The sequence below is a fragment of the Zootoca vivipara genome, chromosome 9 (genome assembly GCF_965207765.1).
Source record: "Zootoca vivipara chromosome 9, rZooViv2.hap1.1, whole genome shotgun sequence".
Classification (NCBI taxonomy): Eukaryota; Metazoa; Chordata; class Lepidosauria; order Squamata; family Lacertidae; genus Zootoca; species Zootoca vivipara.
In genome coordinates, this window is record NC_142592.1 from 43,742,349 (window position 1) to 43,802,223 (window position 59,875).

The 59,875-nt window shown below is 45.1% G+C and overlaps 3 protein-coding genes across 6 annotated transcripts; 1 reads left to right on the forward strand and 2 right to left on the reverse strand.

The window, feature by feature from the left end:
- Positions 1-6,633: 6,633 nt before the first annotated feature.
- Positions 6,634-14,170, reverse strand: POLR2F (RNA polymerase II, I and III subunit F). Its single transcript, XM_035127150.3, has 5 exons — positions 14,016-14,170; positions 12,641-12,710; positions 12,085-12,215; positions 8,035-8,106; positions 6,634-6,809 (listed from the first exon to the last, which is right to left on the reverse strand). Exons 1-5 carry the CDS (start codon positions 14,033-14,035, stop codon positions 6,719-6,721), a joined length of 384 nt encoding a protein of 127 aa, XP_034983041.1. The 5' UTR covers positions 14,036-14,170; the 3' UTR covers positions 6,634-6,718.
- Positions 14,171-14,227: 57 nt separating this feature from the next.
- On the forward strand, positions 14,228-23,361 carry C9H22orf23 (chromosome 9 C22orf23 homolog). Its single transcript, XM_035127148.3, has 7 exons — positions 14,228-14,349; positions 16,367-16,480; positions 18,025-18,087; positions 18,709-18,894; positions 19,724-19,855; positions 21,777-21,877; positions 22,128-23,361. The coding sequence occupies exons 1-7, from the start codon at positions 14,325-14,327 to the stop codon at positions 22,248-22,250; spliced, it is 744 nt and encodes a 247-aa protein (XP_034983039.3). The 5' UTR covers positions 14,228-14,324; the 3' UTR covers positions 22,251-23,361.
- MICALL1 (MICAL like 1) lies at positions 23,353-59,137 on the reverse strand. Of its 4 annotated transcripts, none has more exons than XM_088652090.1 (16): positions 58,944-59,137; positions 50,451-50,499; positions 44,460-44,601; positions 43,242-43,342; positions 41,268-41,404; positions 39,244-39,809; positions 37,792-37,855; positions 36,090-36,493; positions 34,784-35,271; positions 33,178-33,312; positions 32,245-32,374; positions 30,669-30,759; positions 29,844-29,917; positions 27,241-27,355; positions 26,693-26,739; positions 23,353-25,199 (listed from the first exon to the last, which is right to left on the reverse strand). In XM_088652090.1, exons 3-16 carry the CDS (start codon positions 44,542-44,544, stop codon positions 25,078-25,080), a joined length of 2,559 nt encoding a protein of 852 aa, XP_088508216.1. In that variant the 5' UTR covers positions 44,545-44,601; positions 50,451-50,499; positions 58,944-59,137; the 3' UTR covers positions 23,353-25,077. The 4 variants fall into 4 exon arrangements, with proteins under 4 accessions (XP_088508216.1, XP_088508215.1, XP_034983037.3 ...); XM_088652089.1 differs by having other exon boundaries at positions 30,669-30,762; positions 58,944-59,031; XM_035127146.3 differs by having other exon boundaries at positions 30,669-30,762; positions 58,464-58,951.
- Positions 59,138-59,875: the final 738 nt, after the last annotated feature.

The window sequence follows — 59,875 nt, forward strand, 5'->3', positions numbered from 1 at the left end:
TTGAATGGACTTCCGGAGCAGATTCTGTTTGACTTCCAAGGTACGACTGTAGTCCTCAAGGCGGCTAATAGCAGTAATACAAATGCAATATGAAAATGGTGTTTCATATTTCTTCCCTACACATTGTTGAAAGGGCACAAATGGTAACTAAGAACTGTATTTGCTGGGTGACCAAATGTCCACCTAGTTAGTTTTCAGGGATAATCACAAATGAGACCCACTCTCTGGTCTGCATCTAATCTTTGTTAGAAGCACTCATTCTCACCTTCTGTGGGAATGTACTGACAGGGGACTGGACTAAGCAAACGTTGCGGTCCCTCTCAGCTAGAGATGGGCAAATCTATCCATTTCAGTTTCTCATTTTTTCCAGACTTAAGTTCAGTTCTTCACATTTCCACATCAGGCCCCCAAACTGTTCGTTTTAAAGCCCTCACCAGTATTTTTGTGTGAATTTGTCCCTGAATAAACACATTTTTGTATGCAGCTTTACCTAATATACACATTTTTGCAAAGCAATGTCCTCTAAATCAAAGCATTTCTGTATGTTACTTCCACAAATATGTGCATTTTTGCGCACATGACATTGCAAAATTCAGATTAATGCAAATTTCAAAAGCAGGCTCTGTTTCAGTTTGACTATATCTTTGGGAAGTACAAATTAGGTAAGCTCATCTTTAATTGTGATCTAAACAGAATATCTTCCCCATCCATACCTGCAACTGATTCAATGCATCTGCAAGTTATACATTGCATTAAGTATGACTTTATTTTGTCAGCCTCCTAATCCGTTCCACTGGGTAGCATCACATTCTAGTAATACTGAAACACATAGAGAGAGAGAACTCAGAGTACCTGCCCTTATCATGCATAGCTCAGTTAAAGCCAAAGGTTAAGTAAAAGAGGATGTTCTCCCTCCTCCATCCCATCGCTGCCTGCACACCTCCACCAGATTTCCTATAGCAGCATCAACCCATTCTTTGCTCCACACCACTGGCATTTCCACTCCAAACCATGATTCCTTTGTTTCAAGCCTCTGCACTACCCTTGAAGGCAACTGATACCCTCTGATCTCGGAGCTGTCATACTGCACAGTAGTCAGGAGGAGAAAGAAACACCATTTACAGAAGCTTCCCCTGGCTTTTCCACTCCATCAGATAAAATGGTTCCATGGCAAGCCTTTCAAGATGACGAACAGACGACACGTCCTTTCTTCACTTTGAAATATCTTTTTACAAGGCCAAGGGTAGCAAAGGGTAAGAAGGGGGGAATACGCAGCCAGAGGTCACTTCAAAGAGTTAGAAAATGCCAGGTTTTTGCATGACAGAGCAGGCACTTTGCCCATTTTCTGCGCGTGGGCACATGCAAAAATGCAGTAGGCAAGTGGGTTATGCATTTGGCCTGACATTATCCCGACTGGCTTTAATGGGAATCTTTGGCTCCACGCCTACAGAGGCTCTTTCCAGTTCAAATGCTTTAAATGCCTAGTCAAATTAAGCGATTTGGACCATGCCTCCATCGTGGTGCCAGAAGTTGCCAGTCAAGTGAGGGGAGGTACTCTGCCTCAGTTAAGTGTCCACATAGCCACCATTATACCCATAGATTAAAGTAAAGAGGAGAAAGAGGATTATGAAGGGATAGGTCAGCAAGCGGAAACATGGAGAACTGCTCATTATCCCCTTCTTCTTTGTAAAAACAAGCCCAGGGCAGAGTTCCTTCTCCATTTAAAAAATGCAACACGTGTAATAAACCACTAAGAAAATATATTATTCACAAACTTAAAACACCCAGTAAAATCTAATAATCAAATACGGCTCAAGTGCTAATGCCCAGCAAACACCTGGGCAAATGTGGCCTTTGGCTGGAACTGGAAACTAATCAGAGTCTGTACCAGCCATGGCTACACATTCAGATGCCTTCAGATGGCAAATGAGACAGAAATTAAGATACTGCTTAATTCTAGAGGGCACTTGCATAGCTGTCAAGTTCTCCCTTTTTTTAAAGGGAAATTCCCTTATGCTGAATAGGCTTCCTCGCGAGAAAGGGGAAAACTTGACAGCTATGGGCACTAGATCCTTCACTTTCCTGACAATAACAGATTTATTGTGGCATAAACTGTGGTGAGCTAGAGCCCACTTCATCCGACGCATCCCCAAAGCTTATGCCAACATAAATATTAGCAACACACTATCACAGCTACAGCCCTCCCTGAATATGCAGGTAAAAAGCAACAGCAGAGCAAATTGCCTTGCGGTTAAGTGCACATGAAGACGTGCCCTTGGAAAATGCAAGGCAGAGAAAATATTTTAAAAAGAGCGATGGGGGAAAAAAAAGCAATTTTAAATGTTAGGAAAGATAGCTAAGAATAAAGTGCAGGTTCAAACCCTGCCTTTGCAGAAGCACAACTGGGATTTGGATTAGGGGAACGTGCAGGAAAGTGATGCACATGAGGCCAAAGCAAAGCTGGAGAAAGAAAAGCCTAATTCAAGTGGTCCCCAGACTTCCCTATGAAGAAGGCTGCTTAGGCTTCTTGGTCACTGACTGGCAGGAGTTAGTGCCAACAACTCCACTTCTGTCTTCCCGGCAAAAGCAGGATCCGGCACCCACCCGCTTCCACACTGGACACAAAGGGGCTGCACGTTCCCTTTCGTAGTCTGGTGGGAGCTGGCCTAGAGTCCCTCGCTATCCTTTTAATTGTATCTGATATAGATGCAAGGCTTGGGCTGGGGGAAGGGGGGAGCATTAAAACAAAGAAGCTTTTTTTTAAAAAAAAAAAAAAAAAGAGGACCAAGAAAACTACTCCCGCGCTCCATTGCAGATGCCAAAATGATCGCACAAAGGCACATTTCATTACTGAAATTTCATCACGCCAACGTGATTAAACGCCAGGGGGAGCGGGGAGGACAAGGAGGCCTGTAAGCTTTAACTCCACGGATTAACCTTTTCCTGGCCAGGTTGCTGCGAGCACACAGCACATTCCTTGTGGCTTCGGTGCCCTGCTCCGGCTGACAGCTGCTTACCATATCCCTTTAAAGCGGTCATTTCTCAAAACTGCCTCTTAAACTTTTCCCTTGATTAAATCGCCGTTCGCATCTCTGCATTCCATTTTCACATGGGAAGACATTATCGATGGGTTGCCTGAAGCAACAGACAACACAGAATGAAGGCTGTTGGTATTTGAGAGCTGGGGCCGGGGTGGGGGGATACATCCATATCAAATCTCCCTTGTCAGATGTAGCTCAGGATTTCATGGCACCCACGGCAACTGTTGGTCACTGGCAAGGCACATATACGGCAAATACCCTACACTGGTCACATGGGTTAGGAGTAACAGGAAGCTGCTTTAGACCCAAATCAAGGCTACTGATCCATTTAGCTCAATACCACCCCCACTGGCTGGCATTGGCTCTGCAAGGTTTCAGGCAGGAGTATTTTCCATAGCCCTTCCTGCAGATACCTGGGACAGAGCCTGGGATGTTTTGCATGCAAAGTGTCCTGGACTGGCTGGATGCAGAGGAGTGGCAGGAACCCCCAAGGAAAGAAGGCTCAGAGCTAGGAGATTGGTGGTGGGATGGCGATGAGTGGTCAGAGGGAGAAGATGGGACAATCTGGGAGGAGGAGGAGGAAGAAGCTGAAGGGGCAACAGGGTTTAGTGAGCAGGAACAGGCTGGGGAAGAGATCAGTCCTTATTCAGAGGACGGAGAGAAGTCTCCCGGTCCTGCTGCAACCAGCTCCCCTCGCCGCTGGTCTCCCTGAACACATAGAGAAATGAAAAAAGCAGGGTAGCGATTGCATGCAGACACAATTCCAATTGCTTGGGGGAAACCCTGGAGAGGAGGGGACTTAGGCAAGACGTACATGGGGGCAAGACCTACTGAGATGACTAGGCCTGCACTGTTTTGCTTTATTTGAATTGCTGACCTCCACTGGGCTCCGGCTCCTGACACAAAGCATGTGCCCTACTGCTGGGTTTTAAGGCAACATTTGCATTTTGCAGCTGTCATGGACAAACTGAAACCTGGTCAGGGCACAGGTCATGAAAGTCCTTCACTTACACAGGGTTGGTAGATCAATCAGGGGTGCCAACGTGAAAAAAATATTGGAGGGGAGACAGGTGACGCGGTGCAATCACACCATTTGAATGGCAATGCCCATCAATTTTGGGAGTGGGGCCTGGCTCCCTCAAATATTTTATGAAGACCCCTCAGCCCCTAGGAGTTGTCTCCTATGAGATCAGTTCAGATAGGTCTTCCTCCAAGGGCTGATGAATCCAATTGGTTTCCAAACATTCTGGGGATGTTGTCAGCACTAGTGTTCCGGTTTGCAGCCAAGTTGATTATTGGAATCAAAAGGCATTTTGCCAAGAGTCTCCTTCTTTGGAGGTCTTTAAGCGGAGGCTTGACAGGCATATGTCAAGAATGCTTTGATGGTGTTTCCTGCTTGGCAGGGGGTTGGACTGGATGGCCCTTGTGGTCTCTTCCAACTCTATGATTCTATGATCTCTCATGTTGCTAACAAGAGGGATTTCTACTTGGTTTATGGAGTAGTCCTTGGCAATGAAATTGCAAGGAAGAAGCAACTTGAGTACAAGTGACGGTAGACTCCAGTTATTTCTGGCTAATAGTTATGCTGGCTGGGGCTGATGTTGTTCCAGATGCTGCATCCGCATCTGGAAGGGACATTGGCTACCACAGATCTAGATTATTAGAATTCAGCAGACAGAGTGTAACAGTGCTTCTTGACCTCAGTGACTTTCAACATTATAGATCAGAGGTAGGAAACCTGTGGCTCTTTAGATGCTGTTGGGCTACAACTACCATCTGCCCAGACAGCATGGCAGAGATGGTAGGAGTAACATCTTGAGTCCTACAGATTCTTCACTCCTGATTCATGCAGTCTGAAAGTGCTCCTTGACTCTGTATGACTGATTAATTCTCAGGTGGAGAAAGTGTCCAGTAATGTTTTCCATCACCTTCTGTTGGCAAACCATCTTCTATGACATTCTTTTAGCCCAGAATTTTGCTCCCATCGTCTCCGAGATGGCAAGGTCTGGTTTAGACTGTTGCAACTTGCTGCCCTGAACTGTTTGGAAAGGTAATACAGAATGCGCTTTCCACCTACTGGCAGCTTTGTCTAGGACAGATCATATTATTCGGATGCTGATCTGTCTGCACTGACTGCCCACCTTTTTCTCGGCCCCAATTCAAGGTGCTGCTGTTGACCTTTAAAACCACTTTACATGCTTAGGGAGTGCCTGCTGCCTCATGTACTTCCATTCACATCGAGATCAGCAAATTAAGCTCTGCTCTGTAACTCGTCATGTATTTATTTATTTTGTTTTATTACACTTACATACCACCTTTCCTTTGATGATCACAGAGTGGATTACATTTGGTGGAGTCAGTAAAAGCATAGTATAGTTAGGGGTGGCTCTCTCCCCCACCCCAAAATATCAAAATCTCACTTCTGGAATTCTTTGCCCGGGGAACTCCAGTTGTCCACCCACTTTGTAGCTTTGTCATCTGCTTAAGATGTTTTGTTTCTGACACTTTTACAGGTTACCACCAACTGCTTTTTAAAACTTGCAGTGCAGCAATTTAAAGGATGGTTGTTGCTTTAAAAGGATGGTTGTTGCTTTAAAATCTGCTTTCAGCACCTAAAACCTGGAATTAGTGCTATATGCAGATCTTTAGATCATCTAAGATACACAGCAAAAATAATGAAAAGACACAATTAATTTGACAGTCTTTAAGATGCCAAAAGACACTGTTATTTTTACCAGAACAGACTAACACAGAAACCCATCCAGAAGCATCCAAATAGCTGCTCTTTACTATTTTGTGTTTTTTTAAGTGAATATTTCCATTTCTTAACCGCAGAGTGCCTCAAATAGATCCCTGCCTCAATAGTGGCTGATTCACTAAAATTTAAGAACCCCACTTTCTTATAATAGGAAGACCAGATGTACTTACATTAAGGCTATGATGGGATCTGTGGGAAAGAGGTGCACTGATACATACCGTAAATCATAGCTTATACCTAAAGATGTAAAACAGAGCCTCACTAGGTAGGGACTCATAGAGGCAACTGTGCTTTCTGCTGCAGAACTGCCACTGTAAGGGGATCCTGTTGATTGATAAGAAGCTGGGGCAGAAGAAGGGAACAATGGGAGATTTGATGAGAGTTGCTCTGTGATACTCCTGAGAAGCCCACAGAGCCAGCCCTGATCAGAGGGGAAATTGGGGGTTTCCAAGGCAACTTGTTCCCAGGCACAAAGGCATGTCTGTCTGCTGGCAGACAAGAGAAAGGTCTCCTCTACTACAGGCCCCTGGAAAAGGGTGTGGGTCGGGCAGGGGGGAGGGTGTCTCTCAATTGCCTTAGAGGGCACCTGGCAGCCTGGCAGCTGCACAATCACTTTAAAAAAACACTTAAATATACAACATGGCAGTCAGAAACAAGTACATGGGAGTCTGCTCTTGTGGCCCTCAACTAGTTTGCTGATGTAGTATTTCAAAGCTCAAATCTAGCAATAGGCCAAGTAGCCTGGATGCTCCAGAAAAACAGAAAGGAAAAAAAAGGATATTACGGCCTCTTCACGGAATTAGGTTGTGAGAGGGAAGAGTAAGCAACAAAACATTTATAGTGGGGTTTTAGTATTTATTTACACAAAAATAAAAACATCTGCAGTCAAAGTGAAGTCAGAGCACAGAAGGATAGCTGATCAGTCTGTGATAATTAGCTCATCCACACCCCAATCTTCATAGCTTCCATCTGGCAGATACCGGCGGATTATTATGGGAATCTTCCGGGCTCTGCAGGGAGGAAAGAAAAGTATATAGAAGAAGGCACTTTTGTCACATCGTGGAGTTTCGCATCCAAGGGCACTTTGGTGGAGTAAGATCACACAAAATATTTACAAAAACTTCTGACGTTAAGTGAGGAGTTCCCCCACAACTCAGCAAGAAATGGTCTGATTTAGTAATACTGAATCCCAACCAATGGATCATCCCCACCCCACCCCACCCCACCCCACCCCACCCCAGGAGGTGGAGAAACAATTGAATAAAGGTCCTGCTGGGATGACACAAATATCTGCCACATGTTGACCTATCTATAACAAATCTGTCTAACAGAGTCTAAAGAGCTCACACACTTCATCAACCACTGAAATGGTCCCTCCTTTGAGTGGAATACAATAGCTGTGAAAAAGCATTTGGAAAAGTGAACATTTCAAGACTGAAAGGAAAGAAACTCAAATCCAGATTAATCTAAGTAAGACTTTTTAGGTCAACAATGTAATTAGCCAGCTTGGAATTTGTCCAGGACATCAGGCTTATAATCTTGCAGCACATGAACAGTAAAAAAAAAACCCACATGAAAATCTTTTCAAGTCACAAGAATTCATTACATAGCCGTGTCCAGAATGGCGTAACTGGTAACAGGTCCCTCATCATGACTCCTTCCACACAGCTCAAACATGCAGCAAAACAAGCTTACATGTTTTTAATGTTTGGACTATTCAAACTTGTTTCCATGAAGTTATACAGACACAGATGTACAGATGCTAAATTATATGGAAAACAAGAGCCAAATCTCTAGACTCTTATGGAGAAAGCCTAGCTATAAATGAAATATATAAAAATCTAGCACAGATGTGAGGAAAGGTTGATTGATTTGTCCTACTATTTCTCATCACTTCTACAATGTGTGAAGCTGAAGTTATGAATCTCACTTGCATTATAGCAGGCGCGCAAGTCACCGGCACTTCTTTCACAGCTTCTACGTAATTTATGAAGCGGTACTATGACTTTCAAGCTAATGACGGTTCTACTGCACTTTTAATAAGAAAATGAATTTCCATTTAAACTCCATATCAATACCAGCCTTGTCTGTAATCTACGTATGAATGAAATGACAGCAAATATTAAGAGATGGGATGAAGCCCTCTTCTTCACATTGCTTTATGTCAACTTTCCTCTTTCAGGGCTGAGCATTCTATGACTAATCATGTACACGTGGTTAAAATCTCCAACTTACTTGAGTTCTTTCATTGCAATCAGCAACGGGTCTGTCTCTCCTTCTAGCTCTACCATCACTGGAGCACACATGCTGGGAGGAGGGAAAACAATTCCAAAATCATTACAGCAATAGGGATATACTGTGTGGCAGTAGCAGCTCTATTCTAAGTTCAGAGTGGGCAGTGAATTCCATCTTGCGTCATATTTTTTATTTAACCTGTGTTTTTATCCTTCTACTGTTAGCTTTTTGACCTAGTTTCATGATTTATGCTTGCTGCTATTTTTTGCTTTATTTGTTTGAGATGTTTTGATTGTGTTTTTTAAATTCTCTATTGTAATTTTTAAATTGAAAGCCACCTTAGGCAGGCAAAAAGGCAGAATAGAAATATCTGAAATAAATAAAGCAAACAGAGAATATAATTGTCAGACACGCACATTATTCTTACAGTCGCCAGCAAACATGTCTCAGCTGGCTTATCAAAGCAGCTGTGCTATGTGGGACTCCTATTAACTTCAGGGAGAAAAGCAGTCCAGGGATCTTTTGTATCTACAAACTACATTTATTTATGCCCTTTCAATGTTGTGGTAAGATACTCTTAGGCTCAGCTCAGGAGTACTGTATTGCATTACACTGATTCCACGTGCTTGCCTGAAGCCCTAAATAGAAGATATTGCCAAACACTAGACATCACTCCACTTTCAGTGACCAGTTAATCCTGAGCAGAAAAGGGCTGTTTTTCACTTCCAGATTTTACAGAATGCCAAGCAGGGAAAATATCCATCTTCTGCAAGACATCAGGTATCTTAAGTAACAACGGACACAGGTGGAGCAAGGTACTTTCAGTACCTCACCCTAAAGCTTCCCTTTCTCTTTGCCCAGTAGACTGGAGTAGATGTAGTAATTTTGGTGCCTAGATAGATATCCCACCTCCTCCCTCCAGATCTTCCCTTGTGTGAACAGTGAAGTTATTATATGCTAATATAAGTACCGTAGCATCAATGTATTAGAAAAATTGTATTACCAGGAAACTTAAGAGACTTGGACCACACATCATTTATTCAAAGCACACAAAATGTCTAGACCAATTCTTTAAGAAGCATGTACCACCTTCCCTGACGGACGGTCTTGTTGTTTGGAACAAATGAGAAACTATGAAACGAACTGTGTGGTTTGGAATTTATATAATAGAGGACTGATATTCTGTATGCTTTTAGAAGTTGTTTTGCTAAGCTGCAAGAGCAAAACCTCCCCAGTCGGCTGAGCTCGCTGGAGACTGCCTGGTAACATCTGGACATTTATAGAGTGGATTTATAGGCTGTGGCGCACTTTGAATTTGAGATAAGAAGCTATCTCAAGGAGGATTCAGGCAGCAGAGGGCAGCTACAGGGCAGGAAAGCCATAAAAGCCCTCGTACCTACGGGACCGCCTCTCCTGGTATGCCCCGCGGAGGACCTTAAGGTCCACAAACAATAATATTCTGGAGATCCCGAGTCATAAGATGGCTAGATTGGCCTCTACTAGAGCCAGGGCCTTTTCAGTACTGGCCCCAACCTGGTGGAACGCTCTTTCCCAGGAGACCAGGGCCCTGCGGGATTTGTCATCTTTCCGCAGGGCCTGCAAGACAGAGCTGTTCCGCCTGGCCTTTGGGTTAGACTCAGCCTGACCCCTGTGTTTTTCTCCCTCATGGCTTGGATTTATGGCCTACTTGAAATGAGGCTGCACTTTAAATTTTAACACTGTATTTTAATCTGTATTTTAACTAATTGTTTTTATGTTTTATTGTGGTTCTGTTGGTGTCAGCCACTTATGGCCTACTTGAAATGAGGCTGCACTTTAAATTTTAATACTGTATTTTAATCTGTATTTTAATTAATTGTTTTTATGTTTTATTGTGGTTCTGTTGGTGTCAGCCGCCCTGAGCCCGGTTTTTGACTGGGGAGGGCGGGGTATAAATAAAAATTTATTATTATTATTATTATTATTATTATTATTATTATTATTATTAAATTTGTTTGAAAAGACTGTGCATATTGCTAATGGGCTGTGTTCCGCCTGGGAAAGCTGTATCTTTGCGCTTGATGGACTTTTTGAGGAGAAGAGGGAATATGATCTGAGTCTTCCAAGATGGCGATTGCCTGTATCTGATTGTCGACGCGGCCAGAGAGGCACTCCAGTTTAAGAGGGGAGCTACGGGGAGGTTGGATTGGACAAAAAACCCACACAGAAGAACAATTCTGTCTCAAATCTCGTTTGCTGCTCATCTCAAAAGCTGTGATAAAGAGAGGAAATAACATCTAGAGGATTTGATGGGAAAAGATCGGGAATAGAATGGACTATGAGGAAGATTTGGACATTAGAATCAGGATGGCAGGGCGAAACGTTATTCAGAATCCCCAGATTCTGAAGCATGGGAAGTCAAAAATTGTATGATTTAGCATAATATTCGGTTTAATTGATTGTATTTGTATAATTTGAAATATTCGATGTGATATAATTGGTTTGTAATTGGAAAAATTAATAAAAATTATTTATAAAAAAAACCAAAATGTCTAGACCAGGCACCCCCAAACTTGGCCCTCCAGATGTTTTGGGACTACAACTCCCATCATCCCTAGGTAACAGGCCCAGTGGTCAGGGGTGATGGGAATTGTAGTCCCAAAACATCTGAAGGGCCAAGTTTGGGGATGCCTGGTCTAGACAATACACCTTAAATTCAAGACGGTTTTTATTTTAACAATTATGGATGCAAATTAGCTTTCTAAAAATTCTGGTTTGCACATGAATAAGATTGCCTGGAAATACTGGGGTTTTTTTAATTAAATAACCTACGTATTATTATCACCAAAACATGCACTAAGTCAATGCTGCATTCACATCTAATATTACAGCTGGATGAGAAGTTGAAAAAACATTCTCAGCAAAATAACTATGCATGCTATACTGATCTAGCTCCTAGAGCAGGCATCCTCAAACTGCGGCCCTCCAGATGTTTTGGCCTACAACTCCCATGATCCCTAGCTAACAGGACCAGTGGTTGGGGAAGATGGGGATTGTAGTCCAAAACATCTGGAGGGCTGAAGTTTGGGGATGCCTGTCCTAGAGGTATATACAGGCCTAGATTCTGTATTCATGGCATATTAAGTTATGCAGCCACAGGTGTTAACTCAGAGATACAGCATGGGAACCTATTTAGGATGAAGAAAACTCTTTTCTCCTTGACTAAGCTTCCTTATCAATGTAAAGAAGATTGTGCATCATATACATTCACTGAAAAATGAAATGTATTTACTAACTACTAGAATATAAAATATGAAGAAAAAATAAAATCTTATGCACCATTTTGTTATATAATTAGTATGTAAGTTGACAAGTGTTTTTTCCTTTCATTTCCACTACTACTTTAAGTATAAACAATGTTTTATTGAGTTGATGCTTAATTATTTTAAGTTTTAACGTTTTTTGTTGTTTATTATGCATTTATTGTTTGCATGTTTGTGGACCCATAATAAAAAACAAAAAACATAAAAAACACCGTTCTCTTAGCTAATTAAAGCACACCTCCATAACAGCATTCTAGAAAAATGAGATACTGTACCTACATTTTATGAAAATATAATGGAATTATATGAAAACCTAGAACCAGAGTAAAAGGTGCAATTTCGCATGCTCATATGAAAAGCTTTCAGTAGGTGAGATTAGGTGGCAGATTATATGCAACCTGTTCTTTGTCTCCCCTTATGCACAGCTTGCTTCTTTTGGGGATCCACTGCACGCGTAGTTGACACACATGTGGTCCCTCAAGACCAGAGTTTTGTGTGGGTGTATTCTGCAACATGTCACCGACACAGTAACAGTGTGTTACTGGCCCATTGGCTAAAGCACCTAACCTGGTTTATAGCACAGGGATATTGTCCTTGGTTGGAACGCCAAATCTTCTGAGGGGGAGAGTATTGAGATAAGAACTAGGTGTAGTTGTAAACAGAAGTAACTTTAAACACATGAAATATGTACTGTACTACCGATCTTCATTGACTAATATCCATATTCCTGGACCAAAACCATACTTACGCTATCTGGAGGGCACGTGTACCAAGAACTCTGGCACGCTCATATTTGGTCATATAAGGAGTGGTGATTCGCTTCTGGTTTGCCTGCTGGCGTTCTCCAGAGGGGAGGATTTCTACATTTTCCTGACCCTCCTGTAGCACAAATATAAGGAATTATAACCATATTCACAGAGTTATATGTGTATTAGTTGTTAAGAGTCACTTGAGATCAAATTCAAATCTACAGAGAAGATTTCAATAAAATATATTAAAATAAAGGTCTGAAAGAGGAAAACCATTAGAGAGAAGTATTTATTTGATTAACACATAAGGCTACTAAGTTTTACCATTTCAAAAAAAGAGAAAGGCATTAAGCTATGAGATATGTTCACCTTAATAGATTAGAATTTGTTCCCTAACCTTTTTCCACTGTTCTCATCACCTGAGTTTTGGAGGAGTTGTTGACGTTAGGCATAGGAGCCATGCAGGTACAGGTTACAGACACGGATACAATAACTGCAGGTAAATGTTAGGATGTTTACATAGGCTATAGGACATCATATATTGAAGTCATTTACCTCCTCAGCATTTTCCAGATCATCCAGTCCTTCATCTTCCTCCACATCATCAAAATCATCTCCATCGAAACTGGAGGAAGAAATGTATCAAAGGCTTATACAAAGTTTCAGAGCTCAAATCTTACTACATCCCTGTTTTCAAATACTCTCTTGCTTGTTTTCATAATACCCCACTAAATACACAAAACGTTTTGTGGAATTGGCTAGTTAATGTATCTTGCTTAAACTTTACTAACAGCAAGATTCCCTTTGCAAAATCACCAACAAAATATATTCAACTACTGTAATCTCCTTTGCCAAGGCTTCCAAGATTGGAGAACTGAAACCTGTCATCACAGCTCTCGTACATCTTCCAAGAATCTCCAAATCCCAGCATGAATCTTTCACATATCCCAGAAGACTTGGGGAAAGGTTGGTGGCAACATGCAGTAGTGGCTAGTTACAAGTTTGAGGGCCACTAGTCTTGGATTCCTTCCAACTTTTCTAAGACACTTTGGACCAGTTCAAAATACTATAAAGGTAGGACATTTATGAGAATGGCTGCCATGACATGAGATACATAGCATGTACTGTACCTCCATGTAAACAATGCATCTTATTCTCACAATCCTTTCCACTGCATTGAGTGGAAGGTTTGGAAGAACTGAGGAAATATGTTAATGGTCATATTAATTTCTGAGAGTTTGAACTGACAGCTTGGCAACTGGTTTAATGAGCGACCACAGACAAATCACCGCCTTTCTGTTTTTTGCACCTGAATACAGTATAAGAAAAAGGGAAAGAAAAGAACCTAACCACCACCTACCAAAATCTGGAATCAAGCACAAGACTGCTCTCCCCTCCATTGGCATAGCCAAAGGCGGCAGGGGGGGGCAGCCTAACAAAAGTCCTCCCCCCTCCAAAAAAATCCCATGCTCCCCTCCTATAGTTCTACAAAATGGTATTCAAAGACATTACTGCTGCCAACTGTGGCAGCAGGGCATAGCCATTGTGGCTAGTAGTCACTGGCAGCCTTATCCTCCATGAATTTGGTCGATCCTCTTTTAAAATCATCCAACTTTTGTGGCCATCACCACCAGAAAACTGTTGGTCAGCCATGAAGCTCACTGGTTGAGTTTTGGCCAGTCCCTATCTCTCCACCTAACCTACCTCACAGGGTTGTTGTGTGGAAAGAATAGGAATAACCAGGTAGGCTGCCCTGAGTCCCTTGGAAGGACGACGCAATAAGAATAATGTCAATAATGGCGTTTAATATTTGGGAATCCAGCGGCACAGCACAAAATAAGCGCCCTGCGTAAATACCGCCGCTGCTGCCTACAGAAACCCCAGCGACCGACCCCCAACCCCCCCCTTTCCCCTCACGAGGGGCCCTTACTTATCCTCGTTGTCAGACATGCTGAAGCTTTTCCGGGTTCGCCGCGACCTCTCGCGATACCAGAGGCTCCGACGAGAAGCGAGGTGCCCCGCACGAGGGAGCCAAGAAGCACCCCGGCCGCCGCGCGCAAACCTCGCAAACGTTCTACCGGCAACTATTTTTTCAGCGCATGTCTTTCCGGGTTGCAGCTGACGTCACCGGAAGTGGTCGCTGGAGGCGGTTGCTATGGTGACGAGAGCCGCCAGCTCGGGCAAGAGGAGGAGGATGTGAGGGATTACCCTTACAAATGAAGGGAACAATTAAGATCCTATGAGGGAACTTTTTTCTTTTAAAGGTAACAGGATGGGGTTGGGGCGACCACGGTATATGTAAGGCGGATGGGGAGAAAAGAAGATTGTCCCCCCGTTGTTTGCGAGGCAACAAACTGCTCTGTGGCGTCACGTGCGATGCCAAAATCCCCCCTGGAACCAGTCAGGAACATAGCTGCCAAGTTTTCCCTTTTCTCACGAGGAAGCCTATTCAGCATAAGGGAATTTCCCTTCAAAAAAGGGAGAACTTGGCAGCTATGGTCAGGAATAAGAAATGCACACGGATTAATTGCAGCAACATGCCCGAGGGGCTGTGTGTTCCTTTATGGGATTGCTGCTTTGTTTGTATTTTACTGCTTATGGAACGTGTTTTTATCTTGTATTTTTATACCGTGAACTGCCCTGAGATCTACGGATGAAGGGCGGTATACAAATTTAATAAAATAAAATAATAAAAATGTCTTTATCTTTACATTGGTCTTGTGTGAAAATCTGGCTGAGCCCCGCCCCCAAATCAGGACAACTGTAGTTTAGCCATCACTGAGCTGCAGTTCCAGCACCATGAACAAACTACAGTTCCCAGTATTGGGAGAGGGGCATGTCGGCTTTAAATATATGGTGTGCATACAGCCTCAGCATGAGAAACTCATATGTTGCAATAATACCTGAAATATTTGGTTTCCTAGAATCATAGAGCTGGAGAGACCAAAGAATCACATGACAGGTGGCCATCCAACCCCTGCTTAAAAAGCATCAATGAAAGAGAGTTCACCACCTTCTGAGGGAGTTCATTCCACTGTTGAACAGCCCTTACTGTCATAATGTTCTTCCCGATGTTTAGTCAGAATCAGTGTTCAAAACGCCTATTGTTCTAGGCGCGTTTTGCAACACGGAATTTCATTAATGTGATCAGTTTCTGAGCTCTGAGAGCAGTACTGAGCCTTAGATTTCAGATTAAAATTGCAACTGCTGGAAGAAAAGGGGGGCCTTTTTTTCTGCCTCCTCACTTCCAGCCACTTTCTGAAGACTGGAGAAAGGACCCTCATAAGAATATTAGTGGTGTGGGCAGGGAAAGTATGGCTTTGTTTTTTGCAGTCTTCAGATGAGGACTAAACCATGTGAAAAATGAGCATAAGATTTTAGCTGTCGTTCATTTTCAGCTTTGTATTCTTGTTATTAAAAAATGTGTCTAGACACTCCATTGCAGTGCCTATAACCTAAGTTTAAGGTGCTATTTATTTAGCTCCTAGCTTTCATATCTCAGTTTGTAACACTGGTCAGAATATCTGTTCTTGTAACTTGAATCCATTGGTTTGAGTCCTACCCCCCCCCCCCAGAGCAGGAGAAAACAAGTTTTCTCAATCTTCCATGTGACAGCCCTTTAGATCTTACTTGATTCTAAGCCCCACTGAAGTCTGAAGGGCTGAGTTTTTGTGTGGTTTTTATTCGTAAGAGAGACATATAACAAATTAATATTTAAAATAGCATCTCAAACATAGTTCTAAAAAACCAAAACTGTAACAGCATCAGCTGCTTTTTGTAATTTTCCTCCTGTCCACCCAGACCAAAAGCCATTAGAAAACCTCATATTTTTCTAAAGGCAGCCAAAGATTTGCAGCTTTTCAGGTCTGAGATCATTATTCAGGATGAGAGCAAATGCTGTAAAAAATCTGCTTCTACCAACTGAGGTTCCCCATCCCCTTCAATGATGGAATACAAAGCATTTTCAAGGTTAAAATCAGTACAATGAATATGGCCTGGAAGCACATTAGCAACCAGTACCCAGTAAATATGCATAGGACTGGACTGCATATAAGGCAATCAAATCCTGAATGCATTTAAACCATTGTACTTGTAACTTCTCAAAGTATAATTTTCACTCCACATCTTTTTTTCAGTAGTACCTGACAGCACGGTGAAAGGGTAAAATTTGTTGATGTTGACCAACGTTTATTTGTAAAACTATATTTGGTGATGGAATATGTCTTAGAGGTGTAGTTCTAACCAATGCAGAAAATGCATTTCTTTACTTTTCTTTTATAGGTGCTGCAATGGCTGCCCGAGACAGGACCGCACCTGCTGTGGCAAAAGGCTCTGGCTTCTGGCATGTTCCCATTGTAACCGAATATAGCCAGGAAACACAGAAACTGTTGAAAGGTAATTAAGGCCGTTAAGCAGATATTAGAACAAGACTGAGCTTTCGTAAACCTTGCCCAGCAACTTTGTACCCTGCTTCATGCACCAGATCATTTGGCCATGCTGCCCTGTATAATCTTCTGGGTGAATGCATTCCCACGCACAGAGGTCCTTGAGATTGTAGATCCACATTCACTATCACAATCTGCAGTCCATCTAGCACTCATTGCCCCTCTTTTGCAGCCTGTCTGCACCTCGGGCAACAGCAAGTGCAGATACAGCAAAGTCTCTGCAGTTACATGAACGCTGAAAGGTGCTTTCTACCAGGTCAGATCATTGAGTCATTTTATTCAGTATTGTCTGCAAATATTGCAAGCAAGGTGGGAATCTGGGGCTCTCCAGATGTTACTGAACTCCCACCATTCCTGTTTATTGTCAATGCTGGTTGGGCCTGATGGGAATTGGAGCCCAACAGCATGCAGAGGGCCACAGATTCCCCACCACTGCTCTATGCTGACTGGCAACTGCTCTGCAGGGTTTCAAACAGGAGTCTTTCCCAGCCTTCTTGGACAAACAAGGGGCTGACATCATGCATACTACCACCATGCTACAGGTTTTCCTTGAGCCCATCCATATGGCAGGAGTTTTATTGTATAAGTGCAAGAAAATAGACTTGCATTTCAGAGTTATCTAATTTGTGGGCTTCTCACACTTCTGATTTATGCAAGTCTACACTTAAGATCACAAAGCAAAGAATATATATTACATCATAATACAACTAATTTTTAATGGTGTTGAAAGTGCAAACTGGGATTATAAAGTAAAGGCCTAGTTTCACAACCACTTTCATAAACGATGACTACAGAAAAAAAACCTAGGTCAAGTCAGGAAGGATTTCCACACCTGCCATGATGTAGTGGAAGCAGCTTCTGGCACACTACCACAAGCTGCCCAAGCTCCCAACACATGGGGACGAGTGCACATGTCCCATTTGCCATGCTCTGCAATTAGCTCCATGTCGGCAAAGATTGCGTTTCTCTCACTGCCGCTGTCCACTGAAGTTTTAATGGAAATGGATTCTAAGCTGATCTGAAATTTTGTGTTAAAAAAAAGCTTCTGTCTAATGGCCTTTCTGAATAATACTTTTTAAATGAAAGATCCAGTACAAACTCATAAAAGTGTCTCTTTCCTTTGGATTTCTGTGTTTCAGAAGGTATTTAAAATATTTGTATTCTTTTTTAGAAATATGGGGAAAATCAATTATTCCATTTGGGTGTCTCTTGAAAAGTTCAAGTAGTCATCACCATTTCACCCAAGAATTCCACTTATTGAGATCAGTGGGAGCTGATGGCGAATCACACGTTTGGAGATTTAAGTAGTTCTTTTCCTGTATATACTTTAAATAAACACACACACAAAACACCTTGCCTAAGATCTTTTAAGAATCTGTAGGACCATTGCTCTTCCTGCATAACTGCTGTTTATGTTAAAACTAATCCTGTGAAGGTGATGATGTCTTAGGAATTTTCAGGCCATGATATTTACAAATAGCTTCTGTTTTTCAGTGATGATGCAAGAATCCAAACTCACCAACTTCCAGCAACGTCATCTCACAAACTGCATAAAGCGTGAGTTATGTCTAAATTCAGCCTTGCTGTTACACTTAGCATTGCTGCTGTGTTGTTGGTTGTTACTAGTTCACAAAGTCCAAATACGGTTTAGTCACATTCATGTTAGCCATTTACAAACAAACAAGTCATCCCTTTGGAAAGGAAATTAGCATTGACTCAAGCAGTTAAACAGAATGTAAGTGGAAATGAGTCATGGATGGTTCCCTAACAGATACTAGTTCTAGCCAGCTCTCTCTGTAGAGACATAATAAAGGCTGTTTTATTGTTCTGGTCACTGCATATACTGTAAAACTAGATTTGTAAAACTAGATTTGGGTAGTTTTTATTAAAAGCTGAGAATCAAAAGATTCTGAATGTTAAATGTGATCTACCATGCTGCACCATGCATTTGCAGCCAAACCAATTGCCAGAGCCTCTGCTGAGAGGTTGTGAGTAGAGCACTGTGCATCTGCTTGGCTGTGTTAGGCCTTTGGTTCAAATCTGCGCTCTTGAAATGTTTGGTTTTTACCAGGTATACCTTTGAAGCCTCTGTCAGGATTACATTCACTTACTTCTATCAGGAAGTCACAAGATCTGCTTCCTTGATCTTCCACTATTGGTCTTTCCTTCCTTCCTTAGGAGGTGACTCCCTTCCTGAGAAATGCAACCCAACATCCAGCAAAGAAGCAGAGCTTCCCACGCCTGTCTCACCACCAAAGGCTTTTTTGTCCATCAGTCCATATGGAAGACCTCGTCTCCGGCCTGCTGAGATGTGCCGGGCAGGCGATGCATACATCCGGGAGAAATTCAGGCCCCAGGCCACCCGTAAGGAAGCAGACCTTTGCAAATGAGGCTAATTTTGAAATGGGAGTTAAGTAACTGTGACATTTTGCATTTATGTAGCACTTCAGAATGTAAACTGGGTTTAGTACTCTTCACAACAGCCCTGTCAAGTCAGCATTAACAGTCCTTCCATGTGCAATGGGTGGGTGTGTTTGTGCTGAAGCTGATGGATAAGCGACTTGCCTAGGGCCACCAATAAGTTTATGGCTGAGGGCAGGATCTGAACTGGGAAATTTCTGGCTTCCAGCTCCTAGCCACTGCAGTGCGGTAGCTCACAAGTTTTCTTTGCAGTAACATTTATGAAAGTTCCTGTTTGTGAAAGCTCAGCAGAATTTTTAGACCACACACTGAAATTTTCCAGGTGTTAAATCAGTTTTCACACCTCTCCTCTGAAAAGCTTAATAGAATCTAGTTTCCATTACTAAGGCTACAAGACTTATGCATGTTTACCTGGGAGCAAGCCCTGTTGAACATAGTGGGACTTACTGCCAAGTAAATATGAATGGATTGTGTTGTAACCTCTGCCCTCCTCTTACCAGTTTTGGTGCCTGCCATACCTTGCTGTTTTCAGGTTGTTTCACATTAAGTGCTGATTGATTTGTGTCAGAACTTCTACTCAAAATATTTGTCATTTTCAGGATGCACGGCCTCTGCAGCCTAAGGTCTGTGGTTCGATTTTGATAAATCTCCTATGCAGACACCTTTGTAGGAGTTCTGTATATCTAGCACAGAAACTGCCTAAAGAGCTTGCAATAGAAGAAAGCACTTCTTCCACATGTTGTACATCATCTGCTTGCTTTGGCATTTGTAGGAGACCTGGAGAAGGAGAAGGAAAGACTCCAAAACATTTTTGCAAGGGGAAAGGACAAAGTTGAAAAAAAGCCGAAGAAAGAGCCAGTCAAGGTAGAAGAGAAGGTCCCAGAACCAGACCGGTTTGAAGAATGTATGTACAATGGATTGCCTTGGTTGAAAGCAATGATCTGATGCTCTATGCATGGTGGGGAGGCTGCTCTCCCATTCTGAAGTATAGGAATTGGTCAGAGGAAAGTAATGGCTGTATTATTGGATTCAGGGAGAGCCCTAAATTAAGGAATCTCCCTTATTGTGTCTTGTCATATAAGGTTACCTCACTAAGTAGGTACTATAGAGTGCAGGGCAAATTCCACCCCATAAACATGACTTTGGTCAGTGGTGCCTTCTGCTCCCCATGATGGCACTACAGCAGTCTGATGCAAGATTAATACATATTTAAAATTAATACATATTAATACCTGGGACGCAGGTGGCGCTGTAGGTTAAACCACAGAGCCTAGAGCTTGCTGATCAGAACGTCGGCGGTTTGAATCCCTGCAACGGGGTGAGCTCCCGTTGCTCGGTCCCAGCTCCTGCCCACCTAGCAGTTCGAAAGCACATCAAAGTGCAAGTAGATAAATAGGTACCTCTACAGTGGGAAGGTAAATGGTGTTTCCATGTGCTGCTCTGGTTCACCAGAAGCAGCTTAGTCATGCTGGCCACATGACCTGGAAGCTGTACGCCGGCTCCCTCGGCCAATAACGCGAGATGAGCGCCGCAACCCCAGAGTCGGCCACGTCAGGGGTCCCTTTACCTTTAAGATGGGTATGAGTTACAAGGGCTAGATTCGTGTCTGAGCACATAGAATGCAGACCTGACTTGGTAAAGCTGTCCAAATATACAAGCAGACTAGGCAGGCAGCCTAGTTTGCCTAATTAAATGAACTCCTGCCACAACAGAAACAGCACATGTATTGTGGGCTTGTGTCCACTGTGTAAAGGGAATTCACACTGCAGGCCCCCATTAGTTTCGGGGCCCCAGAGGTGCATCCCATGTGCATGGGAACGCCTTCACAGTGCCAGTGACATCTGTGGCATCAAAAACCTTGAGATGAGCTCATTCTGAAAAGCATCTGCCAATGGTGTGGGGGAATATTTTCATATTTGATTTGGAAAACATGCTGAGTAGGTGATGTACATACATGCAAGTTGGAAAAGCTATGCGTATTTTCCTCTCCATTCAAATATGTTGATTGGTAGTGATCAGGCAAAAGTCATTCATAAACAGGGCTGTACACTGCCCTGATGATTGGTGAGAGGATGGTATACAATTAAATACTTTTATAAATAAAAATAAAATAGAAAGGAAACAAAATGTTATTTTAAATTTTTAGGACAGTATTTTTACATTATTTGTAATTGTTTACCATGTCTATTTAGTAATTGTTTTATACCATTTTCTAATAAGATTGTATTTTTAATGTATATTAAGGCAGCCCTGTGTGGTGTATCAACACTAAAAGGGCAGAATATAAATGCTCTGATGAAAGATTCCTGCTGGATCAGCATAAGGGCCATCCAATCTAACATTCTGGCAAGCAACTGCTGGCCTGTACTTGTTGCCCTCCAACCACAGCAACTAGCCCAAAACATCTGGAGGGCACCAAACCCATCTTCCCTGGCCCTTGAGCCATGCTGCCTGGGGTTGATGTATATTGGACTCCAGCAAGTTGATATCCATAAAATTGCTCAGTCCCATTTTAAAGTTACCTAAGGCTCTGACCGCCACTTTTATATTGCAGGCATATTCGACAAATTAATTAGGCACTGTGGGAAGACTTCATTTTCATACATGTAAATAAACCAATTCAGTCATCAAGCTTTCTTTCCAACACAGCAATGATCCTTTCCAAGTTTAAAGAGCATACTAAAAATGAATACAATATGTATAGTAATTAGGAAATTGGATGAGTCAGAGTTCCGGGAGTACTTATGTGTTCCTGCCTTCAGGCTCCCTCATTCCATATTGTTTCATTTTCTCTCCCCCTTCCCCCCCCCCAATAAAATGCTCAGTGGTTAATGAAGTTCAAGATCGAAAGAGGTTTCTGGAAGAAATGGAGGCCCTGGGACAAGGCAGATTGTACCGAGGGATCATCCTCACTGAAATATCACAGGTATGTGGCCTCTTCTGGTTTGGACATTGTCATGTATAGTACTGAGCATTACTGTTCTAGTCTGATAACTGGCCATAATGTATTTTGAGAAGGTGGGGAAAGATTTGACGGACAGGTATATGAAAGACATGAAGATCCTTTAAAAAAAATGCAACAGGGGTGGGAGTAAATCTCAGGCTGTGATTGCATGTGATTTTGTGATGAAAGTGTCTGGAATTCTCACTGCCTCCCCTTCCCCTGCTTTTTGCAGAAGGTACGAGAGATGGAGATCATCGACAAACAGAGAAGTGCAGAACTGAAAGAGGCGATGGCTAAATCCTTCAATATAGGCAACAAACCTGACCCTGAATGCACAAGTCAAGAAGACCAGTAGTCCTTTTCCACTCCAGAACATGATTATTGCACAAGGGTGCCAGAACTAGGCTTTCCACAAGACAGTTTCAGAAATGGCTCTTAGCCCTTAAGTGGCAAATGGAAGTGTTTCAGTGCCCCCAGGAGCTGTGTTTTTGCAGGAACTCAAAATATTCTATTTTCATAGCCTTTAACAGCAAGAGGCATTTTCAAGGGTGTGGTTTAAAAGCAGCCATAGGATTAATGCCTGGCTACAGTAAAGGGCACTGAATGGGCATTTCCCCTTTAAACAGACCAGCAAGGGGTAGAACTTCCATACCTATCTAGTCTCAATGTGAAACATAACAGTATGCAGTTATCCCTAGAAGGTTGTGCTTCTGCTTGTTAAAATCAGAACAGCCTATTATAGGAAGTGTTTGGGTCAAATGCTCATATCCTTTACTTTTCACATGTTTTCTGGTGAAAGCTGAAAGTTAATGCTGCTGTCTCTTACAATCTTGCGTACAATTATACCTGACAAATAATGGTGCCTGCTGCTTCAGAGCTAGTAAGAACACTGTGAGGACTTGTTTTTAATTTTATGGCTACCTCAATGAGATTGGGAGCATGGAGAAACATGTCAGGACCAACCTAGATATAACAGAGGGCACCCATGTTTGTTTATTCACAGGCCTACCCCATTCATGACTAAAGCTGGGGCCAAGGAGGGCTGATATCTTACTTGCTTTAACTCACTGTGCTCTGTCACGTGAAACATTTTCTGCCTGTTTAGCTCATGGTTGGTATTGGAACCAGGGCAAATGCCTGACGTGACAAGAGTGGAAAGAGGTAAATTGGGGAAAGAGGAGGCAACCAGCTCCCCTTACCTTTTATTGTAAAAAGAACACCCACTCCAGTTTAGTTGTGGGGCAGAAGTGTGAATACAAAATACAGCTGCCCCCTCAAGGCTACTATACCCCTCATATACTCTTCTCAGATTATTATTATTTTTAAAAACAAGACTGGTATGAAATATATACATGAGACTTTTCTATTTTATATGCCCTGGGACTACCTTTATAAGAGAGGGTCTGTTTTGTTTCTACTGTGATTCAAAACAGAATAATAAACACCAACACTGTTGCTAAATACAATAGTTTTATTTCATTTGTTTGTTCCCTGCATGTAAGTGGAGTTTGTGGTTAATACAGTGTAATTCTGTCCATCAGGGCTAGGGGGATTTGTGATGGGAGCGTCTCTGGTGGCATTTTGTAACAGTTTCATTTTAGAGGGGAATGTTGTGCTTTGGGATCAAACCCCGGGGTGGCCTTTCTGTGGAGAGCAGGATTCAGCAGGAGGTTGCCATCCACTTGTGGGGACTGATAACAAGGCCCCGAACCAGCGCTGGCAATACTGATGAACTCAGATCCCCTTCTGGGACAGCGTAGGCTGAGCGTCATAGCCAGGGACTGGCCAAACATTCCATCATATTTGGATAAGGCAGCACAGCAATTTGCTCTGGGCTGGTAGTCTACTCTGCTAACAAGAACCCAAGACTAACAGCTGACTAACCAACACCTACAATACTATCAGTGTTTAACTCAGACCAAACAAACATCTCAATAAATAGCTCCTCCACTCGGAGGAGAAGGCAGAAAGGAAGGTGGGAAGGCACCTTCCCTCCCAGCACACACGCAAACACACACACACACACACACACACACACGCAAACAAATAAAAACAAAGCTGGAAGGGAGAGGTGGAAATTCAAGCTAAGGAAGCAGTATAGAAAGGACCCCTCTTACACTCTTAGGAAAGTATATACATGTCAAGCTGAGGGGGGAGCAGCTGGAATCCCTCCCAAATGGGCTAAGGGTGGCACTGGTGAGCAAGGCAAAAAGGAAACCTTGTTGGCATTCAGTATAACATGAGATCTTACGCCCTCACAGTGGAGGGGAACATTGGACCCTTTCCCAGCCCACTGTGTCCCTTGAAGAGCACCATGGATGAAATTTAGCAGCAGCAACCAAGAGGGTGAAAAGGCCCCATGAGTGTCCGATTCAGACCTTATCAAGTACATGAAAATCCAACCCCCTTAAGCTTTCCTCCCTGCATTGCTAAAAAAGGTTTCCAAGAGACTCAGCATTCGCAGCACATTGGCCGGAGGAGAGAAATAGGCCACTGGTTAGGCTCTTGGCTGCTTCTATCTGCCCTTATGGCATGGAAGCCTTTCCCGTTTAACAGTTTTAAGCCAAAACAAAAAAATAACCATGCTCCAAAAGCCCCAAACCTTTCCAAATGACCGAAGTGGGATTTCTGACTAGCAGGCTAATGAGAAAAGGGATTTGGAGCAGGGGAGAGGAGTCCCCATCCCTGGACTACTATGGAAAGTCTCCTCCTCCCCGAAGGAGAGGGGTACGAGGCACATGTGACTATCACAGTTGAGAGACGGGAGGGGGACAATTAGTGCAAGTTTCCCACAGACACCCAAATTCTGCACTGCTCAGAACCAGTAATAAGAAGCACACACGTACAACCGAGGAAGCCTAAAGCTATTTCACTTTCCCACCCCTACCCAGAAGCTGAAGAGACAAGTAGCTTCCTCCTCCAGTCTGTCCCTCCAACAATTTCAGTGCTGACTAGGCTTGTCCCACCTCTCTCCCCTTTTACTAGGCAAAGGAGCTTTTGTTGCTGGAAGCTGATGGAATTTCTCCAAGGGAAGCCAGCTTTGGTGTATGGCGAGGCACAGCATTGGTGGTGGTGGTGGGAGGGCAGGGCAGGGAAGGGGCAGGAGGCACAAGCCCCATTTGCCAGGTGGCCAACCAAACAGGACCGATTTTGTCCCTCCCCACTTCTGGCTGCCTCCTGCTTTAGCTTTTCTCCTTGGGCGACTTGCTTTTTGACTCATGTTTGTTCCCAAGCAGTTTCAACACTTTCATGGGCTTGAATTTCCCTCTCTTCTTGCTATCAGCTTCGGTCTCCTTATGAAATTCTGGAGAAAGAAGGGAGGGGGAGAGAGAAAGTACAGTGATCACTTTCTGTGGAATGCACCTGGGGCTGAGCAAGAGAGGAAGGTTAGATGCTGTTTTCAACTGAGTCAGACAGGAGCTCAGCACTGGCAGCAGCTCTCCAGGGTTTCAGACAGGAGTCGCCAACACTATTTGCAGACGCCAGGGACTGAACCTGGGCTAAAGTCCTCCCATATATACCAGGATCTTAATGCAACAAGTATACACAAAGCATACCCTGGCAAATGCCTGTAACATCATGGATGCCACAGTTCTGTACTAAAATTAGATTCAGTAACCAGAAAATCCAAATGCCTCAAGGGATTACATTAGCTAAATTAGCATAAATCTGCTTATTTGCATGCTTCATACAACAGGCCATTTGTCAGGACAAGCATTGTTTACAGAATCTGGGATTATTATTCTGCAAGGGACTGAGAAAGGAGGATCATCACCTGTGGAACATTGCAAAAAGGGAGGAATAACAATCAATAGATTTGTGACCCTTGCTGTTTGCCAAAACAAACATGCACCTAAATAACTGGAATTATCCCTGGGTTGATCCCAAAGCAGTGTATATCCTGCCATTCTGCAGGAGTCCAGAAGAAAACCCATAATGTTTTCTTAGTCACTGAATTTAGTTTCCTGATTAAAAGGGGGGGAAACAGGACGACAGAAAAAGGTTTCTAGCCTTTTTGGATGTGAAGAAAATGCTTGAAAATGCAGCGTTAAAATATCAGAAGCCATAAAGGAGACTAAATTAGCAAATTACCAAAAACAAGCATGCATCCATGAAAGAATTTCCATGGCTTTCATTCTTCTTCTAAAATAGTTGTTTCAGAAGGGAAGAGAAAGCTTAGATTCCCTTTGCCCCCCCCCCAGGCAACCATTAAGAGGGAAGGATTCAGATTTAGGTGCAATGTCTCAGAGCTTCCTCCTTCTGTATTGCAACTGCTTCTGTGATGAAGAACAGGACCTGGGCTATAGGGATTATGTGCTGCTCTGTGCTGGGAGCAATATTCCCCAACAACAGAGGGAACATGCATGCACCACCCATGGCCAAAGGCAGTTTGGGGAGAAAGCAGAGGAGCATTTGACATCCTGTCCCAAATTTCCCCCCACCTCGGCTTCCTGCCCCTACTGCATCTGCAGCAGAAGGCTACTTTCCTGAGTCATCAGCAGGATTACAATGAATGAATAAATAAATAAATAAATAAATAAATAAATAAATAAATAAATAAGAAAAATTATGCGAATTTACTTGATTTTGCATTTAAGTCATACAATTCAGCTTTTCTTGGAGCAGAATTCAAATTGCTTGGGTGCATACTTTTAGTGTGTTCAGTATGGAAAGGACACATAAGCACACTGTGTCCTGGTTAACAGTCGTTTTAGCTATATAAATGAAAGGTGGGTTAGAAATATTTTAATAAATAATATTCAGGAACCAATGCCTTAACTCCTGGACCTCTCTTACCTTTCTTTTTAATCATGGCTTCCAGCATTTTGTCCTCCTCTTCTTCCCTGGTAAAACAAGGGGAAGGAATAGTAAGATTCGGCCTTTGCCAGAACAGTTGAAGTGCTGCTTCTAAAAAGATGTCATTATGCCATAGAACACAAGAAGTTGCTCTTCTCCCGATCCTGCTCAGCCAATAGTTTCTATGCTAGGGGATAGGGCCCTATGGCCCTCCCCTAGAAGGTGTTGGGCTCCAACTCCCATCAGTCCCAGCCATCATGGCCAATGGTCAGGGATGATGGGAGCTGTAGTCCAGAAACAACTGACAGGCCACAGGTTCACCATCCTTGGCCCAAGTAGGAAAGCCATTCTCTCAGATCCCAAATGCACCACAGTTCTGGGCAAGCTCCTAGCACTATCTCCCCTGGACAAAGCCCTTGTGTTTTGTCTAGGGAAGATGTTCACTGTAAAAATAGCATTTGGGGCCATGCAATTACAGCCAGCTTTACAGTCACCCCAGCCCTGTTATTTGGAAGTAGGCCATTTCCAACCACTTCCCCTTCCGCTACCTTTGCCGGTCCTCGTCCAAGCAATTGACAATGGCATTCCGCTGCTCAATAATGGTCACCAGTTCTTGCATCAGCACCTTCTCCCTCACGCGGTCCTCATCTGTCCAGTCTTTCTCTGTCCGCCAAGAAAGAGAGAGGTGAGTAGGTGGTTATTTATTTACTAGGTGTTCATACTTATAAGTCCAGCTTCCTTGAAACGGTTCCAGAGCAGATTACAAAAAAATGTGACAATGAAACAAGTACAGTTTACATTAAAATCGTAAAATGAAAGCACAAGAACACCCAACAGCAAAACATCAGCACAGAATAGCAGCAAAGAGCAATGCAGGAGTGACATGATGGAGCTTCCTAGGGTTAGATGGTCACACTTCTGCTCTGTGAAGGATTACACGACAAGTGTGCGCTTGAACCCAGCGTGCTCCTCCTTTTAACACAAACAGTGCTGGAAATACCACAAAGTCTGAGCGAGTTCTGGCTTTCAAGCCTAGCAAAGGATAAAAGGTGGCTCTTATGAAGGGACACGACCCATGGGATTGTGTAGGACAGTGTGTGTCAGTTCCAGATAAAATGGGTGAGAAAATCTGTGTCCCTTCAGAAGAAGAGGAGTTTGGATTTGATATCCCGCTTTATCACTACCCAAAGGAGTCTCAAAGCAGCTAACATTCTCCTTTCCCTTCCTCCCCCACAACAAACACTCTGTGAGGTGAGTGGGGCTGAGAGACTAGCCCAAAGTAACCCAGCAGCTGCATGTGAAGGAGCGGAGATGCGAACCCAGTTTCCCAGATTATGAGTCTATCGCTCTTAACCACTACACCACACTGGCTCTCAGTGTGGACTACAAACCACATTGTCCATGACGGGGTGTTGGTCAGGACAGACAGGAGTTGTAGCTTAGCAACCTCTAGATTAGCAACCTCTGGAAGGACCCAAGTTAGCCATTCCTGAGTTGAAGGGGTCTCAGGTAGTAGAGCTAAGGAAAACCTCTGCCTGGTCCCCAGAGCCACTGCCCTTCAGAGTACACAGAACTAGGCTGGGCAAAGCAATGTGTAAAGCAGTGGCTCAGTTCAAGACAGCTCCATGTTGCTTTCTTGCCTGTGAGGCTGAACATCTTCCAAGTTCTCCTCACAAAGGGTCAATTGTGGCTCAAGAAACACTGGGTTTTGCTCACTATGTTCTTCCCCATACCTCTCTACAGATCATCCGTGCCTTGAGCCTGTTTTGAGAGCTTCCCTCTTGTTGGACTTTCATTAACTAACTAGGGCAGGAAATGCCATCGACTGAAGGCTGGCAGTAGGGAAAGAACCTCTCGTTTTATTGAACAGTGCTCTCTGCTGGAAGTCAATGTGCATTGAGATAATATTCTGCTCAGAGTAGTATTGTGCCTACATATAGGTTCCTGCCGAAACTCTGAAATCCTTCAATCTCAGCAAGCCTTAGAATAGCCCTGTAAGGTAGGCCGCTATTATTCTGTTTGTATTGCAGATGAGATTGAGGCTGGGAATCTATGGCTTGCCAAACGCCACCTAATGCGCCCATGGCAGAGAGAAGGTTCAAACTAGGGAGTTCTTCTCTTAGCTGACACAGTAACAGCACTTGTCTAAACTAGCAACACTCAGGCCATAGTGGAAGAACAGCTGCTGGGCCCCAGGTATTGGGGAGTTTCCTAGCCTGCCATTCCATCAGGCTGAAGCATACCAGAAGAAAGGACTACTCCACCATCTCCACTGAGAAGTTGTCTCCGGGAGGCTTTTCTTCTCCCTCAAACCATCTTGCCATTCTGTCAGACAGCAGCAGAGCAAAGGGCAGGGAAGCAGGACCACTTTACTGGCTCTGATGCAAAATCAGCAATTTTTGGCTGTTCCTCACCTTGAACACTTTCCTTTCCAGGTAGTCAAAAGAACACCATATCTAAGAACTAGTTTCTGAATTTCACTTATTTGCTCCTGCTGCCCAATCCTTTTTCCTTTTGTGTTGTATCTTTTCAATTTTAAACCTAGGGACAGGGGTGTTTGTGGAATGCCCTCCCTAGTGAGGTGTGTTTGTCTCCTTTATTACTGACTTGCAGGCGAACTCTAAAAACATTCCTGTTTCTCCAGGCATTTGATGGCTGAAAGACACTGCTCTTGGCAACCCTGAGGCCACTGACTGAAATAATGTCTATAGCTGTTTTTTAAAATTCGTTCAACATGCTTGTAACTGTTTTTGACTGTTTTTAGTTGTGATTTATCATGGCTGTTTCTGCAGTCCTAGACTTTTTCGGCAGGAAGGGTAGGATATAAATTGAATGAATGATTTATTGATTGCTATTCAGTCTTTTTTTGGCTGAAGAGTAGGGTAAATAAACAAACGGACATATACAATTTTAAGGATACTGAAGGAACTGTAAACACCTCATGAAGAAACATACTTAGGCTAACGCTCAAAGTGAGCAGCCTGGAGCACTGGCCATCCCAGCAAAGCCTGAGCACACCAGGGGAACAAGAAACAGCTCACATCACCTGGCATGTAGGCCCTGTAACACTGTTCCCTTCAAATGCATCCAAAATCATTTTCAGGTCCTTCTCAAATGCTACAGCAAAGATCACTTTAAAAAAAAACTGTACCAGGTTTGTTGAGGAGGCATCGCAGTTCATACTCCACGTCAGCCTGACGCTGCTCCAAGTTCTGCTGCTTAAAACTAAAAGGAAGGAAAAGAGGAGAGTTACATACCAGCACCAAGATGTGGGAGTAGTGGGATGGGAATCTTCAGCAAGGCAAATTTATTTTTAACAAAATTTGCATACACCGCTTAACTGGAAGTAAAACTTCTAAGTGGTTTACAAAAGGCATAAAATATACATTAGAATTATTGATAAAAGTTAAAGTTATTTTTTAAAAATAAAATATATAAATAAAATCAGCTAGGCTAAAATGGCAGATTAAAATGTCTGTCAGTTTTTATGTGCTTGGGTAAAGTTTCTGGCAGGTGCTGAAAGCAGTACAGTAAAGTTGCCTGCCTGGTGTCAATAGGCAGAGAGTTCCAGAGTTTTGGTGGTGCCCACCTGCAAGATCTACGTCTTACAAGTGCAGAACTAATATTATGTGGCATCTGTAATAGTGCCAGTTAACTAGCTCATCCTCCTTGTCATTATGGCATTCCCTACCACAGCCGACTCAGCAAAGTCCAGACTCTTTCAGAAGGTTGGAAGATCCACTCCTGGATGGGGAATCTGTGGCTCTCAAGATGCTGCTGGATGACAGTTCCCATCATTGCTGACCGCTGGTCATGCTGGCTGGAGACAATGGGAGATGGAGCCCAACAACATATGGCGCCCCCAACCTCTGATCTACCTGTTTGGGATGGCCTTCGGTGCTTGGGATTGAGCCTGCAAAGAGCGGCACTTGCTCCCTAGAAAGTGTGTGGCCATTAATCAATCACATGTACTTACATATAGATGAGTTCAGACTCCCGGCGCACCAGCATGTGCTTCTCGTGGATGAGCTTGAACCAGTCAACCAGCAGGCCGTCTTCAGGAACATCTGCTGGTCAAAGGGACGGAGGAAGGGAAAGAGCTCAGAAGGCTACATGGGTACGAAGCTACCTTATTGTCCTAGCCTATCCCAGATAAGGAAGATGCACGTCTGACAGTTAACTCTTTGTTGTAAGTAACACTTACAGCAGCTTCCATCACGCTCTGGATATACATACTCACACACTTCTAGCCTCTACGCCAGGCATCCCCAAACTTCGGCCCTCCAGATGTTTTGGACTACAATTCCCAACTTCCCCGACCACTGGTCCTGTTAGCGAGGGATCATGGGAGTTGTAGGCCAAAACATCTGGAGGGCCGCAGTTCGGGGATGCCTGCTCTACGCAGCTGTCCATAGGTCTGGGCCCTATGGAGAAGTTGCAGCAACAATGGGGGCCCCTCCCATCCTCCGGCTTATCTGACAGGTGGCGTGCCCTCAATCGGAGACCTCCTGCACAGAAGTCGTCACTGCTCTTCCCTTTTCAAGCCCCTCCTGCTCCCAGGAAACAGCGGGACAGAATAAGGTGGGGAATCTACTTATCCATCCCTCACCTGAACCATCTATTCTTCTTCTGCCTGGAATTGCCCTGGCTCCTGGCTCCTCCCCGGCTCCTGCCTTTTGGGTGGCGTGGCATCCCATAAATCACTGGTCCCTCTCCAGGGTCACTCCCCTGTCCCCCTGCCTCTGCCACACACTCTTCAGAGCTTTCCCCATCCCTGACACCAATACTGAATTAGACCATTGGTTCATCTACTTTGGCAGTGGCTCTCCAGGGTTTCAGACCAGGGGACTTTCTCAGCCCTACATAGAAATGCCAGGGACTGAACCCAGATCTTTGCCACGCACAGCATGTGCTCTACCACTGAGACCTTCCCTGAGATCTGCCCACCACAGAGGCAAAGGGATGAGGCAGCTACAGCAGCTCTTACTGTTAGTCCACATTAGCATCAGGGCAGGCACCTGAAACCTAGAAATGCTATTTTTGAAGCAGAAGCACAACCAGGACACACACAGAGGCATTTCCTCAATCACTTCCATCTCTGGACACAAATACCAAATATCCTGGAGGGTTGGCTTTTGTTTTTAAACCTGACCCATCTTTTTCAAGTTGCCAATGCTTAACCTCTCCCCTCCTTGCCTTGGCTCTGAACACAGAAACCCTTCTGCCTGAAAGTTCCCTACCCAAGTATTATGTGGTATATATTTTAGCAAACAGGGAAAATTCATATACATAGAATATTTTTTAACATTCACCCCATGAATATACACAGTGGGTTAAGCAAAGATAGGCAGGTGGTGCCCAAGCCATGAAAAAACAAACTCAGCTGCTTTATATCAGGTGCGGGGAAACCTTTGGCCTTCCAGATGTTGCTGAATTACAACTCCCAGCAGCCCCAGCAAGCATGGCCAAAGATGCTGCTCATATATCCTGCAAATCTTCCTGCCTTCTGCCTCGCCCTGCACAGCCTCACAGGCAGCGATCCACCACCCTACCATTATTTTCCATGCTGCGAAGCTTCCTTTCCAGCTCAACCCCTCGATGCTCCAGCTCATCCAGCTGTTGCTCAATGCTGTCCATCTCGCCATAGATGTCCTCCACTGGAACATACTGGTCTGACTGAACCTGTAAAAAGGCAAGGAACCAAGGATCACGCTTCCTGTTTCTAACAAGGCAGGCATGGCTTTCTAGAAAATAACTACTGACTCCAGGGTGGGAGGAGGGAGAATAAAGTCATGGGGAATACATTTTTTAAAAAATATGTATCTGTGAATTAGGGCAAGATTGCAGGGCAGAACCTGGCAGGGGTGTGCCACCCAAAATCCCTCCTAGCCTCCTTACCTAAAATTATCACTACTGAATGTTTCAGATGGTTTCCTACACAATCATGAGGGACAGAAACTTGTTTTGGCCGACATTCTTAAGGAGACTAATTCTGGAGTCCACAGAGTAAACATAAAGCACTGGTGAGGAACCTCCAGCCTGCAGGCCTAACTAAACATGTCCTGGTCCCACTTTGGCCTGTGCTGTCATTTCCCCAAGCCTTGCCCCAGCACCTGCCCCACACCCGATGCCAGATAACTGTTCCTCTGCAAGCTAGGCCTGCCTTCAGCACCGTTAAAGCCAGGTTTCAGGCTCAGCATTTAGAATCTGCCCCAGCAGCTTTTGTTATGGTGTAGCTTTCAGAGGAAGCCACAACCACTGCATACAAATGCCGCACGCCAACCCTTAGCTCTCAATCACCCTGCTGGAAAGTATGCAATCCCTCTTCACAGGGGTAGTATTCAATTACGTTTTACTCAGAGTAGAACCCACTGGAGTTAACAAACACGACTGAGTTAGCTGAGTTCATTTAAATACTCCTTTTGTGAGCGATTTGTGGGAATTTAAGTAGCGCAAACGAGGCAGAAGCCCCCGATTCCTGTTACCTTCCGTTTAATTAGTGGGAAGCCATGTCCCGGAGCAGGAGGCCTCGCTGGCTTGGGTCCCTTTGGAGTTTTCTTAATGGAGGGGGATGTGACAGGCGACGGCTTCCTGTTGAAGGGATTCTCTTTGCAGGATGACTGGGGACAAACACACCAAGCAGAATATCAAAATATACCTCTTGGGCTGCACCACAATGGGACCCTGAACCTACCACTCCACCCTGGCACTTTTGAGGACCATATCTCTGGAGCAGGGAGGCAGCTCTGGCACGGGGAGGGGAGGGGGTAGTAGCCAGGCCTCTTTTGCAAGGGACACAGGCCAGGGACTCCTGATTCTGAGTAAGGGAAATGAGGCAGTGCACACAAGAAATCACAAATCCTGGGGACACTCCCGACAGCCATGTTCAGCAACTGAGGACAAGCCAGCTACAGTAAGACTGCCCTGCAGTTCAAGGGATCCTGGTGGTACAGGGAATTGCATGGTGGAGCAGTGGGTTTTACATTTCCCGGGGTAAAAGATGGAGGGAGGGGGGCTGACACGAAACCCTGCAGCACTCTATGGCCAGGGAGTTTCGTGTCAGCCCCCTTCTCTGTAGCTCATGAGCCACAGGCAGCCTTCATTTCAAGCCCTCTGCATCCGATCAGTTTAGGCTTATGTTAATGGGAGGGGGGCGAGAATGGAGCAAAAAGCAAAAACTGATGGAGAGATAAAGCAGGGGTGGGGGAATCAGAAGCCCCCCCAATCAGATCTGGCCCTAAGCACCATTAAACGCAGCCGTAACAGACTTTTCCCATGAGAACAGCCTTTGTTGTGCATGCAACCTTTAAAGCAGCATTGTCAGAGGATCTGAAACCCTGTGCAATACTTCATAACAGCAGCTTCTACCCCGAGTATTTGTAAGGCTGCAAAATAAGCAGTACATAACATAACCAGCGGGTGGTGCTAGAGGCGAGAGTGGAGAGCAGGCCAAGAAGTTGTCATGTCTCTGGGAATACAGTGGTACCTCTGGATACGTACCTGATCCGTTCCGGGGTGCCGCTTGCACCCCGAAAATTACGCATCTAGAGCGGTGCTTTTGAGCATGCGCGAAGCGCCGTTAGAGCACTTCTGCACACACGCAAAGCGCACAGAACGCTTCTGTGCATGCGCACGCAGCAAAACCCGAAAGTAAACACTTTCGGGTCCACCACATTCTTAAGTTGAAAATACGCAACCCACAGCTAACGCAACCTGAAGTATGACTGTACAGTGGTACCTTGGTTTACAACCATAATCCTGCCCCCCCCCAAAAAAGGGGTGTAATCCAAAAAAGGGTCACGCATTTCTGGGTTTGACGTGGCTGTAATCCAAAATGGTTGTAATCCAAAGCAGTTGCAAACCAAGGTACCACTGTACGAAGACACTAAAGCCATAACTCCGGCTGGGACTTCCTGGCCAGATGCTTTGTTACACACACAAACATGCACATGCACACATAAAAACTTCACAGTTCATTTCCGGGACCTTTCAAAGTAACAGAGCATGGCAAAAGGTCATTGTTTTTCAAAAACCTGCAGGGACGAGGGATGGGTCTCACGACCAGAACCTAGGAAAGCAACTCCAACTTACCTTTGGCTGTGCTTTGGGTGATGGAGAGCTCCTGGCAGCTGCACCACTCAGCTCCGAGGCCAAGAGGATAGGCGTGGGAATGGCCCCGGCCGAAGGTTTGGGGGAGGCTCCCCCAGGGGAGGTTTTCAAGTTCCCAGATGAGGAAGTTCGGGCAGTCTGTGAATGTCCCCCTTGTGCCTCACTGCCATCACCAGCCAAATCGCTGGAGGACGAAAAGGAGGAGTTGGCCGAGCTGCCGGGCAGGGCAGTGGGGCCCTCCTCACCAGAGGAGGAGAGGCTGGGGAGCGGGGGACCTGAGGAGGAGACGACAGAAGTGGCGGCCGGGACGTGGACTGCGGGCTCCGATGAGCTCTTGGGCACAGAGGTCTCATCCAAGTCGTCCGGGCCCTTGGCCAAACACTCAGATGCGATGCTCTCCAGACTCAGGGCGGGCGAGGGGGTGGAGGAAGACGGCTCCGAGCGGGACAGTCGAGAGATGGGGTGGTGAGCTGCAACAAGGGGAAAGTACAGGTGAGAGCCTAGTGCGAAAGTGGGGGAACTCAGGCCCAAGCATGGCCCTTTAGGCCTCTCTGCCCAGCCCTCTGAACCCTTCCCATGCCACACTTCCCACTGCCCTTGCTTTGGCCCCCGATTTGCCTGCATGGAATGTGTCCTTGAACTCCAATATTGCCTCTTGATTGTCCATTTGGAGGACAGAGGACTGTTTGTTTGCATGCAAAACCTAGCCTACTGGTCCAAAGGTAAAATTTACCTTTGTTGCCCCAGCCACTTAGGCCCCACCCATCACAAAGCACCCAGGAGTGAAGGCAGCACTTGGGCCCACCTCTGGGCTAGCATGACAGAACACCGTTTCCAGATAGGCCCATTCAGAGGAGGGAACCATTTATGTAAACCCAGGGATGGGGAACCTGTGCACCTCCCCTTCAACATTACTGGACTCCAACTCCCATCAGCCTCAGCCAGCATGGCTAGTGGGCCAGGGATGATGGGAGTTTGAGTCCAACAAATCCCTGAAGGCATCTCGGCCACGGCAAGCATGGCAGGACCAGGCCTGAAACATCTGAAGGCAGCCCTTTTTAGGGAAGTTTTTAATGTGTGACATTTTAATGTATTTTAATCTTTGTTGGAAGCCGCCCAGAGTGGCTGGGGAAACCCAGCCAGATGGGCGGGGTACAAATAATAAATTATTTATTATTATTATTATTATTATTATTATTATTATTATTATTATTATCCAAGCCACATCAGTCCAAGCCATGAGAGCTCATTCTTTTCCTTCCTGTCGGACGGCAGGGTGGAGACTCACCAAGAGGGGATGCGTTGGGGGCCCTTGGCGCTGGCCTCTTCTTGGTCTTGGGGCTGCTGGTGGGGGTGATGCCGTACCAGGGGTGAGCCACCTTGGAGGTGGGCTCGTCCTCGCTCTGCTCTTGCTTTGGCGTGCTCTGTTGCGCGACGACTCCCTCCTCTTCCTCCTCCTCCTGCTCTTCGTCATCCTCCTCAAAGGGGTTATACGGTTTGGGCTCCTCCAGAGTGGGCCTGCTTTCCCTGCCTTGCGCTTTGCCTTCTCCACCTTCATCCTCCTCCGAAACCCTCGAGGGGCTCTCCTTGCGACTACCTGGTGGGGGAGGCGGAGGGGCCAGCTTCCTCTTGGGCTCTCCCTGGACCAATGCAATCCAGGGAGGGTCTTTGGGCCGTGGGCATTCCCCAGTTCTGGCAGGAGAAAAGATACGGGGTAAGGAAGGATGAAAGGGAGAAGAGTACGAAATGGAAAAGAGGCTCCTCCCAAGCAGGGAGGCGCCCACCTGTCTGTCGCTCGAGAGAAACCAAGACGCTCAGTCTCTGAAGCCCAAGGCTCCACATATTTTGCAAGTGTGCCACACAAGACCACAAGCTGATACTGAGCGCAACATTCACTCGCCTCCCCCCCCCCGAATCATAATTTACCTCCTAACCCTTTGCTTAAAGAAAAAAGATAGACACGTGTTTATTTTGAAGGCTGAAAAGCAGAAAGCAGATTTTCTTGGTACTGGATCATGACTTTTGTTGTTATGTTTAGAATATACACAGCCCTGTTATTTTTTTCTCCAATCTTTCAGACAGAAATACTGAGCAGCAGGTTTGGATTCTCAAGCTAAGGATTGTCTGATGCACTGAGAACAACCCTTTCCATCTATGCTGGGCTGGGAGACATCGAGTGACTCAGACATGACCCTGAGCATTTCCATCTTCCCCTCTATGTGGTTGAAATTGCTAAGAGCTGCTTAAAGCATGATGAAGAGTCTTGTGACACATTAAAAACTACCCAATTTCTTAGCTTTGCTAGTCCTTAAAGGTGCCACAAGACTCTTTGCAATAGACTAACATAGCTACCCCTTGGAAATCAAGACAAGCTGTTCTTCCTACACAGGGTTCACCTGCATGTATGATTTACTACATGCATAGGCAACCTTGACTCTCCAGATGTTTTAGAACTACAACTCCCATGATCCCTAGCTAACAGGGCCAGTGGTCAGGGATCATGAGAGTTGTAGTTCCAAAACACCTGGAGAGCCAAGGTTGCCCATGCCTGATTTACTATCTAGTCACCCTTCCCCAACTGGGTGCCCCAATGTTTTTTAACTTCACCTCCCATCAGCCCCAGACTACACAGGAAGTGTTCAGGGATGGTGGGAGTTGCAGTCCAACAACATCTGGAGAGCACCAGGTTGGAGAACTGTGGTCTACACAGTTGTTTGTTAACTTGCATTTTGACAAGGTTGAGGGGGGGGGGGGGAGTTGCTGTCTGTATTGTTCTGCGAGGACCCAGGATTCTCTCTTCAATAGACGGGGGGGGGGGTGCCACTACTTCAGAATAACAAGTTCTGAATAAGCCCCCACCCCTCACTTAAAACCCCCAATGCATGCCTATCCTGCAGCTCGATTTGCATGGATAGGGAAAAAGGAAACTGGAGGGAAGGTTGACATTTATCTCACTGTCTCTGTGTGATTTGCAAGCAAAAGGGACATACCGCTCGGAGGACATGGGTCTGCCTCTGGGCTTCGGAACAGGAGGACAGGGCTCAGGAGGCCTACCTAATCCGGAAATGAAGAACACAAGAAAGGGTGCAACATTAGGGGCTTTTGTGTTTAGGAGGGGAGAGACGCAAGTAAGGGAGAACATGATAGATGTGTATAAAAATTATGCAGAGTTTGGAGAAAGTGGATAGGGAAAGGATTTTTCTCCCTCTCTCACCAGTTTTCAAGCACTACTGAATTTGTTGGAAAATTCAGGACAACAGAAAATACTTCTTCACATAAGCGCACAGTTAAATCTATGGGATTCATTCCCACTAGACGCAGGGATAGCCAGCAAAATGGGTGCCTTTAATAGAGGCTTAGACAAAGTCATGGCAGATTGCCATAATGGCTAATAGCTCTATGTTTCCCCCCTGTGCTGTCAGAGGCAATCTGCTGCTGAATAACAGCTGCTGGGAACCACAAGTGGGGAGACTGCTCTTGAGCTCTAGTCCTGCTTGCAGGCTTCCCATAGGCCTCTGGTTGGCAACTGTGAGAGCAGGATGCTGGACTAGATGGGCCTCTGGTCTGATCCAGCTGGGCTCTCCTGATGCTCTTAACATACCCATGTGTCTCATCCCCTAGCAAGGATGTCCAAATTCATTATGCTGGGATAACTTGTTTTTAAAGAGAGTTTTTATAGCCAGGAATGAAAGCTCGCAACATGCAGCTGCGCAGCATCTTGCGAAACCTCAGAAACTAGGAAGGTGGCCAAATAAATCTTCTCTTGCCTTCTGGGACCATGACTGCACAGCCACACAGCTCCTTTTCCTCCACTCTGGCTACAGCTCTCTGATCTATGCCCAAGGCACACCCAGCCTTGAATCTCCACGCCCTTCTTTCCATCCACTCCACTGGTCCTTACCAAAAAATCATGCTTGTGGAAGAAGAATGAAGTATCACACGGGGAGTGAACGCAGTTAATTTGTGGGCACAGAATCCAGGTTATCTGTCCCATCAGAAGGGCATGTTTGACAGGACAAAAAGGCTTTCGCCAAGCTGCCCACTGCTACAACTGAAAGGTACCTCCAAAGGTTTTCTCGTACAACCCCCTGCCAATTGTATTTATTTATGCAGAAAATTCTATACTGCCCCTCAACAAAAATGGCCGCAGTGCAGTTTAAAAGAGAGAGAGAGAGAGAGAGAGAGAGTTTACGATGGAGCTGTACTGTGAGAGAAAGCAGGGAATCTGCTCCTGCAACATCACGGGTGGCGACCTACCAGAGATGTTGTAGCAGCAGGTTTCCTGCCTCAGGAGTCTAACTAGATGACCTTTGAGGTTCCTTCTGGGATTCTAAGATTCCAATCCACACAAGCTGCAAATCAGGGCTCCCATTTCAGTTTGGCTATTGCCACGGTGCTGCAGATGGGTTTTTCACTACTCCTCTCTGTGCACAGTTCCTTACCATTGGCCAATCCAGCGCCAGGCTCACTGGATCCCTCGCTTTGCACGTTGGCTCTGGGCTTCGGAACAGGCTGGGAGCTTAGCGGTGACAGGGCTGCTGCTGTGTCTGTGCTCTTCCTGGGGGCAGGCTTGGGCCGAGCCTCCTTGAGCTGCCCGTGTTGCAGGCTAGCCTTCTCTTGCATGAGCAGAGGTGGCTTTGCTGGCAAAGGAGGTTTGGGGGGCGTTTGGGCGTAGGTTTCAGATCCGGAAGCAGGGGCGAGTGTTTCATTCTTTGGCTGCGCAAGAGGCATCTCGCTGTCCACTCCATCAGCTACCCTCTCCCCTGTTTTGCCTATCTCTTCCGCGGCGGATGGGTGCTCCTCCAGTATTCCGTTCTCTTCCTCCGCACCAGTGCTCACTATCCCAGCCTCTCCGCTTTCCCCCGTGTGCTGAAGATCTGGGCTTGGCCTGCGCTCCATCCTCCCACTCAAGCCCAACTTGCCACGATGCTGGGTGCACACAAATGTGCCCAGTTCAGGTCCAGGCCTGTAAGAACCAGGGAGGAGGGTGCTGGAGCATTCCTTACACCTGCCAGAGACACAAGCAAAGCCTGTCATGGAAACAGTGGAGATAGCCAAGAATTGCGGAGTTATGATCACAGGCACCCTTAGAAGAACAAACTTCGCCGAAGATGCCCTGTGACACTCTGGGCTAAGTCACTTTGCTTCTCTATTTCTTGATTCCCTCGTCTCCATTTGTCCACATAGAAATTACAATTGATTTGCACTTCTTACTCAGGCTATAAGGTTTTCGGAGCAGAGATTGGTGCCGTCTCTGTCACACAACTTAAACTCAAAAGCAGTTTTGTTCTCCAGGGCTGGATCTGCCTTCCCTTTTTGTGTGGGCAAATATGACACCATAAAGTTAATCAAGTACATTTTATTCCTCAGAGAAAAGACATATTAAGTAAAACAATCAAAGCTGGTTTGGAAAATGTGCCTCTTTCCGGAGAAACAGACGTGCCCCTCACTTTTTCTACACTACAGTCATACACCGGTAACACGGAAAGCAGGTCACAACTTGGAATGAGAGCTAGACTTACAAGCCTCATGTATTTAGTAGCAGAACATCACAGTAGAGTTCTATATTCTCACACTTGCCCATATTTTTGAAAAAATTGATATGACCTCATCATTTAACCTACAGTAGTGATGTGAAAAAGCCTTGAAGCCCCATCTGTTTCAGCTTTCTTTTTTTTCTTTTTAGGCTGCTGGGTTTTAGAGGACTGGGTTTTAATCTTCAGTTTATCTGGACATTCTGGCTATTTTTATGCTGGGCTGTACATTGTTTAAAAGTCTGACTACTTTGTAGTTACTATTCACTGGCTGTTGTTGCAACCTGTGTTTTACCTGATGTCATATTTTTGGAATCATCTCTTAGAAAGGATCTTGAGCTGTATCCAATGTGGCAGCTCCACTACTACAACAGACGTGTGTGTGCGCAATGTCCTTTCCAGCACCCCTTCGTACCATCAAAATAAGCTCTGGGGGTTGGGGGGGGACCCTCAGGAGCAGATTCTGGGGGTGCGTGGGGAGAAGGACATGAAACAGAACTCCTCCTCCTATTATACTGAAATGCAGCCTTAAAAAGAAAGCTTTTAAGTTAAATACTAATTAAAGGAGAACGTATCTGAAGAAGTGTGCATGTACACGAAAGCTTATACCAAGAACAAACTTAGTTGGTCTCTAAGGTGCTACTGGACAATTTTATATATCCAGCCAAGGAAAGCCCCTTCTGCCTGATTCTCAGAACAGTAGCAATTATGGGACCCACTCACGTACAGAAGCTTTAGGCTGCTGCTTATTTCTTTCTTTTCATAATGAAGTTACTGGCAAAAATATGCAGGCAGTATGTTCTCACGACTCAGAGAACAGAGTTGATCTACGCGGGCTTGGCATAATTAGAAGGCCATGCCTGGCAAAGAAGGATAAGGCTACAGGAGAGCAGGAGGCTCCACTTGGTCTTCAGTGAGGAGGAAGAGCTTACCTGAAGCACTGGCGGTGGTACAGCTTGCCATCAGCCAGGTAGCGCTGGACCAAGTGGACGTGTTGTTGGCAAGCTGCGCAAGTGCTGCTCAGGGTGGTTCTCTGGGACTGCTCTGCCAGGCCTTCAGCATCCTCATCCTGTGGCAACAGGAAGTTGGCGTAAGAATGCCTCCACAAACAAAGAGATTCAGATATTCTCAGGACTGGCCTCAAGAGGACTCTTGTCTAGTACAGCAGAGCCTCAAACCTGAATAAAGAGATCTATTCAGGTACTAGGGTTGCTTACCAACTTAGGGCTCCACTGTGATGCAAATTCCTGCCCCACCCAGTTCAAAGTATTAAGAAGCGACTTATCCAACATCCACAGCCCAGATCTCAGCAAGATGCTCTGGCTCTCAGCCAGTCCTGGAATGAATGGAGCATGGTGCTCTTTCCTACGATGATTGCCAAGGAGGAAGAGGGGAATCTTCCAATACCAGTTCAATACAGTAATGTGAAATTCTCAACAGCTCATGGGAACTACTAAATCTCTCAACAAGACCCTTGAAAGAGGCACAGATAATAGCATCCAGGTTACACTATTCTTTTCAGAAAAGAAGCCGTATATTGACTTTCCCTCTTCTTCAGAAATCCAGTTGTTACCTCCAATTGGTTTACAGTATTTGGCTTACTCTCAATTTGCAGATAACTGGTTTGTTTTCTGTAATCAGGAGTGGCCAACCAGAGGTGTACATGCCATATCCACACACACACCAAAGCAATTTTCTATGGACTCTGGAGTAGCCCCCACCCCGATTAAGTTATGGTAAAAGGTCTGTCTACATTTTCACTTGTAAAGATGAAAGTTTCTGAGTTTCAGCAGAGAGGCATGCTATACTCTCTTTTGGATTTTGAATGTATTGTTAAGCCTGAGCAAATGTGCTGCACAACTTTGCAGGATCCCTAATTCACTGTCGCCTCCGTCTTTGCATGTTTCCATTCCCTGGATGATTGTAGGCGTCTGTGTTATTGTTTGACATGATCATGTGAAACTGTTGGTAGTAGAAAGTGTTATACTGAGAAGTCATGGAAGAAGCCAGTACTTTGTCTTCATGCATTATTGCTAACTGGAGAAAGACAGGTGTTTATCATACAGCAATCCTGTCCAGAGGCAAGCTCTGTTTCACAGTCTCTATGTGCAACTGAATCCTAGTTTGAAATGTGCATGACAAGGTTTAACAGGTTTGCTATTTGCCCTGGGCAAAAATGTTGACCCCTGTGAATACATGCATGTAAAAAAGGTTGTTTACAATAGAATTGTTTTTATTCCAAGGTGAAACAAGATATTTAGGGCTGATATCCTGTGAACACAGCAACCACTGATGTGAGCTAAGGGATAGTTATTTCAAAATACTCAATTATTAAGAAAAAAAAAGGCCCTCAGATATCAGGAATAACAGCAACTCTCTACACCAGACCTGCACAATTTACAACCCAAGTATTGTGGCATGCATGGTGCTCAAACACCCCTTTTGTGCAATCCTCGGCAGGTAGCATAAACATAAGGTTTAGCAAACCCTTACAAGAGAACCTCTAACCCTATAGATATTATTAGACTACAACTCCCACGATCCCTGACCATTGGCCAAGCTGCTGGGGCTGATGGGAGTTGGAAGTCTAGAAATACCTAAAGGGCCACCCCTGCCTTTGTGGGCTGCTATTAGTGGCACAACAGCTGCATTCTACTTTATGAGTAACACCTCTACACACTGCATTCCCCTTCCTGAAATATACATATCTCTGTGCCAAGTGCAGAAACAATATAAACCCTGCCGCAGTAACCACAAAAGGAGACCCATAAATTCTTCAAAGCTGAAGAGGACAGAATGATCAGCCATACTTTTTCAATCACTTGCTTTGGGAAAGAATTGATTCAGAAACTGGAAACTGAAGCAGGTTAGAGACACCTGACCGATCAGAGAAGCAGGCTCAGTACCTTGGGTGCTGATGTGGTCTCGGAGGCAGGCACAGGTTTGTGTGCTGGCAGAGTAGGTGAGGAGGCAACTGCAGGGGGCTTCATAGGCGGGAGGACTCTGGCTGTAAAGACAGGTGGGAACCAATCCATGACGGTGGCTGATGAGTCAGGAAAAGACAGAAGCCCTCTTCAGGTGCTCACCTGAAAGCATGCGGGCTAAAAGTGGGCAGGGGGCAAGTACGTGTACCCAAGCACATCTCTGAACACAAACCAGAGGGAAAGTCAGAAAAGGGAGTCTTTGGGTGAGCGTGCTTAGGCTCCTTGAGATCGAGAACCCAGCTAAGGCATGGAGAGGCTCATGGGAAGGATTCTAGCCCTGTTGGGTGAACGCATTTAGAATCTCCCTTCAGACTTTCCCTCTCAAGATGGGTCTGAAGCAGAGCTGGTAAATGCAGGGACACCGTAGACAGATTTGCATATCCACCCCCACCCGCTTTTAGCCTGTATGCTTTCAGGGCCAGAAGTTGTAGAGAATCAGTGCATTTGACAAGGTGGAATTGCCCTACCTGGATTTTCTCACTTTGCTACTGTCTCATAGTTGAAAACACCTAGACAAGGGTGGCAGCACACAGCCTACATGTGTTTCTGTTCTTTCCAGTTGTTGTGGGCAAACTATTCTCCCCACTCCTTTATACTTCAAAGCTGCGATGAGCCCTTAAGCTTGACTTTCAGCACAGAGCCCAGAAGCACTAAGCATCATTAAAGCCATGTGCAGTTCTGGGGATGTGCAAAATTTGGCAAATTAGGAGCAGGAAAGTGTTTGTGTCCTGCCCCACGCCAGTCTCAGGAAGGGGGGTGATGCATTGCTCCCAATATCGTACTCCAGAATCTACTAACCCACTCACCAAAGGCAAGCATTTCATGCTCATGGGTGACTCAGCAGCTGAACTACAACTCCCATCAGCCCCAGCAAGTATGGCCACAGACAAGGGAAGATGGGAGTTGTAGTTCAGCAACATCTGGAGGGCTAAGGGTTCTCCCCACCTGCTCTAGGAGAAGGGCATGGATTCATCAGGCTTGGAGAAGTCAGTGTGCGCCACTGTGAACAGCTTTATGGACTCCAAGTGAGCAAAGATGCCAATATTGTCATGGGGTGGGGGGAGAGCATAACTCCTCCTCTGTGTTGTTCAGATCCCTGGGGGGTAACTGTGGGGAAATGCCCTGCTTTGGAGCTCTCACCTTGGTTGGGGTTATTGAAATGGTTGTAATACTGAGAGACGTAGGTCATGACGCTGAGGCAGTCGGGGACCTTCATGGAGACCATGTCACTGGGATCCAGCAGGGCAGGGATCCCCAGCTCTTGCTCAGCCACCTCAAAGGCCTGCAAAGGCAACAAAGAGCAGACAATCAGGAAGCGGAAGCTGACTCTGAGAAAGAGACAGGCACACACCACTGGTGGAACAAAATAAGGGCAGAAGTCGCCAAGTAGAAACTTGCAGTACAGAAGGAACTAATAAGGAAGATGACACGTATCGGGACCTAGGCCGCTCATACCACCTCTTTCCACTGTAGCACATTGCTACCGGTCACAATGACTATGTTTTGCCTCCACTGTCAGATGCACTATGCCTCTGGATGCCAGGGGATCACAAGTTGTTGCGGATCACAGGTTGGAAGAGTGGTGTTGTGCTCAGGTCTGCTTTCAGGCTTCCCATAGGCATCTGGTGCCAGAAGAGGTGGGCCTTTGGCCTGAACCAGCAGAGCTTTTCTGTTGTACACCTCCGAAATTTCAGTATGGCAAAGTGAATTTCTCCAGTCATTAGCAATTGCTCGGGGACAGAGAATGAGGCAGAAGTAATGGGGATGACGACGCTATATTTGCTTCCAGCATGGCCCATTAGTCAGAATTTGGACTCTAACCAATTCTCAGCTGCACCACAGACTGACTGGGTGACCTTGAGGCTCTCTTCCTCAGTTTGAGAATGCTGGCGCTTATCAAATATAAAGCATAAATCATATTGTGAGGCGTATATTTTATTTGTTTGCTTAAAATTGCTTTCTTCCATTTCCACCCCACCCCCTGCAAGAAATATGTGTTCAAAGCGGTTGCAATCAATATAAAACATAAGACAACCAAACTGAACAAAACACCAGGAAGAGATGCATATTGAACAAATACCAGTCACACAGAAATGAGAGATCTGCCCACCACAGCAGTAAGAAGCTAGGAAGCTGTTTTATTCTGAATCAGACTATTAGTCCCTCTAGCTCAGAATGGTCTATGCTCACAGGCAGTGGCTCGCAAGGATTTCAGTCTCTCCTAGTGCTACCTGGAGATACCAGGGTTAAACCTGAAAACTTCTGCTTGCAAAGCAAATGGTTCCGTTTGGTCTTGGGCTGGGAATTTAAAGATGGTAAGAAAGCCTGGTACCATGACTTTAGTGCCAAGGGAAACATAAAGGCCAAACTTTGATAAAGGCACTCTTGACTAAGTATGCCTGAACATATGGTACAGTACATATGGTTTGCTCTGGCTTTTTCCAGAATGGAACCACAAAGAATTATGTCAGAACCAGCCCATCTCTAGCCAGAAGTCTGCAATTACATCAACGCTTGTTTGCCCAGCTGAGATTATTATTTACACTTGCTTGGTATCGCTGGCAGGCCACAAAGAGAAACCTAAGCACATTCTTCCACTGTCATGGCAAGCCCATCATGCTGGGCTGCATATTTGGGTCTGCAAGTTTGCTGTGCAAATGTGGAATCTCATATGCTACCCTGGAAATCTGAACTTGATTTCTTTGCTTTTTTTAAGGAATAGAGTGGCGGGGGTGGGGTGGGGTGGGGAGAGAGTTTCTAACAAATACAGTCTGGTTGCAACTAGTTTTATTCAGTCTGTTTGAATAAGGATGGAGCTGTGCACTGAACACATTCAGATGCCCATATGTCATCTTAATAAGTCACAGGCTCCTTTGGGAGGAATGGTGGCATATGACATTAATAAATAACATGAAAGAATCAAATAAATAAATAAATAAATGAGGAGAGGAGAGGAGAGAGTCTTTGGGGCCTTTGCCCCATCCTTCACACAAGCAAGCAAACACGTCAGGAAATCTTCACTTTATGTCTAGTTTCAAACTATGGGTGGTATTCAACTAAGTAGTTATTGGACCCAACTTAGTTGTTGGCATCAGTCTGTCTCGAGAGACAATGGAGTGTGCCTCCGAGGGTGAAACCAAACTGCTGTGTTAGCAGCACCGAAGTGATCTCCCTGGGGCACAAGCCTGGGTGGGGAATGTGTATGGAGGTCCTAGACTGCCCAGGCAACAAAAAAAACCCTCTTGGCCTCGATGATGTGGTCCGAAGGAAAGCAGAGCAATATGTTTGGCACCAGCTTGGCTGCAGGAGTTGCCAGAAGGAGGTGTAAAAGGCACCATTCAACCGTCTTGGGGACTCCACTCCAGATTTGTCTAGGGCTTACTCCTTAGCCTTATCCCACAAGACAGTGGAGGTTTATGATTAGAGTTTTCTCCAGATGGGCTGCCTTCCCAGGTTGCCAAGCCCCCCCTCTGCCCCTCACCCACTTAGAAATGCTCATTAAATTCCATGGCTCTACTCTGATTAAAACTTAGCTGAATGGTTTTATAATTCCAGCTTGTTCTGAAGCTATTAACCATAGTTTCCTACTTCAGACAAAATGGGAAACTACAGCTAATGGTTTGATTGTTTGTACAAGGAAGAATGACAGAATGATCTCAATACGAATCCAAGGCAGACCTTTTAACATCACAGTAATCCAAGTTTATGCACCAACTACCGGAGCTGAAGAAAGTGAAATTGACCAATTCTATGAAGACCTACAACACCTTCTAGAAATGACACCAAAGAAGGATGTTCTTCTCATTACAGGGGATTGGAATGCTAAAGTAGGGAATCAAGAGATAAAAGGAACAACTGGCAAGTTTGGCCTTGGAGTTCAAAATGAAGCAGGGCAAAGGCTAATAGAGTTCTGTCAAGAGAACAAGCTGGTCATCACAAACACTCTCTTCCAACAACACAAGAGACGACTCTACACATGGATATCACCAAATGGGCAGCATCGAAATCAGATTGATTATATTCTCTGCAGCCAAAGATGGAGAAGCTCTATACAATCAGCAAAAACAAGACCTGGAGCTGACTGTAACTCAGATCATCAGCTTCTTATAGCAAAATTCCAGCTTAAACTGAAGAAAGTAGGAAAAACCACTGGGCCAGTAAGATACAATCTGAATCAAATCCCTTATGAATACACAGTGGAAGTGAGGAACAGGTTTAAGGATTTAGATTTGGTGGACAGAGTGCCTGAAGAACTATGGATGGAGGCTCGTAACATTATACAGGAGGCAGCAACGAAAACCATCCCAAGGAAAAGGAAATGCAAGAAAGCAAAATGGGTGTCCAATGAGGCCTTACAAATAGCGGAGGAGAGGAGGCAAGCAAAATGCAAGGGAGATAGGGAAAGATACAGGAAACTGAATGCAGATTTCCAAAAAACAGCAAGGAGAGACAAGAGGGTCTTCTTAAATGAGCAATGCAAAGAAATAGAGGAAAACAATAGAATGGGGAAAACCAGAGATCTGTTCAAGAAAATTGGAGATATGAAAGGAACATTTCGTACAAAGATTACCATAATCAAGGACAAAAGTGGTAAGGACCTAACAGAAGCAGAAGACATCAAGAAGAGGTGGCAAGAATACACAGAGGAATTATACCAGAAAGACATGGAGGTTTCGTACACCCCAGGTAGTGTGGTTGCTGACCTTGAGCCAGACATCTTGGAGAGTGAAGTCAAATGGGCCTTAGAAAGCACTGCTAATAACAAGGCCAGTGGAAGTGATGATATTCCAGCTGAACTATTTAAAATTTTAAAAGATGATGCTGTTAAGGTGCTACACCCAATATGCCAGCAAGTTTGGAAAACTCAGCAATGGCCAGAGGATTGGAGAAGATCAGTCTACATCCCAATTCCAAAGAAGGGCAGTGCCAAAGAATGCTCCAACTACCGCACAATTGCGCTCATTTCACACGCTAGCAAGGTTATGCTTAAAATTCTACAAGGCAGGCTTAGGCAGTATGTGGACCGAGAACTCCCAGAAGTGCAAGCTGGATTTCGAAAGGGCAGAGGAACCAGAGACCAAATAGCAAACATGCGCTGGATTATGGAGAAAGCTAGAGAGTTCCAGAAAAACGTCTACTTCTGCTTCATTGACTATGCAAAAGCCTTTGACTGTGTCGACCACAGCAAACTATGGCAAGTTCTTAAAGAAATGGGAGTGCCTGATCACCTCATCTGTCTCCTGAGAAATCTCTATGTGGGACAAGAAGCTACAGTTAGAACTGGATATGGAACAACTGAGTGGTTCAAAATTGGGAAAGGAGTACGACAAGGTTGTATATTGTCTCCCTGCTTATTTAACTTATATGCAGAATTCATCATGCGAAAGGCTGGACTAGATGAATCCCAAGCTGGAATTAAGATTGCCGGAAGAAATATCAACAACCTCAGATATGCAGATGACACAACCTTGATGGCAGAAAGCGAGGAGGAATTAAAGAACCTTTTAATGAGGGTGAAAGAGGAGAGCGCAAAATATGGTCTGAAGCTCAACATCAAAAAAACCAAGATCATGGCCACTGGTCCCATCACCTCCTGGCAAATAGAAGGGGAAGAAATGGAGGCAGTGAGAGATTTTACCTTCTTGGGCTCCTTGATCACTGCAGATGGTGACAGCAGTCACGAAATTAAAAGACGCCTGCTTCTTGGGAGAAAAGCAATGACAAACCTAGACAGCATCTTAAAAAGCAGAGACATCACCTTGCCGACAAAGGTCCGTATAGTTAAAGCTATGGTTTTCCCAGTAGTGATGTATGGAAGTGAGAGCTGGACCATAAAGAAGGCTGATCGCCGAAGAATTGATGCTTTTGAATTATGGTGCTGGAGGAGACTCTTGAGAGTCCCATGGACTGCAAGAAGATCAAACCTATCCATTCTTAAGGAAATCAGCCCTGAGTGCTCCCTGGAAGGACAGATCGTGAAGCTGAGGCTCCAATACTTTGGCCACCTCATGAGAAGAGAAGAATCCTTGGAAAAGACCCTGATGTTGGGAAAGATTGAGGGCACTAGGAGAAGGGGACGTCAGAGGACAAGATGGTTGGACAGTGTTCTCGAAGCTACGAACATGAGTTTGACCAAACTGCGGGAGGCAGTGCAAGACAGGAGTGCCTGGCGTGCTATGGTCCATGGGGTCACGAAGAGTCGGACACGACTAAACGACTAAACAACAACAACAACAACAAGGAAGAAAGGACCCAAGAGTCTGTGTGTGAAGCCAAAAGTCTAATTCATATCTCAGCTTATTAAGCTGAGATAAAATAACACAAACTGCCTAAGTGAACACATTCTTCCTTCTTTTCAGTACTAGCTGCTTTCAGTTTCATTTCTGCTCCTTTTCCTATACTGTACAAACCAATTCCCTTGCCAGGCCCATCTCTATCCCAGAAACATTAAGCAGCTCACGATCCAAAACCTTAGTTCACATGCCTTGGCATGCATCCATTTAAACTTTACAGAAAACTGAAGGTCCAACACTTTCCAGAAGCAAAAGCTGGTAGTTACTGGACAAGGCAGTTGACATTCATAAGATGAAAAGGGAACATCCTCATTTCTTTATATAGACTGAACATTTGGAATTTGCAAGCAAGTGAACTGCAGAACATGGGTACTTAGAAGAACACCAAAACAGGAGCACACAAGATCATCCTGGTGGGCACAGCAGATGGTCTTTCGAGTGATTCTATATTTATTATTAATTAACAACTGTTTATATTTATTTATACTTCAACATTTTAACTCTCTGGATATCAACATATTTATATTTAGGTCTATTATTAAATATCTGGGTGGGAAGAGATAAGAGGGATAATCCTCTCTGTACTTCAAGAAGTAAATGTAGTCATCATTTGGGGAGGGGACAGCCAAATTTAAGAAAAGCACACTGTCCAAATTCAAGAAACGCAATCATGCAGCCAGGGTTGGAAACAGTTGTCAAAATATCTGAGTACCAGCCTTGTATTTTCTAGACACCTGGGCAACCAGGCACCTGGGATTTTTTCAAACCCTGCTGTAAGCCAGAATGGGGTCAGAATTAAGTGAAGTAATCAAGAGGGAAGACAGAGGCAGGGACTCACCAAGCGGTTGTTCTCATATACATTGTCCTTGGAAAGCGAATTAAAGTCCCTGAAAGGGAAAAAAATAAATAATAAATAAAGAAGGTGTTACAAGAGGAGCAGGAAGCACAGTTCAATCTATACCAGATCACACAGAGATTTGAGAGGCAGTATCTCTGGGTAACCATTAGTACAGACAAAATAAAAAAATTCATTCAGTAGCACCTTAAAGACCAACTAAGTTTTTATTTTGGTATGAGCTTTCGTGTGCATGCACACTTCGTCAGATACAAAAGCTCATACCGGTACCAAAATAAAAACTTAGTTGGTCTTTAAGGTGCTACTGAAGGAATTTTTTTATTTTGTTTCGACTCAGACCAACACAGCTACCTACCTGTCATTATTACAGAGACACTTCAAAGTGCAATTTTCAAACCACAGAACCTTTGTACAGTAGTTTCATTGTCCTTGATGTTACAGGCAGGAAAAGAAAGCTTCCGAATACGGCATTTTACAAAACACAAAGGCAGGAAATGCAGGCCGTAGAACCTCGATTTTAGGGCCACCAAAGATAAAAAGTGAGCTTTGGTTATTATTATTATTATTTTCAAAAGAAAACCAACACTTCCACTGCTGCTCCACAAAGGTACAGTTCTACACCAATATCTTCTTAGCCAGTGCACATATGACATTTCCGTCTATCCAAATACGAATATACCATCATGTGGACTGCTTCACACATGACATTTCCCCTAGCATAGGGCTGCCATACGTCCGGAATTTCCCAGGCATATCCGGGATTCGTCCGTCGGAAATAGCGTCCGGGTGGAATTTCCCAAAATTGGTAAAAATGTCTGGGAAAACCTAGGCGTAAAACCATGTCGGAAGTTTGGCCGAATTTCCTTTAAAAAATAGCTCAAAAACTTCAAATTTTTTGAAAGATTTTGGTCAAAACAAACAACAAAAAACCTTTGCAAAAAAACTCAACAACTTTTGTGTCCGGATTTTCACTTTTTGAAATATGGCAACCCTACCCTAGCATCCTGTGGTTGAAGAAAAACTTTGTGTACACCAATGAACATCATCATAGGGGGAGGCTGTGGTTTGCCACACTCTGAAGTCAAGTTAGTGCTTCCACTTAAAGGGGGTGGGGTGTAAGACCATTACATCCAGAGTCTAAAACTACCCGGTGGCACTTAATTGCTAATGGTGTGGACGCTTGTTCAGCAAAAGAGGTAACGTTTGCCAAGATTTCCAGTACCTTTCGCAAAGGAGGAAACCTAACAAGCTGGGGCATGATCTGCAAATGTCTGAGTTCTTGCACATCCACCATAACAGCAACCATGATTGGTTATGATGGCACCATCTGTCCAATGATCTCAGCAATTGAGTGTGTGTTTTAAACCCTTAATTAGGCATCTCCACACACCTAAGATGAAGTCAAAGATGATAGAACTGTAGGGCTGGAAGGGACCCAGGGTGTAATCTAGTCCAACCCCCTGCTGCTTCATGTGCAAGAAAACAAGCACTTTGATTAAGGATGAGGCGAAGCTCCATTTCTTCACATGGATCCATTTCGTCAGTTGCACAAGGATTTTATTTTTAATTTATTCTGTTCTCCTGCTACCCTATTCAACCCTGCAAAGCAAAGAGCTTTAGCACTTACATTCTATGCAATGTGTCCTGTGTTAATTTGTGAATTGCAGACTTAAGGATAACAAAATCTAACTTTGACTGAAATCTTATGAACACTTTCTCAGGAACTCCATATGGCTAACTCCCTGAACAAACATATGTAGGTTTGGTCTATGCATGTCTTTCTTTTCCTGTTATTCATGTTAACTTACAAAAACTGCCAAGCCTTATATGCAAGTCCTGGAAATAAGAGGGACCTGAGAGCATAGAAACAGAATTCATTCATGCCATTCCGGCATTAGCGTAAACACTGCTTTTTATGCACCACCCAGTATCATTACTGTATCTGTTTCAGAGATGCCCATTTCAGGCCCCAAAAAGTTTGATCTGCAATTCAGCCTAAGCAAACCAAGCTAGCACGGTTGTGAGTATTCCCATTACTGAGGTGACCTCAGTGAAGAACCTTCTGGCCATTGACAAACTACTAGATCCTTCAGGGCAAGATGGGATATAAGGTACTCCTGTTCTGCATGCACTTTCCTTGAGCAACATAAGCTTGCTGAGCAATAGGGAAAGAGGGAGGGAGGCATGCAGGAAAAGATGCAGCTGACAGCAGCAGCTCAGAAACATGGTGTGAAATGTGCTAGTTATAGCCGGAGTCAAGGAAGTTCACAACTGGATAATCAAAAACAAGTGAAGCTGAACATTCCCCTTTTCTCCAGGAGGACAACAGACTTTTTTTCTCATCCGAGCAAAGTTTGTGCATTTCCCAGCAAGGCCTCCTAGCAGTACTGCTTTTAGGCTCATCCATCCAATGGAGACGCAACTGCAGAAAGGATGGGATATCAGCATAGATACAGGTAGGAGGGGCTCAGCTCAACGCTGGAGCGGGTTTAGGCAACGCAGAATCAAAAGTGGGTCATACAATACTGCAAGCCTCTCTCTCTGTGCAACTAATAATCTTAGAAACCCACTTTGAGAAGTGAGGGGGAGCTGATGGGCCTTAATCCCTATCCCCTCCCACAGATGGTGATTTCTCTATATCCATCTTGCCCCCCAGGATGGCAGCACAGGGAGCCAGGCAGCGCCTCTCAGGAGCCAGGTTTGGCCCAGGGCCTCTAGCTGCTAACTCTAAAGCAGCAGGGATTTCTCTTTGTGATTTATTTGTTAATCTCAATATGAAACACCTCCTCTGACATCATCTCACATGCAAAAAATAAAGCATGGGAATGATATGCAGCCAGGACACAACATTGACTAGCTGCTTGTATATAAAAGGTGACTTAATGCTTGGCATGTACAGAGGCACTGCAGCCCAGAGAAAACTTCACTGAGCCCAAGGATGGTATTAATACTGATACAGGAGAGAGAGAGCTCATTGGTCAAATTGAACCAACATGCAACTCACTGGCCCAGGGTTTGAAAAGCTGTGTCTGATCCCAGGCTCCTCTGGTTCATTGTGTAGTCAGAAAAAGGAGTGACTACCCTGAAAACAAAAGGGCAAGGCTTATTCCAGGTGAGAGTGAATGGCAAGGAACGTATGGGTTGCCACACATCACCTTCACTGAATGGCCACAATGAACAGAGAGAGGGTAGAGGGTGGAAGGGGTCTCTCATCCTCTTCCTCAACCCATATCTAGTTCACCACCAATAATGTATATACAAAGGCAGTTTCAGTGCCCCCTACAAATAGAGCTGTCTGTATCCCACACTGGTGCGCAGGGAAGGGGAAAATAACACAATTCAGCTTCTTTGGTGCCTATACTTAAAAAAATCAAGTTCCTAGTCCATAAGATTGTAAAGATATGCTTAAAAGCACGTTGACAACCAATCCCTGGTGAAATCTGAGGTCAAAATGACTGCAAGATTTTGCATGGCCAATAGGCAGGACATTCCTCCCCTTTAACTAGTGCAAGCCGAATAAACATACAGCCGAGTAAACATACAGACTAAAGTACGCAAAATAAGAATTTAAAAGTATTCTTTTCAAGTCACAGAAATCTTTCCTTAGTGGAGCTTTGATTTATTTAGTGATAGCGCAGCTGGATAGCTCAGTCAGTAGAGCATGAGGCTCTTAATCTCAGGGTTGTGGGTTCAAGCCCCACTTTGGGCAAAAGATTCCGGCATTGAATGGCGGTTGAGCTACATGATCCTCGTGGGTCCTTCCAACTCAACATTTCTATATTTTACCACACAAAGCCCTGATCATAAGGTCTGTGTAAGCTGTGTCAATGATTAATAGCACAGCTGCATGTGAGCATTCAGGGCTTTTATAGAGTTCACTGTGGTCTAAGCAGATTCTTTGAGTTCTGCAAGGCCTCAGCTGAAACAGCCAATCCATGTGGAGGACCTTGCAACCACAGCCAGAACCCATTAATATGCAGAGAAGGAAAGAGGGTCTGCTTTTGATCTGTTCGAGTGGTTCTTTCCACTCTTAGATCCCCTGCTTCCAAATCAGGGCATACTAAAGTGGTTAAAATGATTCAACACTCCCCTTAGATGCCGCTTCGAAAATCCTTTCTTAACGTGCCATGTCCTTGTAAGGTCCTATGTGTCAAGTCTGTAATATAGTTCACTAAACTGAGAAGTGCTTAGTTAGACCATCTGCTAGAAAAGAGATTTATGTCCTGGATATTTAACAGCACCGACTTCTGCTTAATGGGATAGAAAAGCTGTTTGGAGAAGTTTGCCACTGCTGAATGTAGCTCTTCTGACCCACTTGTTCAGATGCTGGCTTAGGCCACGTGCTCTTTAAACAGCTGCTTTTTGGACCCTTAACAGCTGCCACACATATCTAAAAATGTATGAATTGTTCACTGTTCTCATGCCTGTCTGTCATCGCGCGTCAATGTCACACAGCACTCTGTGGAGATCCTTGTCAAGAACTTCTCCACCTGTGAAGATAGAACATTGTCCTAGCAACAAAACCTTGTTTGCTACAGGTTGTGGGTCTACTCTCTTGCATGTGGTGTGGACCTGTGCTAAACAGAAGTTGATGTCTAAACCACAGAGCTAGGGCTTGCCGATCAGAGGGTCAGCAGTTCGAATCCCCGCAATGGGGTGAACTCCCGTTGTTCAGTCCCAGCTCCTGCCCACCTAGCAGTTCGAAAGCACATCAAAGTGCAAGTAGATAAATAGGTACTCCTCTGGCGGGAAGGTAAACGGCATTTCCGTGCACTGCTCTGGTTCGCCAGAAGTGGCTTAGTCATGCTGGCCACAGCATGTCTGCAGACAAACACCGGCTCCCACGGCCTATAGAGCGAGATGAGCGTCGCAACCCCAGAGTTGTCCGCGACTGGAACTAATGGTCAGGGGTACCTTTTTACCCTTACCTTTAACCTTCTGTGTCTACACTGAAAGCATCTCAGAATTAGAGAAGAAATCACAAAGATAATGTGTTAGCACAATTCAGTCTCCATTTTGAAGAGTAGCAAATGTTCTCAAAGAAAAGGGCCGATCTTGATGATGATGATAATGATAATAATATAACACGCATATTTATTTTAATAATTACGTTCTGCTTTTCTTCTGTTATGGAATCCAATGCAAGGTACGCAAGGTGCCCAGATGGTCACCTATCCAGGCAATTGACCAGGCTTTCTTAGACTTTAGCAAGTCTCATGCACTTTCAGGTCGCACCTTGGCACCATTAACATACATTACCACAATAAATAATCCTTATGGCTTTGTAAGGTAGGCCAGTATTCTTGATTCCATATAGCAGAAAGGGAAGGGTCTGAAGCTGAGAGGCTACTGGCTTGTGTAAGGCCGCCTTGCAAGAAAATCAAAACCAGAGACTTCACGTGTTTCTGGAAAATCTCCCCCAGCAATCTGTCTCCTGCAGAGGTCAGTAAAATGCCCTAGGAACCTCTGAAGCATAGCGTGATGAAAACGAACCTACTGTCCATTACAGTTACCATCAGAAGCCCTGTTCTGCCACCAAAGGAGGTGTGGCTAACAGTAAAAAGACCTTCTTGGTAACTACTACAGTGGAACCTCGGTTTATGAACACCTCGGTTTATGAATTTTCGGTTTATGAACGCCGCGGACCCATCTGGAACGGATTAATTCACTTTCCATTACTTTTAATGGGAAAGTTCGCTTCAGTTTATGAACGCTTCAGTTTATGAACAGACTTCCGGAACCAATTACACCCATGTTTCAGTTTATGAACGCTTCAGTTTAAGTACTTCATGGACCCGTCTGGAACTGATTAATCCACTTTCCATTACTTTCAATGGAAAAGTTCGCTTCAGTTTATGAACGGTTACTCTGCAGACCGTCTGGAACGGATTAATCCACTTTCCATTACTTTCAATGGGAAAGTTCGCTTCAGTTTATGAACGCTTCAGTTTATGAACAGACTTCCGGAACCAATTGTGTTCATAAACCGAGGTACCACTGTACTCAATTGCTGAATTCTCTCTCCCAAAAGTTTAGTTGGCCCTTTTGATCATGGCTTCCCAGTTGACAGACAAGACTTCTTTAGAAATAATGATGGCCAAGTTTTTAATGAGTTTTAACTGTATGTTAATTTTGTTTTACAATATTTTTACTATTTCCAATTTATATTGTACAGTATCTAGACTGTGTTTCTGTTTGTCCCAAACTACCGTATGGGTCCTAATTCAAGATTATTATTTTTTAAATGCCATCCCGTCTGCAGCAGGGCCCTCTAGATACTGTTGGACTCCAGCTCCCTCAGTCCCAGGCAGCATGGCCAATGATCAGGGATTATGGGGCTCGTAGTCCAGCAACATCTGGAAGGTCATGTTTCCCACTTCTCACCTACATGGTTATTTGAAATGCTGGTTAATTTTTTAAAAAATTATTTTAAATTAAAATCTTTGCAAAGTAAGACCTGAATTTGAACACTTTCAAAGCTCTACATAAGGAAGTTTCCTGTTGAAACGGCACCAATTTTTCTCCCCAAGCACTTAATCAGATCATAAGGAAGCAGCAACCAGATGCAACTGTCCATTGTAATACAAGCACAGAATTCACTGAAGGACACAAACTAGGTCACATTCATCAATCTCTTGCTTTTGTCTATGGATGTTATTCTCCGGTGCTGCAATTCACAAGTCATGTTTATAAATAGCAATATGGAAGGAAGCAGCACATTGTCTGAGACAATGCAGGAAGTTTTCAAAATGAGATTAGAAGGTGAAGTATTAATTACTACACTAAATGGCAACGATAATACTGAAATAGTCAGGAGAGGTTGGCACTATCCCATATTAAAGGCAACCTGTCTCTCTTTCTAGAAAAAAGGCTCAACCAGTTTGCAACAACCAGGTGTGTGATTAAAAAACCCCCACAGTGTACTGGGTTAGATAAGGAAGCTGAACCGATCAAAGGTTGCACATGAATCCTGGCATTCAGATTTTAAGATGGCACCACCAGCACACCAATAATCAGATGCCTCTCTTTTGGCTGGAAATCTCCTCTATGATTTCAGAGTAGCTATGTCAATGGCAGTCTGAGGCCACCACTCCCATCAGAGCAGCCCAAGCAAAATCTGCTCCCTCCAAGTCCTCTTTGATAAGGATGTGTTCAACCGCCTAACTAGATCCCAAACTTCAGAAAAACAGCCTACAACCTCTCTTCCTTGATATGGGTTAAGGACTTTGTCTGGTATTCCCTTATATATGGGCCTAGTTTGCATGTAAAACTAAGCCAAACTATGGCTTAGCGCGGAGGCAGGGTTCAAGCATAACACCATGGCTTTGCTCACTATAGTACACAGCAGTTGCAGCTATGATCTTTGGTCTAGCAACTTATACGTCTGCTTCTTTAGGCTAAGCCATGGTTACACGCAACCTGGGTCATGGGTGTATACACCTGAGATCACTTTTAGGCAGTTTAATTACTCCCACGTTTTAACTACCCTAATCTCTATATACTGTACAACTATGGGTGATCAAAGAAGGATTAAAAGGGCGGACTCTCCTTCCAGCCTTTTCTAGGCTCTCATTTTTGAGGCGAGGCCCTAATTTGTACTGGCAACTGTAATGAGCAAAGGACAGAAATCACCCAGGATCAATGAATATGGAGCAGAAGGGTGTGCGCTTGAGTGCATGTTCCCGTTGACAACAAGGCTTCCCCTCCTACCTGCCAGGTGTGGCAACCTGGGCTCCCTCTCTCCTAAGGAGTCTAAACCTCACTCGGGAGCTACCCCACACCTGCCCCATGGCCAGGGGGCTTCCTTCCTTCCTTCTATACGGCTTGTTCCACCCCTGCCCTCTTTTAAAATCTCCGTTCCGCAGCCGCAGAGGAGTCCTACCCCGGGCCGACTGCTTGCCCAGGCGAGAGCGGGGCTGTTGGGCCTAGTCCCGGAGGGGGGCGCGGTGAGGTGGGGTCGGGTGCGGAGGTCTGAGGCGCTCGCCCAGTACTCACAGCAAATCAGGTCGGTTCCTATGGAGGATGGCGCAAAAGGCCAGGCCGTCCCGGAAGGAGCTGCTGAGGTCTCGGATCTCCACGCCCGGGTAGCCCTCGCACTGGCGGCGGCACCAGGCCTGCAAGGCGCTGCGGGGCCCCGACATCGGGGCGGGCGACCAGCCGAGCAGCGGGGCGCGGGTCCAGGCTCAGAGAGCCGCCGCCGCCCTCGCCCGGCCGAGGGACATGGATGGGGCGGAGAGGCAGCCGCGCCAGGCTGGCTGGGCGCGCCTTGGTTGGATGCGGGCGGCTCCTGCGCGGGTCGAGGCGGGTCTGTGCCTCCCAGCCCGGCGCGGCTCCTTCGCCCCGTGCTTGGGCGGGGAGGCTGAGCTCCAGGGCCCGCGCTCAGGTTCCCTCTGCCGGCTCCCGGCTCGCCTCCTACCCCCGGGGGGGCGCCTCCTTCCTCTCTCGCCCAGCCACACCGCCGGGCTCTGCTCAGACCTGTCTCTGCCGCCGCTGCTTCTCCGCCCATGATGATGATGATGATCCCCGCGCCGACCCCGCCGGAGCGGTTACTCATGGGGCAGCCCCGGGAGAGAGGGCCGTCTTGGCCGCGAGCTGGCGGGCGAAGGGAGATGCGGCACGGCCGCCGGGCTGGAGAGGAGCAGGAGGGCATGCCTCGCTCCCCGGCAGCCGAGAGGAGAGAGGGGATGGACTCCGGCAGCGGAGTTGCCGTTTATTTTTAGGGACACCAAATGGAGCTTCCATGGGCAGAGGCAGCATGCCGCTCAGCGCCAGCTGCATCCGCGGGAAACGGGTCTGTGAGCTTCCTGGAAGCACCGAAGTGGCTTCTGTGGGAAGCGGGATATTTGGTCTAGAAATGGGGGAGGGGGCAACCTTTGGTCCACCAGGTGTTGCTGTACTACAACTCCCAATACACACACACACACACACACCGATCGGCCTCTGTTGGCTCGGGCTGGTGGGAGTTTTGAGTCCCTTGGTTGCTTCAGGCTCCCCACTTTCGGGGCTATATGGGTTTTTGGTCTGCTCCCTCCATCAGGGCTCTTCCTGACAGGACACTGGGCTGGAGGAGACCAGGCATACAAGCAAGAGTTGGGTGGTGAAGGATTGGTAGTTGTGGCAGAGAAGGCCTGAGCACTGGAGAGTTCAAGGATCCTCTCCTGGGAATGCCAGGCCAAACTCAAATCTGGAATATCACGTCCCAGACACAGACTGAGTCCTGTGGGCTAAGCTGATTTTCTGTAAAATGATGACTGCCTAAAAGGCCATACATAGGTTACCTGTTACTGAAATGCCCCTAAATAAGAGTATTAGACCCTTTAATCTATACATTAAGCTGAAATAATACTGAATCCTGCCCCCTTTTTATTCTTACAGAGTCACTAGGGTAAGGTTACCAGATTTTTTTC

Coding starts and splice junctions, on each gene's coding strand:
- POLR2F (XM_035127150.3), bottom strand. CDS start 14,035: ATGTCTGACAACGAGGATAA. Junction 12,711..14,015: donor ATGTCTGACAACGAGGATAA/GTAAGGGCCCCT, acceptor TTCTTCCTCCAG/TTTCGATGGAGATGATTTTG. Junction 12,216..12,640: donor ATCTGGAAAATGCTGAGGAG/GTAAATGACTTC, acceptor TTTGTGCTACAG/GAGGGTCAGGAAAATGTAGA.
- C9H22orf23 (XM_035127148.3), top strand. CDS start 14,325: ATGAGGGAACTTTTTTCTTTTAAAG. Junction 14,350..16,366: donor GGAACTTTTTTCTTTTAAAG/GTAACAGGATGG, acceptor TTTCTTTTATAG/GTGCTGCAATGGCTGCCCGA. Junction 19,856..21,776: donor ACCAGACCGGTTTGAAGAAT/GTATGTACAATG, acceptor TAAAATGCTCAG/TGGTTAATGAAGTTCAAGAT.
- MICALL1 (XM_035127146.3), bottom strand. CDS start 58,609: ATGTCGGGGCCCCGCAGCGCCTTGCAGGCCTGGTGCCGCCGCCAGTGC. Junction 30,763..32,244: donor TCGCAGCATGGAAAATAATG/GTAGGGTGGTGG, acceptor CCCTTTGACCAG/CAGATGTTCCTGAAGACGGC. Junction 29,918..30,668: donor GAGTCTGAACTCATCTATAT/GTAAGTACATGT, acceptor CCTTCCTTTTAG/TTTTAAGCAGCAGAACTTGG.